Genomic DNA, 60,928 nt, shown 5'->3' with positions numbered 1-60,928 from the left:
AGATTAATCAGAACTGGCTTTGACAAGCACTGTGGCAATTGGACAATTAAAACAGAGTTTCAAGGCGGGGGGAAGAACAAACTGAGGAGGAGGGTAGAGAAAATAGTGCAACAATGAATGAATGAAAACCCAAAATCTCTGTAAATGTTCATTAAAATTAAAAATTTAGTAATTAAAAAAAAAGAAATTGTCCCTCAAAACCAACCAACCAACAACCCGCCCAAAACCAACACAGAACAATTGGTCAGAAGAAGGTACCTGGAGATTTCTTTCCCACTGGCTTCCAATATAAGAACCTCAACAAAATTCTATACATGACCAGACCCGTGTGATGGTTCTTTAGATTATCCTAATGTTCTGCAGTTATAAACAGGTCTACTATGAACACTACTAGGGAGGTCTGGTGGCCTAATGGCAAGAAGCTACATGTGGTTCTTGGCCACCAGCTGGTCAGGAGGAAAAGGATGGGCAATCTCCTCCTGTGTGATTAACTGCTGCTGAAAGCTGCCAGAGGGTCAGCAGTTCCAACTTTACAGTACACAACAACGTTAACACTATTGGGCTTATAACCTTCTTCTATATTAAAAATACTGTCAATGATGGCTTCTCCAACATGGAGCTGCTGAGTTAAGACAGTATGAACATTTTAAGGAGTGTGATCAATTTTGTAAATTTTTTTTTTATTTTTGTGTGAGTGTACCGTCAAATCAGATCTGACTGGTACAGGAGGAGATTGTCCCTCCTTCCCCGGCAGAGCATCTGGTGGATTTGAACCGTGCGCCTCTGGGATTGTAGTTGCAGCTCCTTGCCACTAGGCCACCAGAGCTCCCCTAATTTTGTAAACTTTCTGACCACAATTTCTATTTCAGTCCATTTTTCCTCTCATTTCATCTATAATTTGCATTCCTTCAATTGCTCAACTCATTCATTGCCAACTCACAGCTGAACCTCTAATGGAGTTTTTCAATTCATTCTTGCCAAGCTGAACTGACACAAGGCTGACACTCCAGTGCGTATCAAACGGGAGGTGATGATTCAGCTTTTATTCCTTGGGAGCTGCTGGTGGATTCAAACTGCTACAGAGGTTTGGTCTTGTGGGTTTGCAGCATACTCCCTACAAACTGTCCACCAGAGCTCACTCTGATTCCTAGTAAAGACAAACTCTCCCCAACCCCTATTTCTCTCAAAAAAATTTAACCAAGATTTCAGGGAGAGTTTTTTCTTTTATTAAACCTCAGAGAGCAAGATTATGACTAGTCTTGTATTTGTCAGATTAATTTCCACTTTTTGTTCATGTAATCTACCCTTCTGTCACAGAATGTTCTGCCACCCCAGCCTGCCTGACATCAAACTACTATTCTCCCAGCTTTAGAGACTCTGATCACTCACACACAGCAAACCCAAGGAGTGCACATTCAAGGTTTCCTGTCCCACCAAGAAGTCCTGCACTCCAGGGTTCATGGCAGATGAGCTCCACCACTGTCTTCTGATCTTACATCAGCATGATACGGGGCAGATTTAGGTGGTCAAAAGGAGGAAAAATCCCAAAACCTACCCCACAGAGAAACTGAGCGGGACCTGGAGAAGAACATTTAGGATTGAACTTCACAAAATAACCACATCATCGCACCTCAACAACAACAGCAAAGTTCAACAGGCCAGGAAACAAATGCTGGCGAGGCTGTGGAGAGCCTGAAACTCTTATTCAGTGCTGGTGGGAATGTAAAATGGTACAGGCACTATCGAAGGCAGTCTGGCACTTTATAAAAAAATTGGAAATAAAAATACCATTTAACCCAGTAATTCCAGTACTGGGAATATACCATAAAGAAACCAGAGCCACAACTCAAATGGATATATGTACACCCTTGTTTATTGCTGTGTTATTCACAACAGCAAAGAGATGAAAGCAATAAATAAATGGATTGAAAAACTATGGCACATTCACACAATGGAATATAATGCAGCATTGAAAAACAATGAACTTGTAAAACATTATACAACATGGGGGAGCCTGGAGGACATTATGCACTGTTATAAAATAGGACATACATGGTGGGGGGGCGCTGGGGAGAGAATGGGAAAAGGGTGGACAGATAATGAACACTGCATTAGATCAGATGCGGGAAGAACTAAAGAATGAAAGGAATATGATTAGCTGTTATATATATGACAACAATCTGGAACAAGGGGTGCACTGTGGAGAGGGCAAGGAGAGGGGAGGGGAGAAGAAAATGTACAATAATGGAAAAAAAAATGAAAACATTTTCAAGGTTTTTTAAAAAATGAACTTTAGGGTTGTAAATCAAACATCTGAACTGACACATCACTGAGTTATCTAGTCCAACTTTGCTCACAGCAGACACAGGGAAATGATAAGATGGGAGAAAGGCTGGTGTCTTAGAGTGACAGGAGTTCTAACTTAATAGCTACCATCATATAACAGCAGACATGCTGAGGTTTAAACCAAATCAAACTGCCAACACAATACAGGATATCATGAAAGAAATTCAACCACCAAATAAAATATTTATAAACAGGTCTGCCCTTTACCCTGCTAGTATACCCCATGTGAAATCATACACATAGGCAGTTTCCATACTAGCAAAATACTTTTATTATTTTTATAATGATAAACCAAGAAAAGTAAAGATCTTTTTGGTGTATACCAGTATTAAGGGAAGTAGAAGAATAAGGAGATTAATAGTCTTTTTATGTACTTTCTTGACAATAAAAAGTTAACAATACCAACTGCTGCCATAAAACTTATAGCTCCCCAAAAACACATATATAAAGGATCATAGTTTTAAAATCTATAAAAGTAAAAAATATACAGTCAGATCTAATTCTTATTCCATCTTTAATATAAAATTGTAAACATTTATTTACACAAAGCAAATGTGTATAACAAAAGTCCAAGCACCCTTTTCGTTTAAGTCTTAGCTCTGGGAAGAAAGAATTTGCACAAAAGTGGCTGCTCCTTCTGACTCCTCAGAAACCAGACTCATAAATAAAGCCACGGGCAGCTCCCAGGGGGGAGGGACCCCCAAGAATCACATTTTATTGCTATTACACTGCAGCATGTGAGAAGCCCAAAGACTGGTCACCTCAGCCCAGGGATCTGACTTCCTGCTCTCCAAGAGTGCCCCAGGGCCAGAGGTGGGGAGCAGCCAGAGAGAGACCAGGAGAGGAACAGTCTCCAGAACCAGCCTCAGGCCCTGTTATTTTTGGTAGTAAACACGCTTAAGTCACTCTTTTCTCCTCAGATTGGGGAACTCACTCTGAGGGTGGAGTCATCATCATCATCACTGGCTTTATGACTCATTCCCTTCTTTGAGAGCTAAATTCAGCATCTGGGGAAGGCTGGGAGAGTGTTTACAGGGGAAATGGCCCAAACACCACCCACAGTGGCAAATGGCTCTGAGAGAAGAGGATTCGAGGGTCCAAGTATCCCCCCAATGAAAAAGGCACTGCTGGTGCAGAATAATTACCTATATCTGTATAGCCCTGCATCCCCTCAAAGCAACTTAGGCTGTTCACATGTATATTTTCCTTGGCTCCATTTCCACACATGATACTCAATGGATCTGCTTTAAGACTTAAGGGAAATAAAAATAGGGTTAAAGTTTCTCCACATATCACTCTGCATACAGGCCACTCTTTTCAGTGTATTATTTTGTCCCCAACATTCTGTTTAAGAGGGTCTTGCCCTATGCTTACAATTTTGTTATAATGATACAGAAGTGCTCATTCAACTTCGTTTCCTATGAACAGTCCATCAAGTAATATTCTATTTTACAGAGTACTTAGTCATGTTCATTAAAAGGAAATGCTACTTGACTCTTTAGGGTATGTTTAGTGTTATAAAGCAATTATCTTTAAAAAGTGCAAGTCATCTAATGTGGGAAAAGGCAGAAGAGTCATAAAACAGTAGAATTCCTCCTCTAGGCCCATCTCATAAGCTTCCCTACCAACCAGGACACTTCTCATTTTTGAGTTCCCAAAAGTCTACTTTCTGGAGAGGCCCAATCAATCTCCTTACAACATCTGGGTTCCTAAGGAATTTAAACAACTCTTTTCTCCCTCCAATCTAGTAAACCACTGCTCTAAAGAAGTTTTCCAATTTGGCTGGAGAGAGGAAGAAGGGGAGGGAGAAGGTCATGGGAAATGAAGACCGGGTAAAGGAAAGATACCTGTGCACCACGTAACAATGATCATGTTCCTAATATGTTAAATACAAGTTTTTTGAGAAGTTAAAGAAAGTGGAAAGTTAGGACATAGGGTGCTCCTTCCCTTGAGGGGATTTTCTTGGGGTCCTGTTACCAAGGGCATGGGGAAGAAGGGACTTCTCTGGGTCTAGGGTCTCCTAATGTCAATGAAGAACAATCTATTGTAGGTAGGTAGGAGATGCTAGAGAGACCACATTTGTATCACAAGGTTTTCCTTCTCACGGCTCTGTTCCTGTTTGGCCTCTCGTACAGAATGATGTTCCAGTCATCCTCCTCCCTTGAAGGTTGACAAGGAGGAAGAAAACCCTAAGAGTCCACTGCCCTCAGTCAATTTAAATCATCACCTCGCTTAATCTGTCTGTTTAAAACTCTTTAAAAACATTTAAAAAAAATCTTTCCTTAGGCGCCTGCCCGTGGTGCCAGGGGTTACGCTGCTGCACAAGAGCATGAGTTCGCGCATAACTGGGGCCCCAGCCCGCTGCAGGTGGCCCTTTTAACTGCGAGTGACACAGTGGTGGACCAGGCCTCTGGCGGGGTTCGCCTCTTGGGTCTCAATTCTTAGGATGATCCCTTTGGGAACAGATAGTAGGCTCCTCGACTAATTGTGTTTCCTGTGTGTGCTGTCATCTAATAAACTTTAGGTGTTATTGCAAAAAAAAAAAATCTTTCCTTATGGTACAAGTTGAAAATATTCTGCTACATATAAAGGTGGTTTTTTTTTAAAAAAAGCAACAAAACACCCAAAACAAAACCAAAACTGTCTCCAAAACAAGGCATGTGGAAGAAATCCTGGATTAAGTCAACATGATAGCACAATTTTTTGTTAAGCCTGACATTTTGGGGTTTCATTATTTTAGTCAGATTTTTGGTCATCTGGACAGAAAATCACCTTTAGAACATACTCCTGATAGTCCAACACCAGGTAATGAAGCCAGCAGATAGTCTGGGGCCAGCCCAACATCCTACAACTGCTGGCCTGGGAGCCACGTGCCTGCAGAGCCGGTGTCAACAGGCCCTTACACTCTGGCTGAACCTACCCAGCTCCCTGTGTCATGTGTTTTTGGTCCAAAGTAGTTCTTTCTTCAATCTGAAAACAAAAATATATGTTGAGTGAACACTAAGAAGACCTTCATTACTGTGATCCTAGAAGGTCATCCAAATCATTAATCCATTCTTCTGAAGTCCTGTTTTTCAGCAGGGAGTCAATCAGGTCCGTGTCCCCAGCCATACTGGGCAGTCCACTGCTGCCTGGCTGCCCGCTGTAGGCAAAGGGCAGCTCTTGGCCTGTGGTCCGCACTGGGTAGCTCTGGGCACAGTGCAGCCCTGCCCGGCCCCCTATCTGTGGGGCTGAGTTCTGGCTGAATGTGCTCAGCTCAGGCACGGCTTGGCTCAAGCCTGTCAGGACCTGTGGTGAGGGTCCCTGTGGAGGTGGTGGTGCAGGAGCGCTGGTCCTCTGCTGGGTGTTCATAGAGGGCAGCATGGAAGCTGCTGCAGCTGTTGAGTTCATGGGGGCCATTGGTCTGTTGGGCAATGCCTGTGAGAACTGTGGGTTGGACATTTTCAGATGGGTCTGCTGCAGGTGGAAACTGGAGGCAGCAGTGAAAGGGCTTACGCTGGGGTTCCCTTGGGTCTGACCACTCAGGTTTGGCATTCCTTGATGTTGCCATGATGGGTTTTGGCCACCCATGGCTGCTGAAACCCTTGGGACTTGTGGCTTACTTAAAGCGGAATTAAGGGCCCCTTTACTGTGCTGCTGGGAGAGGCCAGAGTTCCCCAGAGAGTTCTGTCCATAAGCAGCTGAGACTGAGGTGTTCTGAACCACGGTGGCCTGCCGTGGAATGTGGGCGTGTCCATTGGTGGCCTGTGGGGGAGGCTGGGCAACTATCTGGTTTATGCCCGAGGTCATGCCATAGAGGCTGTTCTGAGAGCCAGCAAACTGAGTCATACCCCGATCCTGCTGGCTTGAGCTGGAGGGCAATGAGGAAACTGCACCATGTCCAGGGCCCATTGACATGAGATTCCCAGTTGAAGGGAATGCTCGAGGACAGCTGGAGTTGGATGGGCCCAAGTTATTCATGCCAGGCACAGCAGCAGAAGACCCTAGAGGCAAGAGAAAAAATGTTTTGGATCAATTTGGCATTTCTTGACCACCCAATGTTTTGCCACCCACAGGCCCTATTTCATAGTTAGTGCAAACAAGAAAAAGCAAGCTAGAATAGAATTAGGCTAGGCCTGGAACAACAATGGGCTCAGACAGACAGGAGGGTGGGACAGGGAGAAATCTGTTGGGAGGAGAAGCTAGTAAATTAATTCAATCACTTTGCAAATAGTTAGCATATCTGTATTCTGTGAGGGGTCCTATGCAGAGCAATAGGAACTCAGGGGTGGAGCCATCCCTGGATGTATTGTTGGAAGACAGAAGTTACTCTATGATATGATAAGGGTGTGACATGCTTCACAGTAACCATGGGAACATCAAGGGCCAGGAGGTCAATATCATGGAAAATTTACGGACTGCTTCACAGTGCTGCCCACAAAATCAATGGGTTTTTAAAAAAGAGTAGAAATTTAGCAATTATGAATTTGAGAGAGAGAGAAAGCACTATCAGTACAGAAAAGAGTGTGTGCACAGAGACACGGAGTAATGAAAAGGCAGTATGTGTGGGGATAGTGTCCAAATAAATGGGTAGATAAAGCTGGAAAGAGACTTGAGGTTATACTTTGAAGACCTGTGGATGCTGTGTTCAAGAATGAGCTATAAAACCAGAGTAACTGCACAGTGACTGTGGCACCTAAGGGGGGTACATAAAGTGTGGCAGTGGGGGATGAAGGAGGGAGGATGTATGAAAATTACCCCTCACCTGTCCTGATAGTTTATACATGAGGTTGGTAAAACAGTTGAGAGAGGGAAAATTTTAGAATGACAGGATGAATTCATCAGGTATTAACAAGCTATAGGTGACAGGCAATGGCTGGGAGACAGTGAAGAATGAGACAGAAGGGGCCTTTTCTTCAGGAATTGCTGTTGAAGGGCTGTGCAGTGGTAGACTAATTGTTCTAAGATTAGCCATAATCTGATTACTTGTTTTTTCTCCTTTTTTCTCCTCCAGCTCCTAAACAGCACACATATAAACCTCCACCTAGTATTTTCCTCAAGGACATACAATTGTTGCCAATCTCTCTGGGTCACCTGACACTGAGAAGGTTACCAAAAAAGAGACATTTCAAAGCTCTTTCAGGAAGAAGTAGGAGGGCAGGTAAAGGACAGATTTTACTTTATCAACTTCTATCTCTTTGTTTCTGAACAACAGCCCAAGCAAGGGCTCAGTAAGCCTGATACCAGGCAGGTTTCTTGCCTTTTCAAGACAACCACTCAATGATGATGTGGTCATCTGTGACACCACAGTCAGTAGACAGGAAGAAAGTGGAGAGCTAAAAGGCCATACAAGTACACTTAGCTTCCTCTTCTATGGAAAACAAGAGACAGTCATTTTTTGTAGAGACATAACGGAAGAAGTAAAGAACTTTCTTAAGAATTTATATAGAAGTAATTTCCTGCTGATAAGATGTCCTCCAACTAGAAAGGCCTTTGTTTCAAAATACTGTGTGGCCAGGAACCAAGTATTAAGCATTTCTCCCCATCAGCCCCTTTGATCCTCTGTTCATGGTGCTGTAGGGTAAACAGAAAGTCATTTTCTTAAACAAACTAAAGTCCATATAAGTAATTAAATCTGTGAATAATAACTATGAAGTTAGGGAGCAGGAGTTCAGTTAGCACTAGATGACTAACAGCAAGCTGAGAAGGCCAATGTCCAGATCTAGCACCTGTACCTCCCTGTTCCCTCTCCAATGCTCCTGTGCCCCTTACCTGCAAACTGTCCAACCTGTTGTGGGTAGGTGTTCTGTGTTGGATCTTGATATTGGGGTGGTGGGCGTGTCAGATGGCGTTGAAATTGCTGCTTTTCCTAGAAAAAGTAAAAAACAACAAAACCACATAAAAAATTGAATTAGGTCAGGGAAAAGTAAATTGTCATGTACATTGTAAATTAGGTCAGAGAAAAGTAAACTGTTCTAAAGTAAATTGTTTTTTACAAGTTTTTTTCCTGGAGGTTAGGCAATGATAATGACAATCTCACTTTGGAGACTTTAAAAAATTGTGGGGAAAAAAATTGTGGCAAGAAAAAAGATATAACCAAATATATCCCATCTTAACAACAGTGGCACCGATTACATTCTTCAACTTATACAACTATGTTTGGTATCCTTTTCCAAATCATCCTGCCACCACTAACATAAACTAAATGTCCACAAAAGAAACAACTAATCATTTTTGGTTTCTATACATATTTGCTTATTTTATACAAATTAGCACACACAGTATTTATCCTTTTGTAACTGATTTATTTCATTCAGCAAGATCTTTTCAAAGTTTATTCATGCTACACATTCTGCCTTCATTAATTCCAGTTAGTAATACAAAACAACTTTTGACAGACTGTCATTACCTGAGAAACTATGCTCCAACAGAAGTCTGGACATACAAATAAGGCAAATGCATCAGTAAGAAAGTTTGTAGACTCTGTCATAACTTCGGATACAGGCCAAAGGACAAGGGGTTTTCCCCCCCATTTCTTCTTACCTGTTCTGCCAGAAGGTGCTGTTGCCTTTGCAAGAACTGCTGCTGCTGTTGCTGCTGCTGCAAGTGCTTTTGCTGCTGTTCTCTTTGCTTCTGTTGGTCTAAAAGCAACTGATGCTGTTTCATTACCACTGCCTGCTGCTGGCTATTAAGATAGGGAGTGCTGTTGTGAGTGCTGCTCACAGACACAGCTGGTGGCTGGGTCCCCACACTAGTGGCCTGCGTTGGCACAGATGTGGACGCGTGAGGGATGTTAGGAGGGTTCTGCTCCTGTCAACACAGAAAACAGGGTTCTTGGGTCAGGTGGGACACAGGGAAACCTATGAAGCCAAGCTCCACCTATAAAGTGGCACATTCATGGCTTCTTTTCTTGAATCTAAATCTCAGATCCAGTTGCACTGCTAACAAATCCAAGTGACAGTCACCCTATGGTGGGGGAAGCAGGAAAAGTTACCCAGAATTCCAAGAAGCAACTATAGCTTGTAAACTCTGAGTCAGCATGTCTGTAGGCATATGGAGCTGATGAATATTATGAGAAAGGGCTCTGGTTGACAGAGAACTTTCATCCTAGTTTTGTTGCTTTCACTTAAACTGTTATCATCTGCTACCTGTGAACAAATAGTTTTCTGTGAAGCAACTGCTCAGTTTTTGCAGACATTCATGCTCTCAAATCAAGGGAATATCAATGCAAACTGGGTATTATCGGTTATTAATGGACCAACAAAGACAATCACAGTATTATCCCCACATCATTATTTAAATTCAAGTGAAAAAATTAAAACAGGAAAATAGTTATTATCATTACTTAAATAAATTAAAAATTTCGAGACTCCTTTCTAGGTCTATTCACTCATAATTTTGATCTTTATAAGATTCTAATTTTGCTGCAGAGAAATTCTGACCATTTCTTCACTCCTATCGTCAGAAACATAAACAGTATGAAAGTGCATAGAAAGCTGCAAAGTTCTACTCAAATGACAGTTATTTGGGAGAGAGGAGGGATAGAAGAAAATGAACAACAAAGGAAGAAAACAAAACCAACCAAGCAAATGACAGACGTTATCACTGTGGTCCTCTATGAAGGACATTTTTAATGGCTGTACAATAAGTGGCTGCACCAACATTTACAAATATTGCCTCCTTTTAGAAGGCTCTTAAACGGCTCCAAGCTTCTGGCCATTAGAAATAGTCATATGTAATGAAAACCTTTATACACAAAGGTATTTTATTACAGGCTTTAATTTTTTTTTTTTTTAAATTACAGGCTTTTTTATGGCAGTAAAAACCAGGATATAACCCAATTCACAATCAATCTTTGGGATATCCACTACTGAATATTCTCCATAACTCTTAAAAAGGGTATGCAGGGGAGCTCTGGTGGCTGGCCTAGTGGCAATAAGCTGCACTGCAATATCAGAGGTAAGCTATTTGAGTACACCAGATGCTCTGCTGGAGGAGAGACAATCTCCTCCTGTACCAGTCAGATCTGACATGATGGTACACACACACACAAATAATAAAAAGGGTATGCATCTACAAAAAGGGTATGTATCTACAGATATCTACAGACAGCTATCTACAGAAGATAGTGTAGAGGAAGTGAAAAACACAGTCACGCTCTATTCTATCTCCACTCTATGCTTGTTTACACTCTAAGTCCTAGCCACAAGGAGCCTTCCAAGAAAGGGACATACTTTCAAGTAAATTTGAACAAGTGTAGAAATGCAAATAATGATCATAATAAGGAATAACTAGCACTAGGCTATTTTCTATCTTGTCTGGTGATCCTGTGTACAAAAGAACAAAACACTGCCCATATGGAACCATATAATCCTGCCATGTTTGCAGACCATGTCTAATTAACTAGAGTTTAGATGCACTGCAAAAGCAGTGCACACCTGAAATATAATCCACTTAACAAACACTAAACATCTGTTAACATCTGAATGTAGGGGTAAAAACTTCCCCAAACCTCTAAAGCAGCACAATAATTGTGATCTTTATAAAGAGTAGAGAACTCCATTTAAATTATGTAACAGCAAAGAAACACTGGACTAATATATTCCTCTAGTTAAAAATCTAGTTACACTAAGGACTTTTATACTACTTTTATTTATTAAGAATTAACCCTGATTTGTCTTACAATTAATTTTTCAGTCCTTGGAAGGTTAAAGGCCAGTGAACAGCTGCTCACTCCTTCAACAGCTAACTGAAACTCATCCAATTTTGCTCTCACCCTTACTCATATATTTATTTGCTAAATATATAAGGGAAGCTTTCCATTTACCTGGGTAGGTGGAACCAACGACCTGAAAGGCATATTTCCTGGCTTTGGTTTCATAAGAAACAAGGGGTTCTGCTCGGTGTTCATATGAGGCAGCTGCTGGGGTAGATAAGCTAGCATAGCTGTCTTGCTCTGGCCAGCCCCAGGGCTTCCTTGCCCACAGTCCACTTTGTAATGAGAAAGGGGTTTTGTATTGCCATAGTCCAGCACAGGCCCTTGGTTATTCACAGAGTTCTGATTCAAGTTACTTGGTGGCTGGTGACTCAGCAGGTTTACATGGCTGGGCTGGATGTAAGGGCCTCCAGGCCGAGGAGAACTCTTGTTCACGCTGGGCATCATGAGCAATTTGGAGCTACTGAAATCTTGTTGGTAGCTGGGAGGGCTAGGAGGCTTCTCCATAGAATAAGGAACATCCAAGGGACTGTGGGAAGATCCTGTTTGCTGCCATGTGGACATCTGACCTGGGGCTTGGGCCGGGGCAGCTTGCTGTGTGTTTTGAAGCATCTGCTCACGTTTCTGCTTGGCAGCAATCTGCTGGAGCTGGTGGGCGGAGGATAACTCTGTACCCCCTCCAGGGCCCTGGCTGGGGAGCACCACCCCAGAAAGAGCTCTCTGTACATTTTGAGTCTGTGATGATGCTGGCATCAGGTTTGCATTGGTACTTTCTGGTGTAGGCTGCCCAGGCGTGTGAAACATGGTCTGGGAGGACGCAAGGCTAGGGGAGGCTGTGCTCACAGGGGTGGATGAAGGCCCCATGAAGGTCTGTCCTGCAGACCCAGCTCTCACTTGTGGAGAGCCTAACTGTTCTTGCTCAAAGGCTGCTGGGGAGAATTCAGTCTTAATATTAATGTCCTGTGCCAATGCGGTCTGTGTGTTCGAACTCGAAGACTCTGGGTCTTTCTTTTCTTCAAAGTCCTCATTGAAGAGATCCTTCATGTCTTCATCAGGCACTGACCGATTCAACTCCTCAATGAGCTCCTTCCACTCCTGTTCATTCAGGTTCAGGTCAGGCATGAGATTATTTTGTGACATGGAGCCTCCAGCCCCAGCAATCATGCAAGGCAGATCATCAACAGGCTCCTGCTTTAGCTCTTTGTTCAAGCTCATAGGGAAGGACTCACTGGGGTTAGTGCCTCCATTCAAATGGAGACTTGAGTCAGCCAGAGACTTTTTGTTTGCGGAATCAAGGACCAATGAGTGTTTCCCACTAGGCTGGTGGGCATCTCCACCAGGAGGCTTGTCAGTCTGCCCACGTGGGGAGACTGGAGGCAGACCATTGGCAGAGACGGACACTCCCAGAGGAGCTTCCCGGCGGGTCTTCTTATGCCCAGGAAAGAGGTCTCCATAGCCATTCTGCTGATCACCATTCTGGGGAGAGGTAGCACTGTCAAGATTCCTCTTCACTGTGTCATGGAGATGCTGAAAAAAAAAAAAAAGATGTTGAAAAGAGTGACTTACGCATACAACGTCATATATCAAGTCCCCTTTGCTTAGAACATCAAACCAGTCAGCTGGTACCTGGACTTCAGTATTTTCTCTTGGCAGGACACTAACCTGAGACCACCCAGAGACATCTTGCCTGAGGGACTGCCTAAGAATGGAGCCAATGAAGAAAGAAAAAGGGCTGAAAGATACATAGATATATCAGAATCGTGGACCTAGCTATTTATGAGACCAGATGTACCTTCTACTTTACACTTGAGTGTTTCTGCTGTTAAGTTGGTCTATTTTTCAGGTTTTGTTAAATGTTAGTAATAAGTGCTATACCTCCATATTTTAACATTGGCCAGTTTTCAAGCCCTTCCTCCAATCTTTACATTTTCTTGCCTGGGCCCATTTCTTCTTCTAGTGTCTGTCAGTCCTTGCCTTTTCTCTATCCCCTCAGTTCTGAGCATCTCCCACCACACTGTTTCTGCTATGTGTCCATTTCTACTTCTAGCTAGTCACTTCAAGCCCATACACACTTGGCCTGACATCACCATTATCTGCTTCTCTAGGTTTCTCATTAACAAAATTTAGTCAACTAAACTTTATTAAGAGGTCAATTTTTGATAGAGGCAGGTGCTATGAAAGCAATAAAGACACAAACAGATCTTGCAGCATTGATCTAATATTGTCTCTCTGAACACGTTTACCACTGGCTATCCTCCAAATGCCCAGAAAGAACTTTCCAAATGGAGGTATAAATGGGGGAACATCGAAAGTAACTTATGGTATCTCGGGGGGGGGGGGGGGGAGATTAAAAAGACACAAGCCACCACAACAAGATAAAGGTAAATAAGCCAACAGAAAAATGGGCACAGGATATGAACAGACACTACACCAAAGAAGACATTCAGATGGCCAACAAGCACATGAAGAAATGTTCAAAATCCCTAGCTCTAAGAGATGCAAATCAAAACAACTATGAGATACCATCTCACCCCAGTCAGAATAGCAAAATTTAACAGAACAGCAAGCAACAAATGCTGGCGAGGTTGTGGAGAAACTGGAACCCTTATTCACTGTTGGTGGGAATATAAAATGGTGCAACCACTATGAAGGTGTCACGGCGCTTTCTCAAGAAGTTGCAAATAGAGATACCATTTGACCGAGCAAATCCACTACTGGGAACATACCCCAAAGAGACCAGAACTGACATCCAAGCAGATATATGCACACCAATGTTTATCATGGCTTTGTTCATAATAGCAAGCAGTTGGAAACAACCTAAGTGCCCATCAACAAACGAATGGATAGAGAAGCTGTGGTATATTCACACAATGGAATACTACGCTGCATTGAAAAACAAGGAACTCATGCAATACTATTCAAAATGGGTGACCCTGGAGGACATTATGCTGGGTGAAGTAGCTCAGTCACAAAAGGATAAATATTGCATGGTGCCACTGTTGTAAAACAGGACTAAAATCGGGGTTGGGGGAAGACTGAGAAAGATGGGTTCAATAATGTATACTGCATTGAAACAGTTGAGGGAGAAAACTGTTTAAAAGGGATATGTAATTAGGTATTTTTGTCATGACTGGAGTCCAGAGCAAGGAGTGGAGTGGACCTGGGGGAGGCTTTGTAAAACAATGAAAGAATTTTTCTTTTACTTTTCCAAGAGGGTAGTGCACTAGGGGGGAGGGTTGGGAGGGGAGAAAAGTGCAACAATGAGTGAATGGAAATCCAAAGTCTCTGTAAATTTTCACTGAAATTAATAATAAATTTTTTAAAAAAGGAAATAAATTGATAATATGGATTAAATAAATAAAAGACACAAGCAGGTAGTCCCTGCTCTTCAGAGGTTTCCAGCCTTTAAGGAGATAGGTCATAAGCAGATACTTTTATAGATTCAATGTTCTTTGTAATAGTAACAATACTGGCACAGTTGGACTCTGGGCAGCATGGGGGTCACCCAGCCATGGGCAGCGCATACAGTCAAGCTAAACCAGAGATGGGACTTCTGGTTGACTCCATGGTTTTCCAAAATGACAGCCAAGCCCAGAAAACACCCATCATGGTAGAGCTGGTGGCTAGAAAACACACACACACACACACACACACACACACACACACACACACACACACAGTGTGTATGTGGTTGCAACAAGAAGCAGCCCTTCTGTGATGGCTCCCATTTCTTCCAAAGCATGGCCTAACCCCATTCAAGTTTAAGGTCCAGGAAACTCACAACGTATTCCTGTGTACTTGCAAGGCCACTCAGAGGCCCCCATACTGTGATGTCGCCCACAGGAATGAGGTGATATAGAAGGCAGAGGTGGGCTCCCTGCTCTGATTGGGTGGTTGCTGCCCAAACCCAGGGGGCCTTTACTCCAGGCCTCTCTGACAGGTACTACCTTTATGGGGGAGAAAACGTGATCTTCAGCCCAAGAAGAGATTATCCAGGAGCCCTGGTATTCAAACCTGAAAACTGGGTCTTGGGGAGCCTATGCCTCTGTTCCTGCTGGTAGAGAAATGGCATTTAAAAAAAATATACCCATCCATGAAAAGAACAAAAAAAAAAAAAAAAAAGGAAACCAGCCACAAGATTTCCGGAGTTAGTGACCTTTAAGAAAGACAATGAGGAGGGGGGAAAGTGCTACCTACCCACTATTTCTCCAGCATAGTTTTCAAAAGCTTTCACTGACATGATTCCTTACGGAGTTGGAAAAGATGCCAACTCTCACCCTCTAGACAAGATGTACTCCTTTTCTATGTTTACTTTGCCTATCTGATTCAATTTCTTCCACACTGCTTCCCACCAAGTCCAAGTAACAGCTTTATTATATTTAAATAGTTTTCCAAGGTGTGTGAGACATGCAGCACATCGTGATACTGTCCTCTGACTGCAGAAAAGGACCACACTGACCTACTACCACCTGCTCAAGAGCCTGAGGGTAGGAGCACTCTGACTCTGCCAGCACCATCTGCTCAGCAGTAAACTATCTGCTGGTTACAAATGTGCAACAAGCAAGGGAACCGTAGGGCAACTGTCTTGACCTCTAAGACCCAATTCTATGCTCCATTATCCCCCCACCCCAAGCCAAGACTTTACTTCTTAACTGTACGAAACCAAAACCAACTACTGCACAGTACTCTATAAACAGTCATTTTTTTCTTTAAATTTTTATGTGCCTGCTCAAGTTACAAGTCTCAGAAAAACTTATGTTAGATAAAAGGACCTAGAGAGCAGAAGTAAGCTATATACAATTCTAATACCCATGTCAAGAACATTACCTTTCTAACAAAAGAACTTTAATGTGGAACATACAAAGTATGAATCATTTCTCCTGCTTCCTACTGCCATCTAGAGGCAAGAGGGAAAAGAAATGTTTTTAATTACTACTTTTGGTAGTTTAGAAGTTTCTTTTATGAAAGGTAAATTCATATCAACTTAACTGACAAGGAAATATTAATGACAGGTTTTCTTTGTTAAATTTTTGTACATTTATTGTTTTTCTTTTGGAAAATGATTTGCTCTACAGTGCCAGACCTGGGCTGCCTAAAGTCAGAGGTACATTTTCTACTTTCTTAAGAAGGAAGATGGAAACTGAAGAGGTCAAGGCACTTGATGAGCCAGCTGGTTGTCCCAGATTAGGAACAGAATCCTTTTTTGCTCCAACAATTATGAATGAAAAAGCTACCACTCCCTCTTTCAATATCCACAGGCCAGCAGCTGTAGACAAGTTTCAAAGTAGCAATGCAATTTTTCAATGCCAATTGCTTTTAGCCAAAGGAAACACTAAGCCGTTCCCCTCACAACTGTTCAAAGTTTAACTAGAATGAAGTAACTGGGGGTGGAAGCACGTGCAAAAATGAGGAAACCTTGAAGCCTGTCATGGACTGAATTGTTATGTCTTCAAATATGTGCTAATCTGGCTGGGCTGTAATTCCCAGGACTGTGTGGTTTTGTGTTGTGCTGCAAATCCTGACTTCTATGTACTAATGCCAACACTCATCTGTCTGTCTTACAGTGGTAGCTTTGTATGTTGCTGTGATGTTGAAAACTATGCCTCCAATAATTATCAGCAGTTATCACCCATTTTGGTGGGGCTTCTAGATGAAGACAGAATAGGAAGGAAGGCTTGGCAAGCAAAGCTTTAAAAAAGGTCAATGAAAACCTCATGAATAACAGTAGATTACTGTTTGATATAGTGCCAAGAATAAGAGGCCCTCAGGTTGGAAGGCACTCAAAATACAACTGGGGAAAAAGTGTTTTCTCAAAGTAGAGTCCACCTTAATGATGTTGACATGGCACAAATGAAAATGAGAAGAAACAGTTACAAAACACATGGCAAGTACAAAGTATGAATCTAGGAAAAGCTGTAAAAAAAAAAAAAGAAATAAAATGAAACCGCCTAATTTAAAAATTAAGCTGGTCTATGAAGAATGTGGCATCAGGATTGCAGGAAGACTCATCAATAACCTGCCGTATAGGGAGCTCTGGTGGCCCAGTGGCAAGAAGCTGCACTGCAATCCAAGGGGTATGCAGTTTGAATCCACCAGATGCTCTGCTGGAGAAGGAGGGGCAACCTCCTGTCAGATCCAATTTGACTGCAAGCGCGTGCGCGCACACACACACACAATAATGGAAAAAATACAAAAAACAAAAAACCAACCTGCCTTATTATAGACTACACAAGCTTGCCTGCTGAAAGTGAGGAAGACTTGAAATGCTTGCTGCAGAAGATCAAAGAATACAGCCTTTAGTATGGACTGCATCTCAACATCAAGAAAACAAAAGTTAGTGCAACAATGAATGAATGGAAACCCAAAATCTCTGTAAATGTTTATGAAAATTAATAAAATATGAAAAAAAAAGTTCTCACCAAAAGACCTATAGGCAATATCATGATAGATGAAGAAAATATGGAAACTGTCAAAACTTCATCTTATTTGAATCCACAAGTAATACTTTTGGCACCAGCAGTCAGGCTATCAGGAGACACAGTACACTGGAAAGGGTGAAGTCAGAGACCTCTCCAAATCATTGAGGAGCAATGATGTCAGCTTGAGGACCAAGGTGAGCCTGATTCAGACCATGGTCTTCCTGATCACTTGCTACAGATCTGAGAGCTGGACAAAGAATAAGGATAAAAGAAGAATAACTAACTAATGCATTTGAGTTATGGTGTTGGAGAAGAATATACTGAAGATCCTGGGGACTGCCAAAAGAACAGACAGTTAGGTCTTAGAGGAGGTCTGCTGGAATGCTCCTTGGAGGCAAAGGATAAAGAAGCTTTTTCTCATATACTTTGGGCATGTTACGAGGAAATGCAGTTCCTTGGAGAAGGACATCATGCTTCAATGGTGGAGGAAAGGAGAGGAAGATCCTTAACCAAGTGTTCTGATACAGTGACTGTAGCAATGGCTTCGTGTCAGAGATTGTGAGGCTGGCAGAAGATAGGACAGGATTCAGATTTGTTCAGAGGGTTGCTATGAGTCATACTTGACTCAATGGCACCTGAGACAACTAGTTCAGACTTATACTGGCCATTGACCTAGACAAATATATGGTTTATTATGCTAGAAATGACAAATTGAAAACAAATGATACTGAATTCATCATCAAAAAGAACTTTTCAAACTGAGCTCTGGCAGCATAGTCCATTAATGTGCTGTACTGCTAATCAAAAAGAACATTTAAAGATTTATCCTGAAGTGCATGCTGTCAGTGATATCTACATGCCTACAAGGAAAACAATAAACTTATTAAAATTTACCTAACAACTACTAATACCAAAGAAAAAAATTAAAAGCTTTAATCAACTTCTATAGTCTGAAATAGAGCAAATATAATACATTTATAATTATTGGTGATTACAATGTGGTAGTTGGAAATAAAGAATAAGGATCAATAGTTGGAAAATACAGCCTTGGTGAAAGAAATGAATCCAGATACTGATGATACATGGATGAAATGCAAAGGTAACCAACTGACTACTTCTGTGGAAAGAGTCGATGGGTAATCTCAATACCACCAGTTAGAAAAAACAAGCACAACTGTGGAACAAACCATCAAATGTTTATATTTATGTTCAAACTGAAGCAGAAGAAAATGAACTCATGTCCACAAGATTTAAGGTCCAACTTTGAGCATATCCCACCTGAATTTAGTGATAATTTAAAAATAGGTCTGTTGCACTAATGACTAAAGATCAGATGACTTGTGGGATGACATTAAGGATATTATACATAAAGAATGCAAAGGTCATTAAAAACACATGACCAAAATGGATGTCAGAAGGGACTCTGAAATCTGCTCTTAAAAACATAAAGTGTAGGGGAGCTCTGGTGGCCTAGTGGCAAGAAGTTGCACTGCAATCCCAGAGGAACATGGTTCGAATCCAACAGATGCTCTGCCGGAGAAGGAGGAGCAATATCCTCCTGTACCAGTCAGATCTGATTTGACAGTACACGCACACAAAATAATAAAAATTAAAAAAAACAAAACAAAAAAACCCATAAAATGTCTAAAGTGAATGAAGAAATAAAGTTAGAACACTTGAATGAAAGATTTCAAAATACAATTTAAGAAGGTAAGGTATTAGAATGAAATATAAAAAAGCCTGAAATTAGGGGGGAAGGGACGAACATGTTTACCATTTCTCAAGCTTAAGTAACTTGAGTGATGCCAGGAGAGTGATTAGATTTCAGCTACAATAATGTATGATTCTTTTGACAAAATATTGAATTACAAAGGAAGCAACAAAAAATGAAAAAGGAAGGAATATACAAGTCATGTACCACAAAGAATGAGCCAAATGTGTTGAAGGAAGAAGCTGTATTGAAGACTGTGGTGAAAAACAATTTCCAGGACTTGATAGAAAACCAACTGAGATGTTCCAACAAATGGATGCAATGCTGGAAATACTCACCATACCAAGAAATTTGGAAATTACCTACCATACTAACCAAGTGGAAGAAATCCATTATTTATGGTTGGCATGAATTGAATTGTGTCCCCGAAATAGACATATGTAAAGATAAACTGTGGAAGCTATATCATAATCTCATGATCTGATTAACCAGCAATGAGAGAAAGGAGAGAGTGATAACTAAAGCAGAGACTAATTTGCAAGTGTAAGGTTAACACAAATTCATAATCCTGCTTTCAGTCAATCTGAATTTCAGGGATGTTTAGCTCAAAAGAGTCAGTGGAAAACTTCTGTGGTGTCTTCACATTACACAAGGCCCCAAGAGCATAAGGGTATCCAGGGTGGGGAGAAAACAGATTGACTCAAGGACACTTTTTCCTCAGGTGCAGTTTTGCATAGAAAATACAGCATGCGTAATTGCTGGATTTAGCTAACAATGAGCTGTGTGGGCTGGAAGCCTCTTGTTTAGGGTCAATCAGGACCTGGTGGGTGGGTCTTTGTATTTAAAAGTCAGTTGGGTCCTAAGGCTGCTTCCCTGGGCCTGGTATTGTGTTTGGGAGAACATTCTTCTAAGTGATACAGCACTAGTCTTTCAATTTGCTGTACTGACATAACTTGAGGTTGCTGTGATGCTGAACCCTGTGTCACTGGTGTGACAAATGCCATTATGGTCACCCAAGGTGGACAGTGTTTGGTGGAGCTCCCAAATTAAGACAGGTTTGGAAGGAGTGGCATCTACTTCCTAAACAACATGTCCTGGAAACTGTATGAACTTAGAGAAATGATAGTTATAGAACAGGGTTAAGTCTTTTGTTCATAGGGATGCAATGAGCTGTGCCTGAACAACAAACAATGGTAAGTCAAGGGTTGATGTGTTAAGTCAGTCTCCCCAAACTGTACTCTGCAGTCCCTTAACAGGGAAGCCCCAGAGGTGCCACAGGCTTTCTGCTCTGGATAATCAATGCTTCTTTGAATTTGGCTGTCCAGCATAAGACAAAAAGGAATGGTTCATGAATACTTTCTTTGCTAAATGCAGTTTTGCTAGAAAATACAGTATGTTAGAGTTGACCATTCCTTGCTGACATTAGTCAGCATCCTTTCTCGTCCCTCTTGCTGCACTAAACCTTATATGATAATCCCTCACCTAATCGCTACTTCTTTCCTCTTCAATCATCCACTGCTGAGATTCTGTGCTTTGAAACTCAGAGATAATACCTATATTCTTCCACAACTCAGTTACCAAAACCATCGTGTCTCTTTTTTTTCAATGTTTCTTACACATCAGCAGCCACTAAGGGTTCCCAATTCCTGTCCCTTTTTATTAGGAATTCACCATTCTTACTTTGTCCTGTTAGTTTTCTTCAGTCAGACACCTATTATTCAATCTCAACATTCTGAGAACTGATGGTTGACTGACTGGATACTGAGAATAAAAAGTAAGGGAGACATTAAAGATGACAAACAAAATCATGTTGTTAAATGAAATCTGCATTTCCAGTCCTTTCTTTTCTCTCTAGTTACCACTTAATTATTCCTTCCATATTAAAGTTCTTTTTTCTTCATACTCCTTTGTCTTCTCTTTACTTTCCTAATAATTTCTTTCCAGTCTATCCGTCTCTTGTTCTTCGATTAAATATTGGAGTCTTCCTCGTAGTCTACATACACTCCCTGAGTAATCTCAGCCAGCCCCAAGTCTCGAAATTCCTGACTGAATGCTTAATGAACCCCTCCTCCCCAGAGAACAAATGCTGAGTTATCTAGCCCTGCTTGCTTACCTCTTCTACCTCCTCACTCCTCACACTGCTCACTGTAACCACTGGACAATGACTAAGAAAGTCTAAAGAAGAACTAATACCTGTGAATCGTAGTGCTGATAAAGAATATACTGTGGACTTCCAAAAGAACAAATAAAGCTATTTTGGAACAAGTGCAGCCAGAAAGCTCTTTAAAAGTGGGGCTGGTGAGACTCTATCACACATACTTTAAGCACGTTATCAGGAGAGGTCAGTGACTGGAGAAAGACATCATACTTGGTAATGATCCTTGGTCTGCAAATGAGAGAAAATTCTCAACAAGACTGATTGACACAATGGTGGCAACAATAAACTCAACCTCAAGCACAGTGACTGGGACGATTACACAGGACCAGGCAGTGTTTCATTCTGTTGTATGGAGGGTCATTATGAGTTGGAGCTGACTCAACAGCATCTAACAAGAAGAAATCTGTAAAATATGAGGTCACCATGAATCAGAAATAACTCAGTGGCAACTGGATTGATTTAATTTTTAAAGTCCTCAAAGAAATTTCTAGATTATCTACTCTAGAGTGACTTTCCCCCATGCCAACTCCCCCCCCCCATGCTATCCTATCTCCTAGTTAATCCTCTACTAAGCCAAGACATTAAACCCCTTAAACCACAGAACAGAGTCCTATATGATTTCCAAGACTGTAAATCTTAATGAAAACAGATTGCCTTAGCTTTTTCCCCACAGAGCAAATGGAGGGTTAGAGGCAATGACCCTTCCTTTAGAACCCAATGCCAAATCTACAGCATCACCAGGGCTCCTTAATCCCCACTGGAAGCTCTTAATGCCCAGAAGAAAAAAATCTAGCATTATTTGTGGATGAATGTACTATCTAGAAACCACTCATCCAGACTTCTGTTTATCCAACCACTTACTGTACGTCTCGTAGAGGTACTCATTCTTTTTCCCATTCATTCTCAGTGAATATTGCTCTAATGCCACCCCAATCACATAAACTAAAAACAAGAGCAGTATCCCGAACATTCCCTTATTCCCTGTATCCAAGCAATAACAAAGTCCAACTGATTCAACCTCCATAAATTTTTTTAAAATTAATTTTAATGAAAGTTTACAGAGACTTAGGGTTTCCATTCATTCATTGTTGCATTTTCCTCCCTGCCTACCCCTTCCCCCCAATTCACTCTTCTTGAAAAGTAAAAGAAAAACTCTTTCATTGTTATGCAATCCCTCCCCCCAAGTCCACTCCACTATTCAGCATTCATCCTGGACTCATGTCATGACAATAATACCCAATCATATATCCCTTTTAAACAGTTCTCTCCCTCATCTGTTTCAATGCAGTATACATCATTCCTCCCCCCTTTGTCTTCCCTCAACCCCAATGTCAGTCCCGTACTACAACAGTGGCCCCATGCAATATTTGTCCTTTTGTGATAGAGATATTTCACCCAGCATAATATCTTCTCGGGTCATCTATTTTGTATAGTATTTCATGAGTTCCTTTTTTTCAATGCTGCATGGTATTCCATTGTGTGAATATATCAGAGCTTCTCTATCCATTCGTTTACTGATGGGCACTTGGGTTGTTTCCAGCTCTTTGCTATTGCGAACAAAGCAGCAATAAACATAGGTGTGCATGTATCTGCTTGGGTGGTGGTTATGGCTTTTTTAGGGTATATTCCCAGTAGTGCAATTGCTGGGTCAAATGGTATTTCTATTTGCAACTTTTTGAGAAAGCACCATACAGCCTTCCATAATGGTTGCACTACTTTATACTCCCACCAATGAATAAGGGTTCCAGTTTCTCCACAACCTTGCCAGCATTTGATGTTTGCTGTTCTGTTAAATTTTGCTATTCTGACTGGGGTGAGAGGATACATCTCATAGTTGTTTTCATAACATTTCTTGATTTCAATTCTCTCTATTCAGCAACACCAATATCTCTCATCTGGCTTATCCGTAGCCCTTAAAGATAGATTTGTTGCAATCCCCTGCCTGCCCAACCTATATTCCACATCACAACCAGAGCAATCACTCTAAAAACCAAATCTGATACGGTTATTTTCTTTAAAGTCTTCCAATGGTTCCTCATACCCTTCAAGTCTTCATAACTCACATCTGGGCCCCAACACCTTCAAAGTCGGGTACTAGTAACTCTTCAACCATATCAGAAATCATGCTACCCACTAGCGGAGAGGCACATTGGAATTTCTTAACAATATAGGTAGAAACATATGTTTTCAAAGGTGAAAACAGTTAATCAAATAACAGTAATTTCAACGTGACATCATATTAGCATCTAATATATCCTCATGTCCCTCCTCCAGCATCACCCTATGTACACATTCATAGGACCCTCACAAACCCAAATAATTTTTAAGGAAAGAAAGAGCCTCTTTAGGTAAAGAAGATCTATTTTTGTGCATTTAAAGTTCCAATTATTAGAGGAATAATCCAATAAATGTACGTCAAGTTGTTGTTAGGTGCCATCAAGTCCACTATCTATGACTCACAGTGACCCTGCCCTATTCTGATCATCTCTAACATATTTGAGCCCACTGTTTCACTGTATCAAGCTATCATTGAAGATCCTCCTCTCTTTCATTGACCTTCCAGATTTCCAAGCATGGTATCCTTCCCCAAGGACCAGTCCCACCTAACATCATGCCTAAAATATGAGACATTAAGCTTCACCATCTGTGCCTCCAAGGGGCTTCCTGGTTGCACTTTTTCCAAGACATATTTGTTTTGTCCTTTTGGCAGTTTGAAGGCTATTTAGTACTCTCCTCTAATACTAGAACTACTATGTGCACATAAGTAGCAATGAGTTACTATAAGAGAGAACAAGCATGAGCCAAGTGCTGCAGAGACACAATGCTGACCTGGTGGAGGGCCCATACAGGCCACTCAGCAACCAAACATTCTTACCACTGAATTCAGGCAATCTTCACAACAACCCTGAAAGAGTAATATGGTTCCTTTTATGTAGCAGAAGGACTCAGATCATTACAAAATGTTCCTGAGAAAAATATGCAAAGGGTTAGAGAATGCACCCTTGTAGATGTTAGGGGCCCCCTCCCCATCTCTGTAGCTCTGCACTTCACCTGTGTCAGACTGATAACTGCCCAAATCAATCCTGCTCCTGGTTGTAAAGCTAAAAGATTAATCTGCTTATGAAACACAAGCAGCTGAAAAGGATGAGCCAGAGCTTCAAACTGTGAGAAAAAGAGCACCTCCCTCCTTAAGGCCAAGCACAAACAGTCTCAGCAAGGTGGTGTCATTACCAGAAAAACTGGCTGTGCTATGATGAAATCTCACACACGATGGACAAAAATGATTCTTTGTGATTGCAGTGCAGCTTCTTGCCACTAGGCCACCAGAACTCCCCACAAATGATTCTTTGTAAAATATTTTAAAAAACTGAGTATCACAGAACCATCAACTAAGGCCTATTAAAATTCTCACTTTAAGATATTTAATAGTTTAAAACAGTGTCAATTTATAATGTAAATAACCCACTATTAATGAGTACTAGAGAGATCTGTTGACATCATTCCTTGTCACTAAGCATGCATATGAAACACAATACACAGAAATAGCAAGTTATAGATAAATGGATTTTCCAGAAAACTATACAGCTTAGTGCCTGGCCACTCTTACCATAACCTATTTTTAAACATCTTACTTTGAAATAATTATAAATTCAGTGTAATCCTCACCCAGTTTACCTAAATTAGTTTTCTTTTAGGCAATTAAAGCATAATATTAAAACCAGGAATATGGCCTTAGTATCAACATGCATGGAAGCAGCATTAAGAACTGAAAGGTATGTTGCACTGGGAAAATCTGCTGTCAGTTTAAAGGTTAAGGTGTATATATTGCTAAAAGAACGCACATACCTGTCTTGGAGAAGTGCAACTAGGGTATTATTTCTTTAGAGGCAAAAATTGGGAAACACAATCTCACTTACTCTGAGCATGTTAGTAGGGCCAGTCTTTGGAAAAAGACATATTCTGGCAAAGGTCAGCAAAGACGACCCCAACAAGACAGAATGACACAGCAACTGTAACAATGGGCCTAAGAATGATGGTGATCATGAGGATGGTATAAGATTGGTCAACTTTCTGATCTGATCTGTTCAAAGGGTTGCTAAGAGTTGTAGTGGACTTGATGACATTCAATAATACATATGCTGGTACCTGTGCTGTTTGATCATGACCAACACTTTTTTGACAGGAAGATTTTGTTGTTGTTTTGACAGGAAGGTTTTAAAAAAGAAAGGCTATATAAATATTTAGCAGAATACAGTCTTTCTCTCCATGAGCTCTGATGGCCTAGTGACAAGAAGCTGTGCTACAATCCTGAAGGCACGTAGTATGAGGCCACCAGCTGCCCCTTGGGAGGAAAGGCAATCTCCTCCAGTAAAATTAACTGTTTCTAAAAACCCGCTGGAGGGTCAGCTATGGGTTGGTTTCAACTTGATGATACACAACAAAACCGCAAATCTTTCCCTTCATAATTCAATGTCAGTATCTATTAGACTTCAACGCTAAATCCTGGATACCTATGTTATGCTGTTTAAATGACTTGTAAGATTTATTTGAAAATTAATTTTGGTCCACAAATGATAAAACTTCAAAATTTCCAAGAATTTGTCAATTTCTATGAGCTTATTATATAATAAAGAACATAACTTGATTCTAAGCCGTGAACTCCATTCTTATTAACTCTAAAGATCCCAACTGTGGAGTAATTTGTGTTCTTTTGTGATGTAGTCTGAGGAAGGAAGGCAAGTCACTTTCTAGGGTGACTGTGAAGCACTTCACTCCCATTTACTGAGCACCTATTAAACTAACTTGCTTTCTCTTTAAAGCTTCTTCCAGGATTGGGAGAAACATTTTACCATACTTATCAAGACCATATTTCTCATTCTTAAATCTAAGGAAAGAACACTTTCCACACTGCATCTACCTGACTTTTCAGAGGCACTGGACACTGCTTTTTCCTAAACCTGACATCCTCCTTTCCTAAATGCTCTAGGGACCACTCTATGGGCCACACTTGGCAGAAGCCCTGCTTCTGCTTACTCCCTTTAACAATGATGACTGCATGACATTTGTCTTGGCCTCCTGCTGCCATTTCTCCGATGACCTTCCTACACTCATAGCCTCGACAACAGTCTGAGAATTGGCACAAAACAGGTATTCAAATATTAACATTTCCCAAATCCAAGCTAGATTTAGAAGAAGCATGGAAAAAAGGATATTCACTGCTTATAGATGATGCAGAAAGGACATCATGCTTAGAAAGTGTAGAGTCAGCAAGACAAGATCACTGTGAAAAAAAATGGACTGACAGTGATTGTAGCAATAGAGTAGAGAATATCCAGAATAGTGAGGATGGTAACAGGATAGGGCAGGGTTCAGGCCTACAGTTTATGGGGTGGCTATGAGTTGTCGTTGATCTGATGGCACCTAACAACAACAACAACAACAACAATACATGATAGATTCTGACTAAAAGCAGAGGATACTAGAAGGATGTTTATTTGGGTTTTATTAATTATGCAAAGGCATTCAAGAGTGTGGATCATAATAAATACAGAATACTTAATTGAGCTCATGGGGAACCTGTCAATAGTCCAAGACCCAGTCACTTAATACAGAACAAGTGGATACTTACTCCATGGTTTAAAATCAGGAAAGGTATGTGTCACAGTTGTATCATACCTACTGAATTTGTCTGAACAAATAATCCAAGAAACTATACAAAGAGCAATGTAGCATAAGGACTGGAAGAAGACTCAAAAACTTGAAATGCGCAGGACACAATTTTGTTTCTTGAATGTGAAGAGGGCTTGAAGCATTTACTGAAGAAAATCAAAGCTTCTATGGCCTTCAGTACGAGTAACAGCGCAACATCAACAGGCCCAATAAGCAACATGATAAATGAAGACTGAAGCATTCAAGCATTTGAAACAACTCTTTAAAGTACTAAAAACCAAAGATGTCACTTTTACCAATTCTATCTTCTAAGTCTCTCTGGAGAGGACTTTACATGACAATCCCATCTCTATTCAGTTTCTCATTTTGCCAAGATTACTGCAATAGCTTCATCTGTTTCTTTTCACTCTGTGTTCTAACCCATCCTTTATACTGTTTTTAAGTTTAAACTCTCTCTCTATACACACATTTGCAACATTTAAAGATTTTATTTACTAATAAAATTCTAATTTATTAATAAAGTTCATACTCCTTAACCTGACAATTAAGGCCTAGTGTACTCTAATCCCAGTTAACTTCCCTGCTGAATTCCACAAACTTGAGGCCTCAATTAAATCAAGCTATTTTTAGGTCTGAGAATATACTATCCTCCTTTCTAGCCTCATATATTAAACTGGGAAAGTCTAAAGGACTTCTAAGACTATGGAGCAATGATGCCAGTTTGACAACTAAAGTGTGCCTGATTCAAGCCATGGTCTTTGTAATTATTTGCAATGCAGCTGAGAGTTAAACAATAAACAAAGATGACAGAAGAATCAATGCCTTTGAGTTGTGATGTTGGAAGAGTACTGAATATCCCACAGACTGCCAAAAGAACAAACAGACAGGTCTGGGAAAGGGTGCATCAATAGTGTTTGTTAGAGGCAAGGACAGCGCAGCTTCATCTCATACACTTTGGGCATGTTAGTAGGGGCTACTTCCTGGAAAAGGACATCATGCTTGGAAAGATGAGTCAGCAAAAGAGAGGAAAACCTTAATAAGATGACACAGTGACGGCAGCAATGGGCTAAAAATGTCAGAGGTGATGAGAATGGTGCAGAATAGGAAAGTGCTCAGATCTGTTGTTGTTCACATATAATGAGTTGTACTCAACTTGATGGCACATAATGATAATACCACCTTTAGCTTGGTAAAATTCCACAGATCAAGCAAGTGTCTAAATAGTTTAAACACAATGATAAAAACTTGATTCTTGAATAGCATGGTGTTGTTATGTGCCATCGAGTTGCTTGCAAAAATATTATTACAAAAATATGTCAGTCACAAAAGTGAGCCAAGTATGTCGTTTACAATGATTTATACTCTCCTACCCTATCACTTATTAATGGAAGATTTTATTAAGTTTAATGCCAGCTACAAACACAAGCCAAAATGTAATTTTAATTAGAAAACCCCTGAAATGAATTTCAATTGTGGATTTTATTTAATTGAATATATTATTATCTTAAGGAATCCTGGTGGTGTGGTGTTGCAAAAAGAACAGAAAATAGGACATGGGGGCAAGGGGCTGTAAGTGGTTCTCTGAAAGGGCCAGAGGGAGTGAGCACAGCCCCTCAACACCTAAGAGCAGAAAGCATAAAAAAGCTCATAGGCAAGCCCTATGGTGTCTCTAAAGTCACAGGAGTATCAAGAGATTCATTTATTCATTGTTGACTCACAGACTTTACTCACAGCTGTGGCACTAAGAGTGAAGTTTATTAGGGAAGTTGCAAAGTGGGGGAAGCAAAGAGTATCACCCAATGCAAGTCCAAGTTTTAGCCCAACAGTCCCAAAACACAATTCCTCAGTTAGTCCAGGCTCCAGTTTCATTTAACAGTCAGCTTTCCCCCCCATCTTCTGGCAAGAACAGAAAAACCTTTAACTGTGGCCTTTATTCTCAGGGCTCCTCTGGTTACACTTTGCCGCAGTTTCTCCAAGACAAAGCCACAGTCTCTCGCCACTAGAGTCTTGCTCCAATCTCCCTTAAGTCTTGCTGCCTAATGTGGGGAAACACTCTCTTTTATCCGAGTTTCACAGCTGTTAATGCTTTGAAGGACCATGTGTTTACAGTTAAAAAGGAGACGGAGATCAGAGGTGGCTAATGGCTAAAAAAACTCAACTTTAAGCTAACACTGTGTTAGACAGTTGGTACTGAAACAGGCTGTTAATTGAAAGGTCAACAGTTTGAACCTATCAGCTGTTCTGATGAAGAAAGATAAGCAGTCTCTTCCAATAAAGCCTTACATCTCTAGGAACCCACTAGAAGGTCAATATGAAGTAGAACCTACTCCATAGCAGCAGTTTTGGTTTGGGTGGGATGATCATCTCATTATGAAATAATAACATAAAAGCACTGAGGTGTTTTATATTCTTTTTGATATTGCTTTGAAAACTGAGTATGCAATGTTTGGATTAGCCACATTTCAAAATTTAACAGCTCTATGTGGCTGATGGCAGCAGTACTGGACAGTGCAGGTCTAGAAACTAACTTGAGACATAAATTTTCAGCACAGTACAGATGGAATATAAAATGAAGTATCTCTTGAGCTGCTACTTGTTTAGGCTCTTCATAGCTTGCCCTGATCTTCCTTCCACTCTCATTCTGCTTCTTCATTATCAATATGCCATAAGTTCTCCAACATAATAGGTACCTGTAGATATGGAATCTTCTGATTAAAATATTCAGTCTTGGGGAGCTCTGGTGGCCTAGTGGCAAAAAGCTGTACTGCAATCCCGAGGTATACAGTTTGAATCCACCAGATGCTTTGCCAGAGAAGGAGGGACAATCTCCTCCTGTACCAATCAGATCCTATTTGACAGTACACACACACACACACACACACACACACAGAAAAAGAAAAAAAAAAATACTCAGTCTTGTCCTGCTTTTTTCCTTCTAGTAAACTCCTCATGCTCTCTATTGTTTTTGTAAGAATCTACTGAGCATCTATTCTGAATCAATCACTATCTAGGTAGGATCTGGGGATATAAGAAACAATTAAAGACACAAAAACATTAGAATAAAACTTACAGTCTAGATGAGAAAATCAACTCTTCTTGGAAAAAAAAGAATGCACAGAAACAAAGGGGCATATAGGCTTTATGCTGATCATTAAGTTTGTCCAGAAATGCTTCCCTCAGAGTGTGAACTCTGAGCAAGAACCTGAAGGAGATGAGAGTGAGTAATCAGATTAAGGGAAGGACAGTGTAGAGGTCCTGAGGTGGGAGCATACTTGGGGTCTGAGGATTAGCACAGCTGAAGTGAAAGGAGAAAAAAGGATAAAGAGATGATGCCAGAAGAGAGATGGAGGGCAAAGCATAGAAAGGAGCAGGCCTGTGGGCTCTGGTTAAGGGCTTTTCCTGCAAAGAAATGGAAAACTTGTGGAAGGGATTGAGCAGAGGAGTAAGATCACTGGCTGCTGTGAAGAATTAAAACTGTAGGTAGGCCCGGACAAAATAAAGAAGTAGGAGGTAATATTCCTGGTAAAAGGAAGCCTGGAAACACAAGCATTCAGCTGCTGAAGGCAAGGTTGGTGGTTTAAATCCATTCAATGGCTCTGCAGGCAAAACAGCTAGAAATCTGCTTTTGTTTAGATTACTCATTGCTTTAGAGTTGATTCATATTTACAGTGACTTTACAGGACAGAAAACTGTCCTACAGTGCTTCCAAGGACACAAATCTTTATGGAAGCAGACTGCTACATCCTTCTCCCATTGACAGTGGCTGGTGTATTTGAATCACTAATCTTTCAGTCAATAGCTGAACGCTTAACCAGGGCTTCTAGAAAACTTTATGGGACAGTTAGTTCTACTCTATCATACAGGGTTGCTACAAATAAAAAATGTATTTGATCGCACCTCACAATAACAATGCAGGAAAAACAAATGAAGATAGCTTAGACTTGAGTGGTAGTGGAAGAGTAGGAAAATTCAAGATATATTTGAAGGTGGCAGTGACCAGATTTGCTGATGGATTGGCTGTGAGTATGGGAAAAGGTCAGTTTTGGCCTAACGGTACATGGAAGAAGTGCTGGCTAGAGTCCAGTAAGTAATGTAAGGGCTTATCAGTGAAGGTGAGCATATTAGCATGTCCAGAGACTCTCAGGTCAACTATAGGGAGAGAGGTGGGCTGGGGAAGTTTTACCATGAAGACACGGATCTTAGTGGGTATCCTCTGGCACTCGAGAACAGCTGACAAAATCTTCCTCAATTTTCAGAGCTGCAAAGTATATCACTGGTTCCTTCAACTGTCCCTGGCTGTTTGCATCAATCTCCACTGTGGTACTTAGAACACAGAACAGAGGTACCTAGTCATTACATCTGAACCCATCAGCTATGAGGCAAGAGCTAACCCTCACCCAGTATGAGCTGACTCATGTTGATACTGTCTTAAATCATCACCACTGTGTCTACTTCAACTCACAAACGACAGGACAGAACAGAACTACCTCATATGGCTTCTTAGGCTTACTCTCTATACAAGCAGGCTTTCTGTGTTGGATTTTTTTTTCTCCTGCTGAGCTACTGATGGTTTGAACCACTGGCTTTTCTATTAGCAGCTGAGAACTTAATTACTGTGTCAGCAAAGCTCCTTCTTAAATCAGTAAATGCTACCATTCACTGACCATCTATTCTATGCCAGAAAACCTTACAAAGCAGATACTGTTATTATTTTAAAGGTGAGATCAAGCAGAGAAAAGAGGAATATAATCAAAAGTGATTAGTTCAAAAGTAATGTTAATTATGTGTTTTGGGGTTGGAGTTGGGATGTGGGGTAAGCTTGGAACTGACAGCTGCTGACATTTTCATGTTTTTCCAGGAACAAATAGAGAATATTTGTGTGAATGTGAGCTACAAACATCGACCTGTGGCTTTAATGCTCCCAGATGTAATCAGCTGCCTGCCATAATAAAAGCACAGGGCCAGTAAAGGAAGACTGTACAAAAAATGTCTTCTCTATACAGCTCAGTGAAATAGTCTATATACATGTGCTCAAGTTGTACCAGACTCAACCTTATAAAATACTTCCATTTCTCCAATACTTATTTCTTTTAATTGGCTTTTCATAGTAAAAGGAAATAATCAAGTGTAGCTCCTGGACATGGTGTGCAAAGCTTTGTTGTTGTTGTTATGTGCCGTTGAGTCGTTTGCAACTCATAGCGACCCTATTGTACAACAGCCCTAAACACTGCTCTATCCTGTGCCAATCGCACTGCCTCTGACACACCCATCCCGATTACCCCAGTCACCGAATCAATCCATCTCATAGAGGGTCTTTCCCTCTTGCGCTGACCCTCCACCCTCCCAAGCATGATGTTCCTCCTCCAAGGATCTGTCCCTCCTTGCAACATGCCCAAAGTATGTCAGACGAAGCCCCAGAATCCTTGCCTCCAAGGAGTAGCTTGGTTTAACCCTCTCCAGGATAAATCTGTTTGTTTTCGTGGCAGTCCATGGTACACTCACTACTCTTCTCCAGCACCACAGCTCAAAGGCATAAATTCTTCTACCCTCCCTAGTCATTGTCCAACTCTCTGACACATAAGTGACTGCAAAGACCATGACCTGTATCAGACACATCTTAGTCTCCAGAGAGACACCACTGCTCTTTAGTACTTTGGAGAGGTCCCAAACAGCAGACTTTCCCATCGCAATTTGATTTTAGTTTCCCGGCTGCTGGTGCCATAGTTTGCTTAAAAGTGACTAATGAAAATATATGGTGCCCAAAGAAACCATAACTGCCACCCAAGCAGATATATGCACACCCACATTTATCGTGGCTTTGTTCACAATAGCAAAGAGCTGGAAACAACCTAACTGCCCATCGACAAAAAATGGATAGAGAAGCTGTGGTAGATTCACACAATGGACTACTACACTGCATTGAAAAACAAGGTACTCCTGAAATATTATTCAAAATGGATAACCCTGGAGGACTTATGCTGAGTGAAATATCTCAGTCATACAGGGAAATACGGCATAGTGCCACTGTTGTAAAACAGGACTGACATCAAGATTGGGGAGAGAGAGACTGAGAAAGATGGGATAAATTATGTATACTGCACTGAAACAGATGAGGGAGAGAACTGTTTAAAACTGCTTAAAAGGGATATTATATATTATAGGCAGGTTATTATTGTTATGACAGGAGTCCAGAACGAGGGCTGCACAGTGGAGTGGATTTGGGGGAAGGATTGTATAACAATAAAAGAATTTTTCTTTTACTTTTCAAAGATAAGAGGTTGGGCAGGGAGAATAGTGCAACAAAGAATGAATGGAAATGCAAAGTCTCTGTAAACTTTCATTAAAATTAATTTAAAAAAATCCAAATCTAGCCTTATTCTTTGACTATTGTTACAGTCACTGTTGTCAATCCATCTTGTTAAAAGTCTACCTCTTTCACTCTGATTTGCCACCTTTCCTAGCAGGTCTTTTTCCAAGGACAGGTCCCTAGTGACAACACATCCAAAGCGTGAGTGAGGTTTCACCATCCTTGCCTCTAAGGAGCTCCCTGGTTCCACTTCCTCCAAGACACATTTCTTGGTTCTTTTAACAGCCCACATGATAGTCAATACTCTTCTTCAACACCAAAATTCAAAGACATTGGTTCTTCTTTTGTTGCTCTTATTTACTATCCAAACTTTCAGATGCATATGAAGCAACTAAAAAAGTCAAGGCTTGGAGTTAACACATCTTAGAAGTGTGGGGGAAGGCAGGAGCCACATCTGAAATGTTAGCTATGTAATGGGTAAAGATCTCTCATCTGGTTGTTTGGGTAAAATGCTTGTCTGTCAAATATTGCTCTAAAGCCAAGTATCCAAATTAAGATGGACTAGGAAGAAGGACTGGCCACTCACTTTCAAAATAACAGGCCTTTGCGCACACCCATGTTTACTGCGGCTTTGCTCACAATAGCAAGGAGTTAGAAACAAACTAAGTGCCCATCAACAAACAAATGTATAGAGAAACTGGTATATTCACACAATGGAATACTATGCTGCATTGAAAAGCAACTCATGCAATATTATTCAAAATGGCTGACTCTGGAGGACATTATGCTGATTAAAGTATCTCAGTCACAAAAGGACAAATACTGCATGGTTCCACTGTTGTAAAACAGGACTGACCTTGGGGTTAGGGGGAGACTGAGAAAGATGGGTTCAATAATGTATATGGCACTGAAACAGATGAGGGAGAAAACTGTTTAAAAGGGATATGTGATTAGGTATTTTTGTCATGACTGGAGTCCAGAGCAAAGGCTGCATAGTGGAGTGGACCTGGGGGGAGGGATAGTAAAACAATGAAAGAACTTCACTTTTCCAAGAGGGGAGTGTTCCTGGGGGGGGGGGGGGTTGGGAGGGGACAAATGTGCAACAATGAATGAATGAAAATCCAAAGTCTGTAAATTTTCATTGAAATGAATAATGAAATTTTTTAAAAAATAAGAGCACACTTGATTAGATTAGTAGATATAGTACTGGAGGCTGAGTCTTTGTATTCAGAATCACAATGGAGTTAGACAGATGCAAACTGACACTAGATATTGGAATGTGAAATAAGAGAAGTATGAATGTAGGAAAATTGGGCATTATTAAGGAAAAAATAGAACACATATACTGACATAGGATCAGTAGTTGGAAAACATGGATTTGGTGACAGAAATGAAGATGAAGATAGAATGATAAAATTCTGTACATTCAATGCAAATTAATTGCAAACAATTTTTATAAGAAACACAAACACAGGCTGTACACATGGATTTCACCTGATGGTATGCATAGGCATCAAATTGATTCCATCTGTGGAAAGAATCACTAGAGAAGCTCATTATCAGGTGTGAAAACTAGGCCAGGCGCTGATTGTGAAGCAGACTACCAATTACTCATATTCAAGTTCAAGCTGAAGAAAACTAAGTCAAATTCACAGGTACCAAAATTTGACCTTGAGTCTATTCCACTCAAGTTCCAAAACCATCTCAAAACAGGTTTGAGGCCTTGAACACCAATGAGAGAAGACCAGATGAGCTGTGGGAGGATATCAAGATATCATCCATGAAGAATGTCATTATAAAGGCAGGGAAGGAAGAAAAGACCAACATGCCAAGATGGATGTCAGATGAGACCCTGAGTATTATATTAGATGCCGAGAAGCCAAAGCAAAGGGGGGGGGGGGAACAAGGTTACACAAAAATGACTGGAAGAGAACATCAGCAGAGAACTGCCAGATGTGCAAACTGGGTTTAGAAGAGGCCTTGGCACTAGAGACATTATAGCCAATGTTTCGTGAATCTTAGCTGAACGCAAAAAATATCAGAGGAATATCTGTTTTGCTGACTAAGAAAAGGCATTTGGCCGTTGATCAGAACAAATTGCAGCTAACCTTGAGAAGAATGGGAATGCCAGAACACTTAACTGTGTTCATGTGAAATCTATACTTGGACCAGGAAGCAGTCATCAGAACAGAGCAAGAAAACACTGTATAGTTCAAAAATCAGGAAAGGCAGCCTATCTCCATACTTTTTCAATCTATATGAAGAACAGATCATTCAGGAGGCTGGACTTTATGAGGAGGAATGTGGGATTAGAGGCCTGGAAGAAGAGTCATCAACAACCTGGGTTATGCATATAACACACCCTTCCTTGCTGATAATGAGGACCTGAAGTGTGTGCTGCAGAAGGTCAAGGACTGTAGTCTTCAATATGGATTGGAGCTCAACATCAAGAAAACAAAGATTCTCACCACTGAGTCGCATCATGATAGACAACTGAGACTGTTAACAATTTTCAGTTTGCTTGGTTCCACAATCAATACTCAGCATCAGCAGTCAGGGAATCAAAAGACAAATTGCACTGGGAAAATCTGCTGTCAAGGATCTCTCTAGTGTACCGAAGAGCAAGGATGCCAGTATAGAGACTAAGATGTGCCAGATCCAAGCCATGGTCTTTTCAATTGCTTACTAATTGCATCAGAGAGCTGGACAATGACTAAGGATAGAAGAATCTATGCCTTGATGAGTTGTGGTGCTGGAAAAGAGTATTAAACATACCATCAACTGCCGTGAGAACAAACAAGTCTGTCCTGGAGAGTGTAAAACCAAAATTGCTCCTTGGAGGCAAGAATTCTGAAGTTCCAGCTCACATACTTAGGGCATGTTGCCAGGAGGTACCAGTCCTTGGAGGAGGACAGGCAAGAGAGGAAGATCCTGGATGAGATGGGTCAGTGACTTTGGTTATAGGGATAGGGTTGTTGGAGACAATGAGATTAGCTAAAGACAGAGAAGAGTTCAAAACTATTGTACACAGGGTTGCTATGAGTCGCAGGCAACTCGATGACACATAACAAGAAAACAAAAGTCTTTAAATTGACATCACTTATCTTTAGCACCTTGGTGCTGTCCTTAACTATGGGAAACCAAATTTCATATTAAAAATTTGCAATAAACCTAATGCTACTTCAGGTTATGAGGAAAGTTGATACAAGCTGCAATTCACCCTGAAGCACTAAAGCAATCCTTAAATGTCTACAGGGATGGATACTAAGGCAATCCTAAAGCATTTAGAGGATTCTTGCATTGTATTTGCTAACCCCTCCTTCCTGAGTCAAGCAGAAGGTTTTCAATAGAAAGAGCTTGGCTTCATTTGCATTGAATTCTATTGGTGATTTGTTCCCTGGTAATTTTCAATAAAGAGACAGGGAAGCTAAGGCTTGGGCTTTAGTTGTTCAAGAACTGGTTCGCCTCCTGCTTTACCTGTTTTCTCCTACATTCTTGGTGTTCTGTTTTGTTATTAATATACTTTACCCTTGCTCTGCAACACTTAACAGCAGATTTTCCAATGCTCTATCTTTTGATGTCTTGACTGGCATTCCCATTCTTCTCAACGTTAGCCATAATTTGTTATGATACCACACAGTGAAATGTCTCTGTATAGTCAATAAAACAAACCCATTTGACAAGAGCAATGATACTCCTGGTGCCATGGTCTCTTCTAAATCTAGCTTGAACATCTGGCAGTTCTCTATCAATGTACTGCTCCGGTGATTTCTGAATGATGTTTGCCAAGATTTCACTTTCATGAGACACTAATGATATTGTTTGCTAATTTCCATATTGCCTCAGATCATTATAATTTTTTTTAACAGGAACAAATAGGATTTCTTATATTTAGTCGTCCAGGAAATGGTCTTCCAATAGAACAGTGAGCACATCCAGGGTTGCATTTGTTTGTTCAAATATGTCAATTCTCCATTGCTGGAACTTTATTTTTGCTAAGGCCTTCAATGTAGTTTAGACCTCTTCTTTTCTGAGCACTGGCTCTTGATCATATGTTACTTCCTGAAATGCTGCAGGGTCAATCAATTGTTTAATGCTTCCTACACCATTGAACATTTTGCCCACAGAACTCTACAGTGTAATTTCTAGTTTAAATTCTTTTCTTCAATTCTTTCAGATTGAGAATTGTGTTCTTTTTGTTTTCTAATTTGCGTTCATTGCACATTTCATCATATTTTGCTTGGTTGTCATCTCAAGCTATCCTTTGAAATCTTTCTCTGACTTCTGCATTTCTTCCATTTCCATTTGTTCCAGCCTCTCAATCTTCTTGTGCAAGTTTCAAACTGTCTCCTGACATCCATTTTGGTTGTTTTCTTCTCCCTGTCTTTTGTAATAAATCTTTGCTCTCTACATGAATGAAAACCTTGAAGTCGACCCAAGACATATCTGATCTTTGATCATTCATGTTCAATGCATCAGTCTATTCTTGAGATGGTTTTTAAATTCAGGTGGATAGTTTCAAAGCCATAATTTGGTTCTTGTGGCCTTGTTTTAATTTTCAACTTTAATCTAAATTCAGAATACACCTGAGTAACTGACGATCTGTTGTACAGTCTGGCCCTGGCTTGGTTTTGCCTACTGATACTGTACTTCTCCATTCATTTTTTCCACAGCTGTAGTATATATATGCACTGCTTATGTGGGTTTTTTTTGGGGGGAGGGAGGGAGTGAATAATAATTTTTTTTTATTTTAATTCTGATTTAAACAAAAGTTTACAGGAAAGTTGGATTTTCATTCATTCATTGTTGCAAAATTTCCTCCCTCCCCTAATTAATGAAAAAAAAAAATTGTTGCACAACTTCTTCCCACACCCCACCTCTCATCTTTGTAATGTATCTCTTATTCTGGACTGCTGTCTACATATAATGCCTAATCATATATTCCTTTCCATCATTTGTTTCAATACAGTGTTCATTGTCTATCCACTCTTTTTCTATTCTCCCCCAACATGCCATGTTTCCAACAGTAATGTTATGCAGTATTTGTCCTTTCACTCAGAATAATGCTCTCCATGGTTACCCAGCTTGTGTAATGCTGTATAAGTGCACTGTTTTTCAGTGCTACATAGTATTCAATTGTGTGAATATACCATTGTTTTTCTACTTGTTTGCTGATGGGCACTTGGGTTGCTTCCATCTCTTTGCTACTGTGAATAATGCAGCAATACATGTTTGGATGGCAGTTGTCATGTCTTTAGGGTATATCCCAGTAGTGGAATTGCTGGGTCAAAGGTATTTCTCTTTCCAACTTTTTAAGAAAAAGCACCAAACTGCTTTCCATAGTGGTTGCACCCTTTTATACTCCCACCAGCAGTGAATAAGGGTTCCAACTTCTCCACAACCTGTTTTCTGCTCTGCTGAACTGTGCTACTGTTGCTGGGGTGGATGATATCTCACAGTCGTTTTGATTTGCATCTCTTTGATAGCTAGAGATTTTGGACATTGCCTTCATGTGTGTGTCTGCCAGCTCACTGTCTTCTTTGAAGAAGTCTATTCACATCCTGTGCCCATTTTGTGACTCGGTTGTTTACCTTTTTCTTGTTGAGGTGCTGGGATAGTCTCTAAGTTTTAGATATGAGTCCCTTATCAGATATGCCATTACCAAATATTTTTTCCCAGTTTGTGGCTTTCCTTTCTACCCTGGTGGAGGTTTTTTTGATGTGCACAGGGATTTGATTTTTAGAAGGTTCCATTCATCAATTTTGTTCTCACCTGGTTGTAGGTGTTTATGAAAGAATCAAAGTCTGTATAAAATTTAATCATTTGATTGCCAGCCTCATTTCTGTCACAAAGTCTGTATTTTCCAACTACCAATCAATCCTCTTTCATTGCTTCAAATCTTTACATTCCAGTCTCTAATTAATTATTAGTAATGTATCTTGATTGCATGTTCAATTAATTTCAGGTGGCACAAGTTAAGCCGACGTCCTCAATGTCTTCATCACTGGTTTCAGTGGTTTTTGTATATGACTGAATAATATTTGTATTAAAAGATCTTCCTTTTATGTTTATAGACAGTCTCTTATCATTCAAAGTATTGTATTTCACAATACATCTTGAAATGTTCTTTTTAAACAATTAATTAGACACCATTCTTCTTCAATCTGTCATTCCTGGTATAATAGATTATGATTTTCTGATATATAATAGCTAAGAGCAGGGCATTTCAGTTCACTAATGTCCAGAATTATGATCATTATGTATTCTACTTAATTTTTTACAACTTCCAATTTTACTAGGTTCATACTTCATATATTCCAATTATTAATGGATGTTTGCAGCTATTCTCATTTTTTAGTATCTTCTAATCTGAGGGACTCTACTTCTGCTATTGTATCTAACAAAAAAGAGTTTTCAAAGTTTTGTTATTTCAGAAGTATATGGTCAGTCTTGCTTCATAATCTCAGTCTGGATGCTCTGCTGAAAGCCGTCCACCATGGGTGACCCTGCTGGCATTTGTAATATCAGTGGCACTGGTTCTGATAGCTGACCCATAAGACAAAATTATAAAACAAGCAACATAAAAAGCAAACAAACATTCAGGCTTAACTGAAGATAGATGTCTCCTCTAGAGCTGCTGGACAATCACTAGGTTGGCACACAGTTTTTTTTTTTTAATTTTTTTTATTTGATTTTATTATTTTTGTGTGCGTGTACCGTCAAATCAGATCTGACTGGTACAGGAGGAGATTGCCCCTCCTTCCCCGGCAGAGCATCTGGTGGATTTGAACCATGCACCTCTGGGATTGTAGTTGCAGTTTCTTGCCACTAGGCCACCAGAGCTCCCCTAGTTGTTTTTTTTTTTTTTTGACACACAGTTTTAAACTTTATTCCTGTGCTTGCTTCGGCAAAACATATACTAAACTTTCTTCCTAATAACTGTTGTTAAGTGCCATTGAGTTGAGTACAACTTATAGCAACCCTAGGAACAAAAGATGTGAACCCTGTTTTATAACTATCATCATTTTTGTAATGTTCATAGAGTCTCCAAAGACCTGTTGTTTAGGAAGTGGATGCCAATACTGTTTTAATCAGGGAGCTCTACCAAATCCTGTCCTCCATGGGTAACCATTATGGCATTTTACACACCAGTGGCACAACATTCAGTACCATAGCAACCCCAGTAAAGCAAACTGACAGACAAGTCCTATACCACTTAGAACAATGTTCTTCACAAACAGCAGGCCTGAGGGTTGCAGGCCCAAGGGCTCAACCAGCCCACAGGTGATTGTTGACCAATCAGCTTACACATGATTGTTAATGAAAAGAGAAAAAAAAAAAGGCCCAAGGAGAACCTACCCTCAAGGATCCAACTGTTTCATACATAAGCCTCCTAACTGGAGACTTAGTCAGGGCCCAATCAACTTTTTAAATACAGAGGCCCACCCACCAGGCTCTTTCTAGCCCAGAGCTGATTGTTGACTACATCCAGGCAACCAATCAGGTTACACACAATTTCCTAATACTCAGGACTTAGTTCTTTAAGGTACTAATTTATTTTTCTATTGTACCTCAAATGCCTAGAATACTCTATGGCCCATAGTAATAAGAAAGGTAAAAAACTGGAAGAATCAAAGTAGATATTAAAAAAAAAAGATTGAGGAGGAAGACAAGAAGCTGCACTGCAATCCCAGAGGCGTATGGTTCAAATCCACCAGATGCTCTGCTGGGAAAGGAGGTTAAATCTCCTCCTGTACCAGTCAGATCTGATTTGATGGTACACAGACACACAAAATTAAAAAAAAAAAAAAAAAAGAAGCAAGTAGATTTGCCAATTTTATCCCATTAGCATTCTTTGAGTTGGCAATTTCGGAAGAGCAGAAATAGTATAAAGCAGATTACAACTGGCTAATGCGGAAACAGGAAGTTGAAATGGAAAGGGCAAGTGGAAGGAAAAGTAGGAAATATCTTAAGGATGAGAAAAGGTAGAATAAAGTGTATATTTGAATATGTCTTGGTTTTCAAGTGGATAAAAAGAATTAATAGAAAAGTAAGTTTTGACAATAAAAAGAACATTTTTGCAAGAAATGGTATATAAAGGCACAATTTTTTTCTTGTGTATACTGTCGAATCAAATCTGACTAGCACAAGAGGAGAGACTGCCCCTCACTCTCCAGTGGAGCATCTGGGAGATTTGAACCACACACCTTCAGGATTACAGCACAGCTTCCAACCACCAGGCCACTGGAGCTCCAAGCCACAATTTTTTAAAAAAATAAAAATATCTCACACAATTACTGTGCAGTATCTATTACTCATTTAAATATAGTATTGGTTTATTTTCAGATATGGAAATAAGAGATTATTTAAGGTTATCTGTAGAATTCTTTTAAGTTCATTCCACAAAATAATTACCAAAGTTTTACATACCTTTCTTGTTCTTAGAAGGTATGCAGTGAAGTTTTTTTGAATAGTGACACAGCCTACTCTTTCGGAATTATCTTCACAATTACTTGCTATGCTTCAGAGATCTGGACAATGACCAAGAATGACAGAAGAATTTTTGATTCCTTTGAGTTGTGGTGCTGGAGAAGAGTATTTAACATACCATGGACTGCCAACAGAACTGACGAGCTGCTCCTTGGAGGCAAGGTTTTTGAGACTGTCTCACACACTTTGGACATGTAGCCAGGAGGGACCAGTCTTTGGAGTGGGATATCATGCTTGGAAGATTTAAGGGAAAGCACAAAACAGGAAGACCCTAGATAAGACGTCTGACACAGTAACCGGGGTAGGTGTGTCCAATGGCTGAAAGGGCATTGCATTTCCAAGGCTGTAAATAGCTTGAAAGGAGAATGCCCATCAGTCTCCCAAGGAGCCACTGGTGGATTTGAACCACCAGAGGCAATGGATTTGAACCGCCAGAGGCAATGCCTTTGGTTTAGCAGCACAACTCCCTACAGATACTGCCACCTACACCTACTCAAAAACAAAGATGCAAAGATAAGGGGGACAAGGAAACTAGAGGTAAAAGAAACTAGAGGGTCAAGGAACAAACCCAACATAATTAAAGAGAATGTTAACACACTGTAATAAATATAACTAATATCACTAAATATATAGAAAGCTAATTTGCTGTTAACTGTCACTAAAAACTCAAAATGTTTTGTTAATTTTTTTCCTCTGTCAATTATCACACAGGTAAATGACTTTCTGCTTAGCAGTTAAAAAAAATCTAAAAATAAAGAAGCTGGGCAAAAACTGTTATAGCATTGTTCAAGCAATAGTAAAAATTTAGAAGATGAATGCTTACAAAAATATATTCTAATATTCCTAATATCAGTATTACCTACTCATTAGAATATTACCTTTAAAAAAGGAGTATACATAATGTAAAACCTAGTCTGATGACTCCAGAACTAAAATAGAAATAAAAATCTTAAGCATTCTGATTCATCTCTAATTAAGGGATCAACCAAATATTAGTTATGATTTTGCTGTGGTAAGTATATGAAGAAAGGGAGGGGATCACAAAAAAAAAATCTGAAGGTCAATTCTATTAAAAAATTTCATCCCTTTTCAGTTACACAAATGGTTTACTGATGGTAGGTAGCTTTAACCAAAGGAATGGTTAATTACAACACACTTGGGGATAAGCAAAAACTAAGACTTTTTAAGAATGAGATCAAACACATTGTACAGAACTGTTAAAAAGTAGCAATAGCTAACAGACAAGACACTTTTTCTTTCCATTTGTCTGGGCAAATCTGTGCTCTCCAAGCAGAAATATTCAGAGTCCTTTCAAAACTGAATGAGCCTCTAAAATGGTAAACGCCACTGTTTTCTTAGTTCTCTATCCCAATTCAAAAGCCAAACAACTCAGTAAAATAACCTCTGAGACTAAAAAGGATCTTTTGTCTAGTAGAGACACGGCAGAATACTCCAAAACTCTGGGAATATATGGGTCATAGTATTATAGGATACAAGATAACATGCCATATCTAATCAGAATCTGAGACCCAGAGGAAAAATGACAAATCAGATTTCAGTTCTAATACACTCAGAATTTCTCTCCAAACTATGTCCAGTTTCTCCCCATTAATTCAGATTTGTAAAAAAAAAAAAAAAAATCATGTTGTTCTTTTATACCACAGTCAGAGTCAACTCATAGGTAAACATTTTCAGAGGCAGTAAATCATACAAAGGAGATTGCCCAACTATCTCCCAAAAAGTAGCTGGTGGATTCGAACTGTGTACCTTTGGGATGGCAGAGTAACTCTTTACCATTAAGCCACCAGAGCTTTCAAAAAGGGAATCAATCAGTTACCAAAAGAGAGGTTTGAGGTTTGAAGTTATCCAGAGGTAATAGAAGACCTGAAAGAAGATCTTGGTGATTTTGAAATCCCTATGGAGCACTGATCTAGTATGAAGGACCATAAGTCAAAATGAACTCAATGGCAACTGGTTTGGTTTTAAAATACATGTAAGGGGCGTTCAAGGCAACTATATATATGTAAAACCATGACTCTCTAAAAAGTTTTTAAATTATGTACTTGAAATGATCATCACCAATATCACAGCTGTTGTTAAAACACGAGTTATTCATTAAGCTGGCTCATTAGTTAAAACATATTTTATTAGTTGAAACTATAGACAACTCAGTAAAGTACAAACCACTTGATATCAATCAATCCACAGACTATGTCAAGGGCCTAAAATGTACATAGTATTCTTGAGTCAAAGGCCCTCCCTCCCCTCCCTGCCTCTGTAAGCTTATAGTTTAGTGGTAAGACAACATCTAAAGGTGTATGTGACTATGTACTAAAATTAAACAGCACAGACAATATAGTAGTTAAATGTTCTGACAAAGGAAATACTGATTGCTGTGGTCAGAGAGGAACTTTAAAGAGGAGGAAGATGAGTAGAGCAGTGAAGAATGGCAGGACTCTGAAAGGTGGGGAGGAGGATCCTGAGAGCAGCTTTTAGTCTATGAAATATGTTCACATTCATAGGGAATATGACGCCAAAAGTAACCTCAATTTACAGGCAGTGAAAAATTGAGAAGGCGGCTGCTTGGCCAGTTAATACAACAAACAACGAAATCTGGGTGTGGAATTCATGTCTTCTGTCTTCCAAGGCAGGCAGCCTAGGCTAGTGAAGACAAGAATTAGGAAAGCAACTCAACCATAGCAAGGGGGCATGGAAAGATGGATTTGGCCAGAGCAGTGAGGAAAGTCAAGGTAGAGTTTGAATATTCCTGCCCCCCTTTTCCCTGCTTTCTGACAGTAGTTTTAGGACTACACTTTTCTCAGAGAGAAATGAAGACTACCTAGGTGAGAAGGGTATGAGTGTCAATGAGAAAACAGAACAATCCAAAATAAGATCTGTCTTAAACGAAGAAAACAAAAATCGTATTGTCTCCCTACTCTTTAAGAAATGTTTCAGGGAGAAAATTCCAACTCCAAGAAATCTCAAAAATTATCAGTTGAAAACCTAAAAGATCAAATAATTTACCAATAAACTCCTATTTCCAGAGATTTCAACACAATTATACCTTAAAATAGAGATCATCAACGTTGTAGGAATCACAAAGTTTACAGATTTCAGCATCTTCTATATACAAAGTACCGTGCGGGACTCACGGAGTACTATGCATTTTACTCAGATTTCCAAAGATTTCTGACACTTCCATTCAGAAAAGTTTCTTTTGGTGAACTCAAGGTCGACTTATTTCCACATACATAAAAGTCTTAAAGCCTGCTCACCGCACAGGACTTTTTCAAAAAACGAGGGCTGAATAAGCATTTGCTCAAGAAATGCTACTAAAAAGTACTGTTCAAGTACAATTATATTACAGGCAACTCTAACGAGTCTGTCTTCAAACCAAGTTCTCACAATTATGGATACAAGTCTAGATATAACCCAAACACATACACCTTCATAATCTTCAGCCGGGGCCTAATGTAAAGTCCTCCCGATAATGTTTTTTCCCCAAGCAGTGTCAAGGTGCCGCATCTCCAGGATGACAACAGCTCCGGAGCCCTGGCACGCTCCTCTCCCTCAGCCCGGCTCGGAGTGGCGGCGCTCCCGGAGTCCAGAAGTTTCAAAGGGGCTCGCCGGGGCGCCACGGGGACGGGTTCTGGGGGAGCGGACTGCGCCGACACCTGCCTGCCGCGCTCCCGCCGGCCCGACCCCGCGCCGCGCCGCCGCCCTACTCACCGTGACCGGGCGTCCGTGCTCGGGTCCGTCGGCGGCGTCCAGGCGCTGAGCCGCGGTGGGCGCCGGGGCCGGAGCGGTCGGCTGCCGGTGCTTGCCGGCGCGCTTGGCCTTTGCCTGGATGCAGCGCTGGTGGAGCGCAAAGGTGTGCTGGCGTTCGAGCTCCAGGCGCTCGGGAGACACGGCCTCGTAGCGGGCCTCGCAGGTGCTGTGGTGGCGCCGGCACAGCTCGATGCGCCGGCGGAGGCGCTCCATGACCGCGCTGTGCCGCGGCAGCGCAAACTCCGCCATGGGGCAGGGGGGCAGCACCATGGGCCGCAGGCTAAGCGGGCCGGGCCCGAGGCCGGGCCTCTCGGGGCCGGCTGGTAATACGGGCTCCACTCCCGCTGGCGGCCCCGGTCTGCCTCACGGCAGGGACATAGTCCCGCACTCTGCAGAGCCGAGTCACACTGCAACGGGCAGCAGCGGATCTATTCTGTTCTGTTCGGCCACCCTTGAGCCAACGCTCACGGCCCACTTCAGGCTTCGGCCTGTCCCCGCCGACCCGGCCCTATTGTTTTCCGCGCCGCTTCCGTCGCCATCTTAAAATTGTTTTCGAGCTCTCGGAACAGGGCGGAGCCTCAACCAGACTACGGGCGTCAGAGTTGAAGAGCAGAAATTCGGACCAATCAGAGAAGTAGCTCCAGCCACAGGCTGGTATCCGGATAGGCTCCCGTGCGGTATTTAAAAGGAACTTAGCGAGGGGACGGAGGGAACTCCGCGGGGCGGACCTCAGCCAGGAGACTGAGCTCGTAGGAAAGGCAGTGACTGTAAGCTTTCCCCGACCAAGAGGCAGGCACTTCCGGGTGTTCCGACGTAAGCGGGCGGGGGAGGAATAGAGAAGGGTGGCCTGACCGGACAACCGCCTGGAAATACTGTTTCACCAGTCTCACATTTACGCTCAGTTTTGTTAAACTCAAGTAGTCACGTCGCCGTTTTCTTTGATCTTATTCCTTACATCCAGCCCTGTCATCCATCAATCAAATGAGGTGCAAGTTTTCTTTCGAACCATTATCAATCACTGGGGCTGTCAATAACCTATTCATAAAACTTTAACATTTTAAAAAGCCCCCTTTTTAAAAAAACCAATGTGAGGAAGCCGACATTAGTGGCGATTGTTAACGTGCCGTTGAGGACTCCTACAACAGCTCTGAACCTTGTTCTGAGCCAACCTTATTGTCTCTGATCCATCTCATTGAGGGTCTTCCTCTCTTGCGCTGTCCCTCCATCCTCCGAAGCATGATGTCCTTCTCCAAGTACAGGTCCCTCCTTGCAACATGTCCAAAGTATGTCAGACGGAGTTTCTTTCTTTTTTTTTCTTCTATAAATATATTTTATTAATTTTCATAAACATTTACAGAGATTTTGGGCTTCCACTCATTCATTGTTGCACTATTCTCTCTACCCTCCTCCCAGTTTGTTCTTGTCCAAATGCCACAGTGCTTGTCAAAGCCAGTTCTGATTAATCTTCTTTGTCAGTGTGTCCTTTGCCATTCCCTATCACTCCTCCCTGAGAGAGACTTCACCCTGAGTCATAAGGAAAAGGGGATGGCGTATTCTCTTAGCTACTTCCTGCTGAAAAGGGACGCTGTGGGTTTCAGGGTGAAGATCTTCTCTCACTACTCTAAAGGGCCCCTTTGGCAGTAGGAAACACATAGACTATTATGGAGATTGATTTTGGAATTTAGATGCACTCTTATTGATTGTGCTTGGCTGTAAATGTTCATATCCTTGAAGATGTATCATGGGGGTGTTGCAACCTAGAAGACACAAATTTGACTAACAAGTTATAAGTACATGAGTCCAAAAATTATGGAAAAGTAAAGATTCTTTCATTGTTTTACAAACCCTCCCCCAGGTCCCCTCCACCATGTAGCCCTCGCTCTAGTCTCCTGTGATGACAGAAATACCCAGTTATATCTCTCTTTTAAACGGTTCTCTCCCTCCTCTGTTTCAGTGCAGTATACATTATTGAACCCATCTTACTCAGTCTCTCCCCAACCCCAAGGACAGACAGACCCATTCTACAACAGTGGCATCATGTAATATTTGTCCTTTTGTGACTGGGATATTTCACTCAGCATAATGTTCTCCAGAGTCAACCATTTTGAATAATATTGCATGAGTTCCTTGTTTTTTAATGCAGCATAGTATTCCATTGTGTGAATATACCACAGCTTCTCTAGCCATTCGTTTGTTGATGGGCACTTAGGTTGTTTCCAACTCCTTGCTATTGTGAACAAAGCTGCAATAAACATGGGAGTGCATATATCTGCTTGGATGTCAGCTATGCAGACGGAGTTTCAGAATCCTTGCCTCCAAGGAGCAGCCTAGTTTAACCTTCTCCAGGTCAAACCTGTTCTTTCACCCAGCAGTCCATGGTGTATATTCAATACTCTTCCCCAGCACCCTAGCTGAAAGGCATCAATTTCTAGCAAACCTAGTCATTGTCCAGCTTTCTGATGCATAGCAAGTAATAGGAAGACTATGGCTTGGATCAGGCAAACCTTAGTGTCCAGACTGACATTATTGCTCTTCAGTACTCTGGAGAGGTCCCTGACAGCCAACTTTCCCATTACAATTCGTCTCTTGATTTCCTGGCTGCTGGTAGCAAGAATGTTGATGTGGAGCCAAACTAAGGCTGTTAATAATCTCGATCGCTTCACCATTTATAATGCTGCTGCCAGTGGGCCCAGTAGTGAGAATCTTTTTCGTGATATTGACTTCATATTGAAGGCTGCAGTCCTTGATCTTCTGCAGCAGATGCCTCAGGTTCTCAGTTTGGGCAAGCAAGGTTGGGTCATCTGCACAATAGAGGGTGTTAATGAGTTTGCCTCCAATCCTGATGCTACATTCCTCCTCAGAGAGCCTTCCAGAAACATCTGTTCTGCATATAAATTGTAAAGGTATGGAGATAGAACTGGCGTACACCCATCCCCATTTTGAACCATGCAGTGTTTCCTTGCTGTTGTGACAACTGCCTCCTAGTCCAAGTTTCACATAAGCACAAGCAAGTGTTCAGGTATTCCCATTTTTCTGAGTTAGCCAGTTTGTTGTGATCCACACAGTTGAATGTATTTGCATAGTCAAAGAAACAAGACATTCCTCTGGTACTCTGCTTTCAACAAAGTATCCCTAGTACCATGGCCTCTTCAAAACTCAGCTTGCCCTTCTGGCAGTTTCCTGTTGATGTGCTTTCTCCGTTTTTGGCTAATTTTCAGAATCTTGCTTGCATGTGATTATTAATGATATTGTTCAATAATTTCCACATTCCTTTCTTTGGAATGGGAACAGATATGGATCTCTTCCAGTCAGTTGGCCAGGTGGTTGTCCTCCTGATTTCTTGGCACAACTTGGTGAACTAACTATGGGCAGCATCTGTTTACTGAAATATGTCAGTTGGTATGCCATCAATTCCTGGGGTTTCATTTTTAGCCAAAATGCAAAAACTGCATTAAGGATAGGGTTGCACAGCTGATTAATGTGTTTGCTGTGAAGTTGTATACCTGTAAAATGTTAAACAGGTGAACAGCTGTCAGTGCAAACTCAACAGATTCTGTTACAGGGTCATGATTTCATAGACATTCCAGTTAAGTGGCAGAGTGCTTTAAGTTTTAGAAACTTGCAAACTGCAATCTAAGATATAACTGGTCTCTCTTCAGCTAGAACAGGGAGAAAATGTAATGTACTATCTCCTTTGCCATGAGAGTAGAACTGGATAGTGTCTGGCTAATATTAGTATTTTGACCAGATCCTATGAAATACAGATCAAAAAGTTTCACATTCTCATGGTTGTTGTTAAGTGCTGTTGAGTCATAGCGACCCTATGAACGAGAGTCCTCAACACTTGCGTGCATGACTTTTGTTTCTTCAGGTTCACATTCTCATGGACTCTTTATTTTATGGAGCTACATAAGTTGGGAGAACACCTGAAAATATCCCCAATGTCTTCTAAAAAAATCAGTCGCTCGGTGCCATGAAATCAATTGACTCACTGCAACCCTGTGAACAACAAACGTGAGCCTTATGCTAGCCTACACCATCCTCATGATCTCCATCACGCTCAAGCCTGCTGTGGTAGTCACCTGTATCCATCCATCCATCTAGTGTAGATCTTCCTCTTTCACTAACCTTTCCCAGCATGATCTCTTGTGAAAATATATCCAAAGAAAAAGTTTCAATGTCTTTGCCTCTAAAGATCACTGTTTGCACTTCCTTCAAGACTGACTGGTTTGTTTGGAAGTCCGTGGGCTATTCAATGTTCTTCACCAACATCACAATTCAAAGGTATTGATTCTTCTGTTATTCCTGACATTTTCAATTCACAGCAAGCAACTGAAGACCTAGATCAGGCACACCTGAAGTCTTTGAACTAATGCCCCTGCTCTTTAAAACAAGAGATGCTAATGACAGATTTTCTCAATGCAACACATCGTTTGATTTCTTGACTATTACCATGGATGGTAATTGTGGATCCAAGTAAAATTAAATCATTGACTTCAGTCTTTCTCTCCATCTATCATGTTGCCACTTGGTGCTGTGGTGAGGATTTTCCCCCCTTGAGATGTTAACCACATGAAAAGGCTGTAGTCTTTGATGTTCTACAGCAAGCAAATGCAACTAGAGAACCTTAAGGGGACACTGAGTTTAATACGGAAGAAATGAGAAAGGTTGTAGAATGTAAAAGAAATGTAATCAGTGTCACAAGAACAAAAAAAAGGAATCCCAAGAGATGCATCATTGAAAACCACAGGTGTCATTCCTTCCTTCCTTGAAGAAGGACATTATGATTTGAAGAGTGGCTCATAGGAAATACGGACTCTGGATGAAACAGACTGATGCAGTTACTGTGGAAAGGGGATCAAGTATGTCAAAGACAGTGAAGTTGGTTCAAGATACAGCAAGGTTTACAGCCACTGTTCATAGGTTTGCATGGGTCGTATAAGCACTTAACAAGTATTTGAAAACTTAGTGATCACTTAAGTCTTAATATTACCCATAATCTGTTGGTAACATCCTGTCTATATTTCATAATAAAAACAGACAATACCAAACCACAATCCAGTAGAAAAGGAAGAGTGAAAATTTAAAATAAGTATAAAAGACTTGTTATGTGATAAAGTTAACAATTATTATACAGTCCATGAGGTTTCTGCCTATTAGCAGTCTCTTGCAGAGGCCAAGTGAAGAACTTCTGACCCATTACTGGTCTAATCCATAGGAAGTTGTGCTAACATTAATGCCATTTCTCTCTGGCAGTTCAAATCCACCAGCTGTTACATGCAAGGAAAAGAAAAAAAAAAGCAGTTACCTCTTGTGGGATTCACAACCTGGGAAACCAATTCAGGGTCAGATAGAAATCAACTGGTTCTAACTTGACAGCACTGAACCTAACTCCAAGACTAAAGATGCATGCCAGAGACAATGCACGAAGCAGTTCAGTCATAAGACACTTAACTGAGGGTTTTAGTACAATACCATTTAGTAATGTGATAAAACCACCAACAGCATAGAGCGAGCGAGAGAGAGCAGTTGGCCTAGTGGACAGAAAGCCATGCTTCCGAGCCAAAGATGGGTGACACTACTCTGCGGCCCTCAGGCTTGCCTTTAATTGTTTTTGGTGAAACATTCTTCTAGGTTGTGTAACCCTGGTATGTCCACTTGCCATACAGAGGTAACTCGTGGTTGCTGTGAAGCTGAACACTGTGACACTAATGTGTCAAAAGCGATAATGGTTACCCACGGTGGACAGTGTTTGGTGGAGCTCCCCAATTAAAACAAGCTTGGAAGCAGGAGTGTCATCCACTTCCACAATAGCTTGCCTTGGGAAACCCTATGAACCTGGAGAAAGGATGAAAGTCATATAGGAGGTGCCCAGGACTTTCGTTCGCTGAGCAAACACACACACAACCCAACAAACCAGCTCTGTGGTTAAACTAAGAAGCCATTTTATCAGTGGGCATTTTACAATGAAACAACCAGAATATCAAATCCGAAGTGCCTTTTCAAAAGCTGCAAACTACTGCTGTTGGTTACTCACTGGTGTCTCAGACATTATTCCGAAGAATGTACCCTGAACCAAGCAGTCAAACAGAAGAAAAAGCTTTTTGTTATTTTGAATTTTTTTTTAGGGGAGGTGGTACAAAGATTAAGGAACATTCAATGACTTAACCTATTATCCCACACATCAGCAGGAAGAAACAGTGAGGCACTGTAAATGAACTTCATTTTATTACTTGTTTGTGTATCTTCAAATCGGATCTGATTTGTACAGGAGAGCATCTAGTGGATTCAAACCACGTTATCTCTGGGATTGCAGTACAGCTTCTTGCCACTAGGACACCAGAGCTCCCCTGTAAATGAACTTTAATGCTACTGTGGAGACAACTTCCAGATATGCAGTGATTCCACACCCTTGCTTTAAAGAGAAATCTGCAGTCATATTTTCAGATCTCGCTAAGTAACTGTTTATTTGCACTCAATACATTTGGGGAAATCTGTTACATAGCTAAGGTCACTGTGACCACAGAAAACAGATGAACAGGATAAAGCACTGAACAGCAATAAAGATGCATCCCATCCTTCAAGAATTTAGATGAATCAGTAAAAAGATTGACAATGAACAACACTGACAGATAAAGCCTTCATCTTTTATGAAATGTCCTTCTTCAATATAAACACTCATGAGTGTTTATATATTCAGTGCAAGGAACAGCATCATTGGTACACTGGAAACACTTCTGATGGAGGCCAAAAAAGGGAGAGGGGGGAGAAAAGCTAAAATAACATTAATTCTGAATACATTTCAGTGTGGTGTAATATTATTATTATTACATTATATTGGTGGGGAAGAGGCTCTGATAGCACCCATCTACACTCCACATAAAAAAAAACAGACCTAAGATTATAAAAAAAAACCCTACAAGCCACATACTTGGAAAAAAATATCTGAACAGGATTGCTTTATTGTGTAATTTAAGACACAACTGTTACATAACTGCAAACAAAGAAGTGGAAGATTTAGCAGCTACAAAAATCAGGTAGCTCATGCCATGTTGTCACTCCATCCATGAATGCTTTTAGCCTGTGTTCAATTAGTCAATTCTGAATTAGCTTGCCTCTGGATTTTAGAAGTCTTTACAAAGAGTAAAAGAATGGATACAAATTGAAGATTGTAGTCTATCCGGTACTTTAACCCTGGAAAGGTAGAAGTCTGCTTAAAAAGAAAAATACACATAATCACAATAAAGCTTAACACTATGCAGAGTTTTATAATCATTTTCGGCAACGGACAGCAAGTTGTGCTGTGAAATGCATAGCAGAGGAATGTTGGGAATTTGGGGACATAGGTAAGGAAACAGTGTCAACACAGTGGGAAAAGTGATTAAAACACATTTGCATCTACTCCAGAGCTCACATGCCCCACTAGCATTCTTTAAAGTCACCTGTTGGAGAAGGCTGAGATCAGACATCCCTGTGTGTGAAGTATAAATGCCCCAGTACCAAATAAAGCCATCTCCTCCACTAATTGCAAAGCTGTCTGAGAACTGAGTAGTTCCAAGGGCAACAGAATATACGCACATTTATTATTTAACCAACATCAAATAAAAGGACTGTTGGTTTTTATTTATTTATTTGTATGTCTCTTTTTAATACAACTTAAAACAGAATCTCTGGAAATTTGGGCTTCCTTCCATCCAATCCTTCTCAATTTTCTTAAGAGGAACTGAGTAATGGAAGCAAGGAAAGCAAGATCATAACCATGAAAGACTGTACTTTAAACATGATTATCAATTTTAAGGGACAGAGACACATGAATGTTTTTAATACCAAAATAAAAAAAAAAAACAACCCACCAAACTTATAAAAACTGTAATTCATTCTCCTAGCATTTCTAAATGTTGGTGTTATTTCTGTATGGACAGATTAATATATTAAATTAAGCCAAGATTTTAAAGATTGGCAAAGTTCTATCACTCTATTTAAAAAAAAAAAACAAACCCAAAGATGTTTAAAAACAAAAATACAAGTTAGTTGCTTCATGTTACACTTTACAACCATAATGTTAAATGCTTTCTAAAAAAACAAGGTCTCTTCTGTCACAACTGCAATTGTTTACTGCTAGATGTTCAAAAATACATGGGCTAGTGTTCAACTGGAACCTGTTGATGGTGATGTCTTGAGGTTTTTCTGAGTTTCAACCTAAGGTGTGCCAGGATCTTCCTAGGACCACACTTGCGGGGAAAGGGGGAGAACAGGAAATCACTTATGAAGTTCTTAAGACTGTTTCACTCTCTTCGAGGCTTTCTGTTTCTTGGTGATCTGTTCAAAATTTCATCCTCCTGTTGATTGAAAATTAAGAAAATTACTGCAAATAGCAGATGCTTTAAAATAAAAATTTATTCCATTTTAAGATAAATTGAGCAAAGAGTAAACCCTCAGAAGAAAACGTAAGAAAACTGATTAGAAGGAAAAGCATCAGAACAAAAATCAGATCTGTTGTATATCACTTATATCTTCCAAGAATATATACATAAAAAAATATAGAATTACACTGTTCTATTTACAATGTATTCAGATTTGCTGTATCTTGCTAATTTAAGAATTCAGTTTTGTTTCACTCCAGACGAGACATGTACTTTCCTAAATCTAATCCATTACTTTAAAAAAAAAAAAAAGCTTAGTGTTTTTACGTGATACCTTGCTTGATCTTTGCAATCTCTTAGCCTCTGAGCACACTAGTTTAGTGGTAAGGAATTGTACTGCCAATGCAAAGGGTACAATGTTCCAACTCTACCAGCTGCTGAGCAGGAGAAAGGTGGACAATCTCCTCCCATGAGATTTACTGCCTCTGAAAACCTGATGGGAGTTTCAGCTATGGGTCTGCTGCAGCTTGACAGTATACAACAACAATGAGCACATTATGCCTGTCTGGACTGAAGATTATCCAGAGTTCCATGTAATACTCAAGTTCTCCTTTTCTACTTCTTTACTCAAATAGTTTGAGTGATGTAAAAATGTGAGAAATGGTCCCAACCTTTAAGAACTCTGCATTCTAGTTGAGACAGAAATATAAACAAGGATGCAAACATCAATGACCTTTAGCAATATGATGTCAGCTTTGTGGTAGTTGGTAACACAACTGGAAACTTTACCATCATACCCAAAGAAAGGTTACAAGAGAAGGGAAAAGGAGAGCTCTGGTGGCCTAGTGGCAAGGAGCTGCAACTACAATCCCAGAGGCGAAAGGTTCGAATCCACCAGATGCTCTGCTGGGGAAGGAGGGACAATCTCCTCCTGAACCAGTCAGATCTGATGTGACGATACACTCACACAAAAAGAATAAAATTTTTTTTTTAAAAAAAGGAATGCAAAGGTATAGACATTAGTAACAGCTTGGGAAGACATTCACCTGGAATATTAAGACAGAAAACATTACAAGTATCTTCTTTCTTAATAAGTAATGAATTTAAAATGGCACATTTAGCAGAAAACCTTCATGGCAGACTGGGTCTGAACCCTGAACCCATTAGCAACTCCACCCTTCTCCTATTCAAACTAAAAATCATTTGATTCCATTACCAATTACTATCACAAAATCTAGAACCAGAGCTCAACCAGTTCTCATTCTCTCAACACACCTTGTTCAGAACAAATATATCCAAGAGGTTCGTCATGGGTCTCCCCGATTCTACACACAATACTTCTGAGAACACTTAGCAGCTAGAATGGTAACATTCCATCATACCTCTGTCCAAAACTCTGTGGTAGGTACTCATTTCGCTAGGAGGAAAAACCCTACTAGTCCACTCCCTCCTCCACTCTACAAGATGTTCTGGGCCTTTTGTATTACTCCTTGGGTGTCCTCCTGGTTTTTCTCCTTGCCACAACAACTCTTCTCACTGAGGTCTCTCCAGAAAGTCCTTTCTCTCCAGAAAGTCCCTTCTCTCCATATCTGTTCAAATATCACCTTTCCATAAGGCATACATAAACCACCATCAATACCTTTTCCTATCTTTTCTTTGCCCCACACTCAACTTATTTTTGAAAATGTTAACTGCTTATTTTCTGCTCCTTTTTTTTTTCTAAATTTATTTTATTTCATTATTTTTTGTGTGTACCATCAAATCAGATCTGACTGGTACAAGAGGAGATTGTTCCTCCTTCTCCAGCAGAGAGCATCCATCTGGTGGATTTGAACCGTGCACCTCTGAGACTGTAGTTGCAGCTTCTTGTCACTAGGCCACCAGAGCTCGCCTATTTTCTGTTTCTTGTACTAGAATTTAAGCTCCCCATCCAACTCAAAACTTCCAATCACTGAGTCAATTCCAACTTTCCATTAGTTTTCCAAGGTTATAAATCCTATATGGAAGATGGCTTCATTTTCCTCAGAGAAGCTGGTGAATTAAAACTGTTAGCTTTCTGGTTAGTGGCCTAACATACCATCAGGGTTCCTTAACTTCTAAGCCTAAATACATGTCTGTCTCCTGTCCAAATAAATACTAAACCAGGGAAGAATGCTCATCGCATGCACACACAAACTCAACAAGTGTTTTGTTAAATGAATAAATCAATCTGTAGTCAACAGTGATAGATATTTTAGACTACTATGACTTTTTTTTTTTTTAAAGTGTGGGTTAAGGACATAGTGAGCAGAGGTAGATACGACAACACTATGCCAAAGTAACCCTAAATTCCCACCTTACAATTACTGGGAATTAGTTACAATTGTCTTTCAAGAAAAAAACCCCAAACAAAGAAAACTTTATTCTTTGAAACAATTTTTGGCTTAGGAAAAATACTAATTCAGGTGCTGTGCTTTTCTCTGGCAGTACATATACTAAAACTGGAGTAATACAGAGAAGATTAGCATGGCCCCTGAAAAAGGATAATACACAAAATTTGTAAAGCATTCCATTATTTTTACTTCATTTGTAACATCACAATCTTCCCTGGTTTTCAGAATTAAGACTGTGCTTTTGATAGATACTCTAATACAAAAAATACTTGATTTTTTTTTAAAGTCCGGTGTTGCTTTGAAATGAATCTATACTGGCCTGCATTTGTAAGCCATAATTGGCTCTAACAGGGTTTTACTGCCATAGCCACTGATACTCACTATGAACATCCTACTAACTTAGCTTGAAATACATATATTTACTCTCTTTTACCTCTGCTTTAGGTTTTCTATCTTCCTCCTCTTGACTGCCAGTGCCACCATCTTCTTCAGCATCACTTTTTTGTTTCTCTTCTAAAGTGGAAGATAAACAACTGAAAAACCTTACACTATGTAGAGGGTGGGACACATAAACAATGGTACAGTAATTAGCCAAGTAACATAGAACATGTCTCTGGAGTCTGAAAGCAATCTTTGGTTTTGAAACAAGATCTTAGAGTCACAATTTTGAAAAGCTGACTCCTTACCAAGTTTTTCTTCACCTTCTTCCTCCTCATTTCCCTTGTCCTTTTCCTCCTCCTTTTCTTCTTCTTCCTCCTTCACATCTGGTTGAGGAGCATCAGTCTTCTTGTACTCCACAGCACTAGACTGCTTCTGAAATAATCTCCAAAGTCAGCAACTTTGTTCACATTTTTATGTACTACATCACTGACTAATTACAGAATGCCTATCGTATAAGACCTCTACTAGGCTACATAATGGGGGAGATATATAGAAATGAGCAAGAAATCATTCCTACTCTCAAAGGACATTTTCTTTTGTGAACTGACAAAGCAGTATAAAAAAAACTCTGCCTGGGACTACAGCTCTATATAGTCAGGTTAACTGGGGTACAGATACTCAAGAGTGGTGGAAGGCAAGCGGCTGTGGATCCAAATCCAAGGTGAAGCATAAAGTCCATTTAATGTTCTTAGTAAGTGCCATTAAGTTGGCTCTAACTCATAATGACCCTTTACAAATATAGCCCTGTCCAACCCTGTGCCACCCTCAACTGTTGTATTGCTAGAGCCCATTGTGTCAATCGTCTTGTTCAAGACCTACATCTTCTTCATGGCCCTGATATTTTCATGCTCCCTGTTATCTTTCTCAGGGGACTGGCCCCTCCTAATAAAATGTGATATGAAGGTTCAGCATCCTTGCTTCTAAGGAGCATTCTGGTTATGTTTCTTCCAAGATACAGTGGTTTTTTGTCAGTTCTTAGTATATTCAATACTCGCTGCCAGCATGACAAATCAATTCAAAGGCATCAGTTCCTCTCTAGCCTTTCTTAATCACTGACCAACTTTGCAAAGTTACAATGGAGAAATACAATGTCTTAGATTAGGCACACAGTCACTCACACTTTTTTTTTAACACTCATGCTTTTTATAGCACCTTTAAAAAGGTCCCTTATGGCAGATTAATCCAGTGCAGTACACTGATTTTCTTTTAAACTAATTTTAATAAAGTTCACAGACTTAGGGTTTCCAGTCATTCATTGTTGAACTTTTCTCTCTCCCCACAACCAAATTCACTCTTCTCCTTGAAAAGAAAAACTTTCATTGTTATGAAATCCCTCTCCCCAAGTACACGCCACTGTGTAGCCTTCACTCTGGACTTCTGTAATAACAACTATACCCATTAACATATTCCTTTTAAACAGTTCTCTCCTTCATCTGTTTCAATGCAATATACATCATTCCTCCCCCTCCTTTTCTGTCTTCCCTCAACCCTGATGTCAGTCCCGTTTTACAACAGTGGCCCTATGCAATATTTATCCTTCTGTGACTGAGATATTTCACTCAGCATAATGTCCTCCAGGGTCATCCATTTTGCATATTTCATGAGTTCCTTGTTTTTCAGTGCTGCACAGTATTCCATTGTGTGAATATATCAGAGCTGCTCTATCCATTGTTTGTTGATGGGCATTTGGGTTGCTTCCAGCTCTTTGCTACTGAGAACAAAGCCACAATAAACATGGGTGTGCTACATTTATTTCTTGACTGCTGTTTCTAGTCACTAATTGTGTGTTCAAGTAAAATTAAATTCTTGCCATATTCCATTCTCCCCACCCTCCATTTATCATGTTTAGTACAACTGTGAGGGTATAAAGGTTTATGTACAATCCATACTGAGGCTATAGTCTTTGTTATAAGTTAGTACTTTAAGTCTTTTTTCCATAAGCAAAGTCATGTCATCCGTGTATCTCAAGTTTCTGATAAGACTTCCACAATCCTGACATCAAGTTCTTTATATCAGACTCTTCTCAAATCATTTGTTTAAGGTTCAGACTCACAAATATGGTGAGAAAGGATACATCTCCAACACAAAACTTGTTCTGATTTAAAATCATGTAGTATCTCTTGGTCTGCTTGAATGACTACTTCTTGGTCTATGTACATGTTCTGAAGATCATGATTTATTGCTTTAGAATCCCAAAATTCTTTGTAGTATTATAGCTACATTTATAGATGTACTGGGCAAATCTACAGTCAGGTACATCTCCAAATTAGCTTGAAGCCTAAGTGCACCTAATTTAGGCCATGGTCTTTTCTGTCACTTGCTATGTATCTGAGAGCTGGAAGGATGAGAGAATTGATGTCACTGAGCTGTGGTGTTGGCCAGAAGAGTAGTGAACATCCCACAGACTGCAAAAGGAACAAACAGGTTATGTGCTGGGGAAAGTACAGCCAGAATGCACCTTGGATGCAAGAATGGTGAAGTTTTGTCTCACATATTTGGACATGCTGCTATTCCTTGGGGAAGAATATCATGCTTGCAAGGGTGGAGGGTTGGTGAAAGATCTTCAACCAGATGGATTGACACAGTGACTGCAACAATGGACTCAAGCATATAGATGGTAAGAACAGCGTTGTTTTTTAAAAAAATTAATTCAGGTAATAAAGACCAAATGAGAAAACTAACAATAAAAGTATGATAGTTCTACCACATCTTTTTGGGAAGGGTGAGAATGGCAGAGAACAAGAAGTAAAAGATTAAATTACAAATCTGTAAAAAAAGAAACAGTAAAGTAAAAACCTGCTGTGCCCAGAAAGTTGGTTTTACATCCAAATTTGTTTCTTCCTCCACCCCTTTATTTGTACTGTCTAATTGGATCTGAATGGCATAGGAGGAGATTGCCCCTCCTTCAGCAGAGCATTCTGGTGGATTCAAACTGCACGCCTTCAGGACTGTATGTAGCACAGCTTCCAAATTTATTTCTTTTTTTAAAAATTTTATTATTTTGTGTGTGTGTGTGTACCGTCAAATCAGATCTGACTGGTACAGGAGGTGATTATTCCTCGTTCTCCAGCAGATCATCTGGTGGATTTGAACCATGCCCCTCTGGGATTACACTGCAGCTTCTTGCCACTAGGCCACCAGACCTCGCCCAAATTTATTTCTTAAGGAAGCAGCTGCTGACTACTGAAAGAGTATTTTATATGATGGTCTATCTAAGTAACACTAGACACTAAGAGGCTATAAAAGAAAATTTCAGGCTATCAGCCGAGCTGCTGTGGAACTAACCTGGCAGGAGAAAGGGTGGTAGGATCTTGACTGTGTTTACTGGGGCATTGCTGATTACCCAGGAGAGCACCTAAGGGCATGCCCCACTGGTGGGGAATTTGGTTGAGCTCTCTTGGGCAACACCAACTGCCCGAAATGAGCCAGCCAGCTGGCTTCTGTGAACTCTGCAGACCAGCCGGAAGCTAGTGGATTGGTGGGAATTTGACCTTGACTTTTCGGATCCTGTCGGATCCAGGACCCTGCTGGAGCAGGGGCTGTTGTGTGAGGGCACCTTCGTAAGTGCCACTAGGCAGGGAACAGAGAAAACCACTGGGTAGGAAACGGACAGCAGGAATTTGAGTAAGGACCCCAGTCGGGAGCACAATGAGACAGCAGAGGTTTGAGCAAGGTCCTCCAAGTGATTGGCCTACCCTTGCGATCATCCAACCCTTTGCCTGTCTCACCCCATTTGGCTCCACACCCTTGCCTAGACGTCTGGGCAATCAATCTGACTTTAAATGGGAGCACCTTGACCTGTTTTAGCAACAAGAGATTGCCCTAGCAGGCACTGAACTGACATTTTTCTGAAGTCAGAAAGTCAGAGAAATGCACAAGTTCGGTAGCTGCATTGATTGTCTTCAGATCAAGAATACATACCAAAGTCTCGAAGAAAGCAAACCATCCCACACAATACACAAAGCAAGATGTCACTCACAAAGGGCAACACAATAGCAGTGGATACCCTGAAGCCAGAAACTCTCATGGAACTTTCTGACACAGAATTGAAAAGAAGAACAACTGAATATATCCAATGGATCAAAGACAAACTTGATGAATTACAGGATGCTACAAGCAAAGACCAGGAGGAGTTCAAAAAAACAATGCAAAACATTGCAGAGAAAACAAATGAGGCATTAGAAGCAC

The 60,928-nt window shown here is 40.5% G+C and overlaps 2 protein-coding genes across 3 annotated transcripts in view; both read right to left on the bottom strand.

Moving 5' to 3' along the window:
- Positions 1 to 5,361: 5,361 nt before the first annotated feature.
- On the bottom strand, positions 5,362 to 45,894 carry MAML1 (mastermind-like 1 (Drosophila)). Its single transcript, XM_006898114.1, has 5 exons — positions 45,526 to 45,894; positions 11,153 to 12,568; positions 8,869 to 9,135; positions 8,098 to 8,194; positions 5,362 to 6,329 (listed from the first exon to the last, which is right to left on the bottom strand). The coding sequence occupies exons 1-5, from the start codon at positions 45,832 to 45,834 to the stop codon at positions 5,362 to 5,364; spliced, it is 3,057 nt and encodes a 1,018-aa protein (XP_006898176.1). The 5' UTR covers positions 45,835 to 45,894.
- Positions 45,895 to 53,335: 7,441 nt separating this feature from the next.
- The window catches only part of CANX (calnexin), a 45,986-nt gene continuing 38,393 nt past the window's right edge, over positions 53,336 to 60,928 (bottom strand). For both annotated transcript variants that reach the window (XM_006898113.1, XM_006898112.1), the window contains exons 12-14: positions 56,986 to 57,112; positions 56,733 to 56,812; positions 53,336 to 53,903 (exon numbers count right to left, since the gene is read on the bottom strand). In XM_006898113.1, coding sequence (XP_006898175.1) covers positions 53,850 to 53,903; positions 56,733 to 56,812; positions 56,986 to 57,112 — 261 coding nt within the window. In that variant the 3' untranslated portion in view covers positions 53,336 to 53,849. The remainder of the gene's footprint in view (positions 53,904 to 56,732; positions 56,813 to 56,985; positions 57,113 to 60,928) is intronic.

Source organism: Elephantulus edwardii, unplaced genomic scaffold (assembly GCF_000299155.1).
Source record: "Elephantulus edwardii isolate Elephantulus edwardi_28Jun2011 unplaced genomic scaffold, EleEdw1.0 scaffold00221, whole genome shotgun sequence".
In the NCBI taxonomy this organism is placed as follows: domain Eukaryota; kingdom Metazoa; phylum Chordata; class Mammalia; order Macroscelidea; family Macroscelididae; genus Elephantulus; species Elephantulus edwardii.
Note: the sequence above shows the minus strand (reverse complement) of the source record. Positions and strands in the feature narration are given on the sequence as shown.

What these genes read in the sequence shown, in the direction of transcription:
- MAML1 (XM_006898114.1), bottom strand. Translation starts at nt 45,834, where the DNA reads ATGGTGCTGCCCCCCTGCCCCATGGCGGAGTTTGCGCTGCCGCGGCAC. An exon ending in AGCACGGACGCCCGGTCACG is followed by an intron (nt 12,569 to 45,525) that starts GTGAGTAGGGCG and finishes TTTTTTTTTCAG; the next exon opens with CATCTCCATGACACAGTGAA. An exon ending in AGCACCTTCTGGCAGAACAG is followed by an intron (nt 8,195 to 8,868) that starts GTAAGAAGAAAT and finishes TACTTTTTCTAG; the next exon opens with GAAAAGCAGCAATTTCAACG.